The following is a 72,089-nucleotide window of genomic DNA, read 5'->3' as shown; positions in this document are numbered from 1 at the left end:
ACCACAGGGCCAGGAAAGATGAAACTCATGTGGAAACATCCTCAGATAGTGTAGATTCAAGTTTGTTCAAATCATGACCCCCGGGGGTAGGATGGGGCCACAATGGAGGATCAAAGTTTTACGTAGAAATATATAGGAAAAATCTTTAAAAATCTTCTTCTCAAGAACAGCAAAGCCATGATGAGTTATATTTATATGGAAGCATCCTCAGATAGTGAAGATTCAAGTTTGTTCAAATCATGACCCCAAGGGGTAGGGCAGGGCCACAATGAAGGATCAAAGTTTTACATAGAAATATATAGAAAAATCTTTAAAAATCTTCTTCTCAAGAACAGCAAAGCCATGATGAGTCACATTTTAATGGAAGCATCCTCAAGTAGTGTAGATTCAAGTTTGTTCAAATCATGACCCCCGGGGGTAGGGTGGGGCCACAATGGAGGATCAAAGTTTTACATAGAAATATGAAGGAAAAATCTTTATAAATCTTCTTCTCAAGAACAGCAAAGCCCTGATTGGTCATATTTATGTGGAAGCATCCTCAGGTAGTGTAGATTCAAGTTTAGTCAAATCATGACCCCTGGGGATAGGGTGGGGCACAATGGAGGATCAAAGTTTTACATAGAAATATATAGGAAAAATTTTAAAAATCTTCTTCTCAAGAACAGCAAAGCCCTGATTGGTCATATTTATGTGGAAGCATCCTCAGGTAGTGTAGATTCTATTTTGTTCAAATCATGACCCCCGGGGATAGGGTGGGGCCACAATGGAGGATCAAAGTCTTAAATAGAAATATATAGGAAAATATCTTCTTCTGAAGAACTGCAAAGCCATGATTAGTCATTTTGATATGGAAGCATCCGCAGGTAGTGTAGATTCAAGTTTGTTCAAATGATGACCCTGGGGGTAGGGTGGGGCCCATTGGGGGATCGAAAGTTTTACATAAGAATATATAGAAAAAAAATTTCTTCTCAAGAACAGAAAAGCTATGTTTAGTCAGATTGATATGGAAGCATCCTCAGGTAGTGTAGATTCAAGTTTGTTCAAATGATGACTGCTGGGATAGGGAAGAGCCACAATGGGGGATCAAATTTTTACAAAGGAATATATGGGAAATTTTTTAAAAAAATCTTCTCAAGTACAACAAAGCCATTTGTTTAATTGACTGATTTGTGCTTTTGCCTAGCCAATGTGCTCAGGTGAGCGATGTGGCCCATGGGCCTCTTGTTCTTCCTCCATCTGAAAAATTTGTCTAGTTCTTCCATCCTCTTCTTTTTTCTTAAATGGAAGACACCAATTCTCTGAATTAGCATTTTTTTTTGCTTGTCAAATTTCTGCAGAGATTGCACCCCCTCCTCCATTTTGAAAAAAACCCCCAAAAAACAAAAACGTTTCTAAAGGCTTGAAAACATTATTTTTGTTTTAACTGTCCCCACTCCATACAAAAAGATTTTTGCTTGAATTTGTTTATGTTATTGACGTACATTAAACATGTTAAATATGCAATATATTCAACAGATGCAGCAGGCATGATTTGAATATCAGTGTCCATTTAATGTTAAACCATGATCCCAAAGACTGCAGTCAGACCTTGTGATGTTACACTAACCCAAAAATGAAATGGAATGTTACTGACCACCATGTCCACCGAATCATCTCTTAATGCTGCTCACTTTGAGCGCAGCTTGTCTGCATCAGCTGTTGACCATACAACAAATAAATTCTTGTCTGAAGACTGCAAAAAAGACCAAAATGGGAACGAGCAAGAAACTCCCAAAGAGTGTCTCTTGGATCAAACTGCAAATGGACATGGAGAAAAGTTGGAGGAAATTAGCTGTCGTTTCAGAAATGGCCATGCTGAAGATGGTGCTGATTTATCTGATAAAATTGCAGCATTAAAAGTGGAAAGCAATGGACTTAGTACTGTGTCAGAGGAAGAGAAAAAGGAGAAAGTGAAAGGTGAAGTGTTGGGAAAACCCCCTCTGCCTAAAAATAAAACAAACTCCAATGCTGGAAAACAATCTTGGTTACTGCGATTGTTTGAGTCCAAAATGTTTGATATGTCCATAGCCATCTCATATCTGTTTAACTCAAAGGAACCAGGTGTTCAAACATACTTAGGTTTGTGATTTTTAATTCTTTTTTTTATGAATTGTTATTTTGTAGATTTCAGATAAATGTGCTTATTTATTTCCATCTTTGATAATTATTTTTTAACAAGATTACCATAGGTATTTATTGTAAAATGATTCAAATTAATATTTTCCAATATTCACAGACTAACTCAGTAAGTTTGGGTTCCCTTTTGAAATCTTCAAACATTACTCTTGCAATCTATTGTAAAGTGAATGGTTCAGAACAATGAAGGGAGACCAACCTACTGTTTGTTAAATTGGAAATAATCTATGATGATGATTCTCTAATAAATTGAATTCAAGCAAATTTATGCATACATCTGAACATTGGTATCTCGAACATCAATGTCTTGAATACCATGGATGTCAAAGTGATATGGAAGTCCTAAACACTTTGAGTATATTACCCTAAATATCTCGAACCCTCTGATATCACAAAGTTATTTCTTGGTCCCATTGAGTTCGAGATAACAAGGTTTGACTGTATGTATTATTTATATAAGGGCATTGTTAAATTCATTGTTAAAGATGAAAACATGGTGGACATGCTGAATTATCTAACAGTGTCAGAGTTATCTCTCTTAGGAGAGGGTCATTCTTGATTTTTTTTTCTTTCACATTTTAGGAAATAGGTTGTTCAGTTTCCCTGAAGATGAGGTGGACTTTTACTTGCCCCAGCTGCTAAATATGTACATTCACATGCATGATGTAGCCGAGGCCATTCACCCTTACATCGTTTATAGGTGAAGGCCCTTATTAAATATAGATATGTAAAGTACCTATTATCAACTGTACTGCAATATTCTTAGACTAAATTGGCCTATTATTGGTAGTACATGTAGAAGTATAAATTTATAACTAGTGAGGTTGTTCACATATTTAGACAACATGATGATTTAAATACAATAATGATAATTGAGTAAATCTGATTTGTTCTTACTTTGTAAAAAAAGTTGAATCTTTTTTAAAATTGACATTTTTATCAACTGTATGCTATTTTAGTTTTATTTAATCTTGAAGACTGTAACATCTGTTCACGTGGACAGACTGAATGATATAAGCAATAATATGCCAATTAAGGAATTAGTAGAAGATTGGGTAACAAAATATGTGAATTTAATTACAGGTGTCGCCAGAGTGTAGAATTTTCTCTTCATACTGCCTGGATTCTTAGTGCCTATTCTGCAGATGTATTAAAGCCAAACTGGAAAAACTCACAAGGAATCAAATTGAAGAATATGATTCTAAATGAAGAATTAAGGTACACTTCTCCATGTAGTATTGTCTAAATTTCATTGTTTTCCCATAAGGGTTTCCTTCCATCAGAGGTTAAGAAATGATTTCTGTTTGTCCTAGTTTTAGATTTTCTTTCAGCATAAGGTTTTGATGTGCGGAAAAAATTTGTTATTTTCATAGACCAAAAGTGGATAAGAAAGTTGGTAATCTGCCAAGTCCCACCATGCCATCTGCCCTCCACCCATTTACTGCCACCACACCATCAAAGAAAACGCATAGCAGATCCAAGTCAGATGCAACAGGTATCGCATAGTTTACTACTGGAGGAAAGATATCGATAAACTCATATTATATTTGTTGAAAAAAATCTGACTGGCTTGGGTAGCATGTAATGTCTATAAATACCCACTTCATAGAGAATTTAAGGACGTACAACACACCTACCCCAAAAATTTCCTGTCGTTTAATTTTCGCTATTTTTGTATATCTTACACATGACCATATCTACTATGTGTATGTACATTTTGGTCAAAATCGTTCGAGCCGAATTTGGACAGGAAGTTCCTAAAGTTACCCCCCTTTGGCTGATCACGAGTACAAAAAAAATTCAACAAACTAACTATAAAATCCTTTATTTTAAAATTTTTAAGGTTAGCCTAGCTGTCAAAATTTGCTGAATCGTTCGTTTAACTATCAAACACACAAACAAAGTGAATTTGTAGAGGTACACTTCGAGAAAAACGATTTTGAAGAATTTAAACTGAAAAACTATGGTTCATTTTTGCATTGAAAAATGCGTGATTTTCAAATGAAATATTTTTTTATGAAAAAATCTGTCGTTTAATTTTGAAAAAAATTATTACTTCTTGTAACTGATGATCAAAATGTTCTTGATAATTTTTTGAAAATTTTTTAAACGACGCGTTTTGAATTTATAGCGGAAAATCTACCCTCCCCCTCTCTCCGTAAGTTACATGTCTCACAGCGTCTTTCAGACTTGGGACGAAAACAATGCTATGATTCTACAAATACAAATAAAAATTCCTAGCTGGAAAGTATATTTTACTTAAAAAATGTAATGTACATTATATTTATCACAAATATAAAACTTTACATCTGCATTTAAATGAAGATGAATAAGCAATTTCTGCAATTTTAAGACCTCCCCCCCCCCCCCCCCCCCTCCATTCTTCTCTGCAATACAGGACATTCGAGCTTGAAAAAACAAACATCGGTTACGTCTGCATGATAAATATATTGAACTTCTAAAGTAATGTCCTTCATTCGTGTATACAGATTAGATATTGACTACTAATATTTTTTGTTATTTTAAATACTATTTTTTTTTGTATTTATATTTTCTAAGGATTTTATGACCACGTGTCCGGTTTGGAGTTCATGCACACAGGTGCAGTTTCAAATCTTTATATGACCTACTTGCATTGAATATTATTTTTTAAGTGAATCAACGGTGGTGTATGTACAACTCTCTTGTGATGAAAATGGAATATATGTACATTTAGGTTTTAAATTATTTCTGTTTTCAAACGAGAGGGGTGCCCCCCCTCCCCCCCCCCCCCCCCCCCTGGATATTGTATCCTCCTGTTGTTTCAATGAATGGAAATGATGTATTCGTCCATGTTAACGTCAATCGTACCAAACTGTAAATTATTTATCAGTATTAAAATTATTCATGTTAATCATCTACAATGGTATCATCTACATTGGTATCAATCGTTTTGTTTTTATTCGAGGAAATGCGAACTGATACTGTTTACAGTAAAAGATTTTCTCAGTGGGATGCAACCGTTGTATTAATTTCAGTAAATAATTTTAAACTGTTGATACTTACTTTAATTTGTATAAACTTTGGCTTTCAGTTCTTGTGTTCCTTGCAACACACTGTAAAATCTTTAATGTATCTGTGTATTTGTGAGGGAAAAACTCATAATCCTTCGGAAAACAGGAGGAATAACTCAGCTAAGGAGAGGAAAGACATACACCTCCACATTTTTGGAGTTGTTTCTCTTTGATCGGTGACCTTCTGAAAACGGTTACTCTTTTTCATTTTTTTTTCAAAGAAAAGAAAAGAAAGAAAATGTTATTTTCGTAATATGATAATATTTAAACATACCGGTAATATTTATTCTCAATGATATGCGGCCGATTGTAACGGGGAAAAGCAATGTAGAGTACCATTAACATTTTTAGATAAAAAAAAATGCCTTAGTGTATATCATAAATACAATATTAAAGAATTAATTAACTGAATTTAAATTAAAGAAGTTTAGGGAACCTGTCCTTTTTTTCTTTTTTTATGAGGGGGGGGGGGGGGAGATTTATTGCAATTGCGCAAATGATCAAGGATAGGATTTGGTATTCCTAAAGAAACCACAATAAAAAACTTCTATTCTATTTTTTCTTTTTACATTAATTACATCGGGATTGTATCGCTCGTCATTTTGACGCTTCGTAATTAACGTCAAATTTAACATTATGTTAAACGTTTTATTGAAATCGCAAGAGTTATCTCCCCCAGTGTGTTGTACGTCTTTAAAGTAGACACCCATGTATTTTTGTGCAAATCAAAATGTCCAGACTACCAATACAAGCACTGCTTGAAGCAGACTGAAGGGCTATAACTGTTTCTTGTTCATTTTTATGAAAAAATAAGCTTAAAATTAAACTATTAAAAAAATGATGTGAAAATAGTGGTATTATGTTTATGTAATATTTCTGTAATAGATACCATCTAATGGTTGGTTTACTCCCTCAATTATATAAATGTATGATTTTAAAAAGATCAGTTGTATTTTATCCTAGCACAGCATTTTCAGTGTATAAAAAAAAAAAAAAAAAGAAGAAGAAATATTGGAAGCATTTTTTTGCCCCGCCATGAATATGGCCAGGGCATATAGTGTTTTTCTTATCTGTCGTCCATCCTGTCTTTCCAGTCTTTCCACCCTTCCATCTTCCCATCCTTCAGTCTGTCTGACACATTTTTCAAAGAAACTATTCAAGATATTATTTGCTGATACGTATTTGTTAGAGCTATTTAAATGCATCAAGTTCTTTTGACCTTCCCTTTGACCTCACTTTTCTTTAATTTGCCTTTTAGCTCAATTTCAAAGAAACTATTCATGATATTTTTATCAAACTTCATATGCTAATACATATTAGTGAGAGCTATTCAACTACATCAAAAACTTTGACCTTTACCTTCCTGTTGACCTTGACCTCACTTTTCGTAATTTTGTGTTTAGCTCAGTTTCAAAGACACTGTTCCAGACTTCGTATTCTGATGCATATAAGTAAGAGCTAATCAACTGCATTCAGATTTTTTTTTACCTTGACCTTCTATATGACCTTGACCTTACTATTCTTAAATTTGTGTTAGGCTGTTAGCTCAAATTCAAATAAACTTATCAAGCTTCATATGCTGATATAATATATACTGGTGAGAGATTTTCAACTACATTAAAATTTTCTGACCTTGACCTTCCCTATGAATTTTAAATAACTATTTTATTTTGAATTTAGTTCAGTTTCAAAGAAACTTCAATTTTTTATCTAAACACTTATACTGATACATTTGGTCACTCAGGTGACCTATTGCTATTGCTATCTGTTTTCGTCCGTCGTGCGTTAACTTTTGAACATTTTTAACTTCTTCTCTAGAACCGCTCAACCAATTTCAATTTCAATTCCAATTTCAACCAAATTTGGTTTATAGCATCTATAGGTGAAGGGGAACAAAAATTGTGAATTTCATGGTCCCTGCCCCCCAGGGGCCTGAGGGGTGGGGCTAAAACCACCAAAAATAATGCAATCTTTAAAAATCTTCTTCTTTACTCCTGGACATCAAGCAGTCAAACTTATGGCATCATTGTAATAAGCATTGAGCCCTCTACCAAAATTGTGAAATTCATGGCCCCAGGGTCAGGGGTTCTAGCCCCAGGGTGGGGCTATATAGATCATATAGTGAAAGTGCATTATTTCTTTGAAAATCTTCTTCTCTGCTCCTGGGTATTAAATAAAGTTACTAAGTACATAGTTATGATGAGCAAGAGTGCCTCTTCCAAAATTGTGAAATTCATGGCCCCAGGGTCAGGGGTTCTGGTGTTAGGGCGGGGCTCTATTGATTATATAGTGAAAATCCATTAATTCTTTGAAAATCTTCTTCTCTGCTCCTGGGTATTAAATAAAGGAACTAAGTACACAGTTATGATGAGCAAGAGTGCCTCTTCCAAAATTTTGAAATTCATGGCCCCAGGGTCAGGGGTTCTGGTGTTAGGGTGGGGCTCTATAGATTATATAGTGAAAATGCATTAATTCTTTGAAAATCTTCTTCTCTGCTCCTGGGTATTAAATAAAAGAACTAAGTACATAGTTATGATGAGCAAGAGTGCCTCTTCCAAAATTGTGAAATTCATGGCCCCAGTGTCAGGGGTTCTGGTGTTAGGGTGGGGCTCTATAGATTATATAGTTAAAATGCATTAATTCTTTGAAAATCTTCTTCTCTGCTCCTGGGTATTAAATAATGGAACTAAGTACATAGGTATGATGAGCAAAAGTGCCTTTTCAAAACTGTGAAATTCATGGCCCCAGGGTCAGGGGTTCTGGTGTTAGGGTGGGGCTCTATTGATTATATAGTGAAAATGCATTAATTCATTGAAGATCTTCTTCTCTGCTTCTGGATATTTAATAAAGTAACTAAGTACATAGTTATAATGAGCAAGAGTACCTTTTCCAAAATTGTGAAATTCATGGCCCCAGAGTCAGGGGTTCTGGTGTTAGGGCGGGGCTCTATCAACTATATAGTGAAAATGCATTATTTCTTTGAAAATCTTCTCCTCTGCTCCTGGGCATTAAGGTGATAAACTAAGTACATAGTTATGATGAGGTGGGCCTCTTCCAGAATTGTGAAAGCCATGGCCCCTGGGTCAGGGGTTCTGGTGTTAGGGTGGGGCTCTATTGATTATATAGTGAAAATGCTTTAATTCTTTGAAAATCTTCTTCTCTGCTCCTGGGTATTAAATAAAGTTACTAAGTACATAGTTATGATGAGAAAGAGTGCCTCTTCCAAAATTATGAAATTCATGGCCCCAGGGTCAGGGGTTCTGGTGTTAGAGCGGGGCTCTATTGATTATATAGTGAAAATGCATTGATTCTTTGAAAATCTTCTTCTCTGCTACTGGAGACTATTTAAACAATCTAAGTGCATGGTTATGATGCATAAGGATGCCTTTTCAAAAATTGTGAATTTCATGGCCCCAGGGTCAGGGGCTCTGGTGTTAGGGTGGGGCTCTATTTATTATATAGTGAAAATGCATTGATTCTTTGAAAATCTTATTCTCTGCTACTGGAGATTATTTAAACAAACTAAGTGCATGATTACATGATTATGATAGACAAGGATGCCTCTTCCAAAATTTTTAAATATATGGCCTCAGTTTTTGGGGTTCTTGAGGGGGGGGGGGGCTCTATTGATTATATAGTGAAAAAGCATTAATTCTATTAATTAATCATTAATTAATCCTGTCTGCTCCTTAGTGTTGAGCTGATAAATAAATTGCTTAGCTATGATGAAAATGGGAGCTTTGAACAGAATTTTTAAATCTTGTGGTCCTAGGGTCAGGGGTTCTGGCATAACGAGGGGGGGGGGGGGCTTTTGATAATATAGTGGAGAAGTGTTAATTCTTTGAAGTCCATAGTTATGATGATGAGGGTAACTCTTCCAAATTTGTAAATTTCTTGACCCTTGGTCTTGGGTTCTGATGTTAGGGTAAGGCTTTGTTGAATCTGTAGTGAAAATGCATTGTACCTGTGAAATTCTTCTCTGCTTCTGGGTATATCGGAAGCAAACTGAGGAAAAGTTTAAATGATATGAGTAAGTGTATTTCTACCAGATTTTTAAACATCTGGACCATTCGTCTAAGCATTCTGGTCCTGGGCAGGGCTCTATTAATTTGTATTCTACAGAGAGAATTTATTCCCCTTTTCCATTCACCTTTGATAATTAACCACTGTAAATAATGTATTTGAAAGGTTAATAGAATGAGATAGTTATGCAAGAATGTTTATCGTATAATTAAAAAAGTACTTTCTTAGTTTTAATAATCAGGTAGACCTGTAAGTAATAGATAAATAAAAATGAGACAAAAATAACTTATCTTATTAAAAGTTCTTCAAAGACCATAAGAGAGGTCAATGCTAGAGGTCTTAATATGGGTTTAAAAATAGTACAGAAGCACTAATAGTTTGTCAATAGTCTGCATGGTGATGGTGTTAAGTGGGGGACAGATTAGAACTTAATTCATGAGTTGATACTGAATACTAGACTAATTATTTTGTTGATCCTGATCTTCCTACTTCTCTTGCTTTAGGGCTTAACTTCGAAATTGTTGCATTATACTCAGGTGACCGTTAAGGCCCTTGGGCCTCTTGTTTATTTTGACCTATACTATGGCGTTGACTATGTTATTCTGCATTTTTTTCTTTGTTTCAAAGAATCTACTCAAGACATTTTTATCTTAACACATATACCAATACATACTGGTAAGAACAGTCAATTATAATTCAGCTTTGTCCAAAATGTATGATCTTGACCTTAATTTTCTTTTTTTATGCATTATGTTTCAAAGAAACTGTTCAAGATATTTTTATCTAAACACAAGCACTGATACATATTGGTAAGAACTTATCAATTGTGCCCAGATTTTTTTTTTAACATTGACCTTCTCTATAACCTTTGATTTTACTATTTCTTGTGTTTAAAACTCAATTTTTAAGAAACTAATCAAGATATTTTCATCAAACTTCATACACTAATACAAATTGGTGAAAGCTATTCAACTGTTTAATAATTTTTTGACCTTAACCTGCCCTGTGACCTTGACCTCACTATTCCTCATTTACCCTTATCTTAACAAAGAAGCAGGTACATTTCTTTTTATGTTGCATTTACTAATAAACCCTAGTTGGGACATTCATAGGGACATTCATGTCCTATGGACATATTGCTAGTTTTTCTTAAGGCACTTTAAAGTTTTAAATATCTATCCTTAATATCCTTTAAATATAGATTTAACAAGGACACTTATGTGCAAAAATCTTTGCCACCTAGGTATTTACTCAAAACTGACCCACAGTCAGACTACAGGGAACCTCCAAAAGTCTAGTACAGGAGATTTGTCCTCAGGACGAGCTTTTGATAGCGGCTGTATTTGTGTGCAGTCCTCAGAGGGCATTGTCAATGATCTCACAGGAAAGGAAACAGTCTGCCATTGTGGTGTAAGTCATAAACATGTTAAACTGAAAATCGGTATTATATACATATAATTTAATTTTGTTTGTATTCTAGCCTCTGATTGGTTAATATCCAAAAAGGAACACAAATCATTTCTGTATAACCTGGTTTGGTATGGGGACACCCCCCCCCTGACAACCAGCTGAAACATCTGTATCCATACAATCCTCTCATTTCCAGTCCTCGGGATTCATGGAAAATTCCATATTTAATAAATGTACCTTTGACTTCAAACAATAATTCGATCTTACCACACGTAAATAAACAACAAGGCTGCTAGGCCTGTGTATCAGTTTTTATCTCCCCTTGCTTCTCATCACTTCCGTTGCTTCCATTATTATGGTTGTATTATTGAGCGGCAAATTTGAACTATGAAAAAGCAACGAAAATTTACACCCATAGTTATTTAATGATTTTAAAATTAAATTATAAGGAATGACTCTAATTCTTAGCCAAATTATTCGAGTATAACCTGGTTTGGGTCAGTTTACACTGTTTTATAATCCGCTTCGCAGATTATAAAGCGTAAACTGACCCAAACCAGGTTATACTCGAGTAATTTGGCCAAGAATTAGAGTCATTCCTAAAGTATGTAAATCTCAAAGACATTTTTGTGGGGAAAATATGACTGTTTCTTAGTTAAAAATATCAGCGTTTGTACCCGAAGGCCAAACTTCAATGTTAGGGGGTGAGGGTGGGTGAGGGTCATGATAATGCTTTTAAGCATGCATAGGATCATGATAATGCTTTTAAGCATGCATGATACTGTAATTTAGATTTGGTCATTGTTGTGATATTTTTTATTTACAAGTATTAAGACATGTTAAACTTATCCTTGACTTTTTTCCCTTTAATTTATAGGCTCCTAGGTTAAAGCCTGAGTTAGAATTTGTCAATGCACTAATGAATATTGGAACTCGGCTGCAACACCTGCCCACTAAAGAACTCAGAAGTATGTCTGTTGTAAACAAGTAGAAGTTGCTGTTAATGCTTAGCATTCAATGATAATTTCAAAAAAGCTATATGTTAAGTGTGAATTTAACATGATAGAAATTTATGGATGCTGATGGCTTATTGTGTAACATATCTGTGTAGATTGATCTTCCCCATGAAAAAAGACCATCAGTAACCATTACGTCTGAATCCTTTAGAATAGCATTATTCTGATTGGTACAGTGATTGTTTATTGTCCCAGAGAAGTGATCAGCAACACTTCCAAGAAATTAGTTATATTTATGTATTATTTGCAGCGTCGAGATTAATAGCAGAACTAGCTATGTTGAATCTGAATTTGCCTGCCAGAGTCTGGCTCCCTTTTAACACAAGCAACCACCATCATATTGTGAGAATTCCTCATACACAAGCCATTGTCCTTAATTCTAAAGAAAAGGTAAGAAATCTAATCTGTTCTACAATTTCTTGCCTGTTTATCTGTTTGCTTAGTCATCACAAATAACATCCTTTATACCTGTGGTGGGAAAAAATTCAACTAAAAAGATGTATTTGTTTTATCCTTTGTTTATGTATTTTTTAGGCACCATATTTACTCTATGTGGAGGTTTTGGAGGTAGAGAATGTCTATTCTAGTCACATACCTGGTAAACGACTGGAGAACACGCTACGTTTTACCAAGTCCGAGGAGGACCTCACCACTTGTTACAGCAGAAATAATGGATCCCCCCACCCCGAGTTCAGCATTTATGGAGGGTCTGAGTTTGATGACGCTGAATGCTGGTCACAAGAAGATGATGAAATATTACAGGTCAGAGTTTAGAAAATTTTTGCAGGGACTCAAGTATCTTATAAACTGTACATAAGGAATTTAATTGATGAAAATATTGAAATTGATGTTTTCATCTCCTTTGTGCAAAATTGCTAATGAATAAATTAAAGGTATCTTTGTAAATGACTCGATCATTTAAGAAAATTTGCAAAATTAATGAAAATGAAAAATGACTGAATTCAGATGTAAAACAGTGATATGAAAAAAAATGTCCGAGTTACAATTTTAATTCTTATGCATTGATTGTTGCACACAGTTTGCTGTAAAGACGAGATCAGTAGATACGTTATCGCAGTTTTCTGTGGAGAGTACCACTAGTGCTGATAGCAAGGACCCGGTTTACATCGCAGCAGGAGACATTAGGAAAAGACTATCAGAGCATTTCACAGCCCCGAAAAGCAAATTTGAGGTAAAACTTTCATAGCAACCTGTAAAAACAAGGAAGAGAAAAAGTCACAAATACCTTTAAAAATGCCATTTAGGAGAAGATGAGAAAAAAAAGATCATATTAAAGACTTATTTTTATGGTAAAAATGAAAAACTGTCTTGATGAATTGCAGCGTGACCCAGAAGATCCCTCGGCAGCTGCCCTTAAAGAGCCTTGGGAGGAAAAAGTAAAGAGGATTCGGGAGTCCTCCCCATATGGACAATTACCGAACTGGAAGCTGTTATCCGTCATCATTAAATGTGGGGATGACCTCAGACAGGAACTACTGGTGTATCAAGTCCTTAAGGTTCTAAAGGTACAGACTTATTATAATGGTTATTGTTTCAGAAGAATGTGTGCCAGTATAAGTATTTTATATTCAGGACTTAATGTATTAAGGTCAAATTTAGAAGAACGATTCTTTTCTTGGTACTTACTATGAAATAAACTTTGAATTCACAATATAGCAAGACTTACCATATAAACTTTTAAAAAGAGAGGCTGTGAATTTATTTTGTTGTAAATTCTAAAAGAAGAAGCTTTCAGATCTAGAAAAAGTTTCACAGTAATATGTAGGTGTATGAAGAGGGAGATCATCTGTTATTATTGCAGAACATTTGGGATCTAGAACATGTGCCATTATGGATAGAGCCATACCACATCCTAGTCATATCCAACATGAGTGGAATGATCCAACCGGTGGATAACACAGTCTCCATCCACCAGATCAAGAAACACAGCAAGAAGTCACTCAAGGAGTACTTCATTCAGGAATTTGGAGCCGTGAACAGTGAAGGGTTTTTGACAGCCCAGAGGAATTTTGTACAGAGCTGTGCTGGTTATTGTCTGGTTTGTTACCTGATGCAGGTCAAAGACAGGTGAGAATAATTATCAGGGGTTACTTTTCAGGGGTTACATTTTAGATGTACAGCCAAAACTTATTATTATCTCAAATGCAATGGGACCTTGGAAAAACTTTGAGATAACCAAGGGTTCAAGATATTGAGGGTAAACTTCAGAGCGAAAAAGTGGTTCGGATTTTTAAATGACTTGAAGATATCCATGGCATTCAAGATAATGATGTTCAAGATACAGAAGTTCAACTGTATTTTCAACATTATATCATTACTTTTTCAAAGAGAATCTGAAGATTTGTTTTTGGAGTCTTTATTTACTCTAAAACTGTGGAATTAATGATACTGTCATAAAGAGCAGTCATTTTAATATACAAGAATTTCTATGTTGCGATAATTACTTTGTTCAAAAATGGCCAATAGGGCTATGGTGGGGATAGAATAGGAGACAAGTTTTAAATTGGGATATACATAAATGGGGGAATCTATAAAAAGCTTCTCCTAACGAACAACAATGTCATAATTTGTAAATCAATAATGTTGATAAATACTTGTTCAGATTGGAGTGGTTGGGCAAAAATGGGGTCAAAGTGTTACATGAGAATAGACAGAGAAAATCTCAGGAAATTAGTGATGTTGATAAGTAAGGAGGCTAAAATTGGAAATAAAATCTTTATACAGAAATATATTGACCTTTTCAATTTTCATAATTTGAGTTGAGCCTCAATCTTGTTAATATAGTGGAATTTCATCTATTTAGCATAAGAAGATTCCTTTATCTGTTTGTGCATACTTATTTGTCAGAAGAGAAGGATTATTGATGAGCATTATGGCCCCTGGGCCTCATTACAATATCTGAAGCAGATGGGAGATAATTAAGTGATAAACTTTTCTTTACAGGCACAATGGGAACATTCTCCTAGATAATGATGGACATATTATTCACATTGACTTTGGATTCATCTTGTCAACATCACCAGGCAAAAATCTAGGATTTGAAAACTCACCGTTTAAACTCACACATGAGTTTGCAGAGGTATCAACAACCATATAGAAATTCTCACATATATGTTGAATTAAATTATTGAAAAGAGGAAAATTTTGTGCAGTATTACATTTTTATGTTTGAAGAAGATTTTGACAAACTTTCTCCATCCTAGTTTAACTTTCATTCATTGATCAATAAAATTATTGCTCTTATGATTAAGAAACATGTACCTGGGGTATTTCTGTATGCTACAGACCAATGATAATGCACATGATGTATGAAAATGTATAAAACATTGCTATCAATTTGAATTTAAATTTTGAAACGGAATTTGATAACCAATGTTTGTTTTATTTCAGGTTATGGGAGGACTGGAGAGCGATATGTTTGAATATTTTAAGATTTTAATTTTACAAGGATTGGTAGCATCAAGGAAGCACATGGACAAAATCATCCCCATAGTGGAAATAATGCAAACAGGTAACAACAGGACAAGACAGAGTTTTAAATAATAAATAGTATCCAAACAATTTCTTTCCCGGGGATAAAATGCTGAGCATCTGCTATTTTTTTGAAGTACATTTGTATTAAGAGCCATTCTCTGTAATGACTTGAACTTTTATATAGGAGCTGTGGCACGCATAGTCTCAGAATTTCTCCAAACTCCCTATGTTAAAAGTCTTTGATACCTTAAACTCAAATCAGGCAAAAATTGGTTGCTACGTGTCATGGTTTCCATAGCAACACGTCCTAAAGTTTGAAAAATGGCATTTTTCAACATGTTCAGAGTCCCACAATTAACGTTTGCGGCAAAGCAAACAAGTGGTAATGACTGTTTCTGAAAATTGAAGGTCTGGTGTCTTAAATATTTGATAAACATGTTTGGTAAACCAACCATTATATACGTTACTATGGAAACAAAGTATTCAAAAGTAATAATTTTGTTCATTTAATTTTAAAAAGTCATACACATCAGAATAAAAACAATTATAGGTTGAAAAGCAAGCAAATAATAGACAAAAGATCCTTGAAACATATGCCAAGGACGAAATATGATATTTCTTATGGGTTGGCAATGGTTGCCATGGTTTTAATACCACGAAGGGATTTTGAATTTGTTCTCTTAGTGTTTCAATCTTATCCTATCTTTTTAAAAAACATATTTCTATATAACTGATGATCAATTTTTAAAGGCGTTGGTGTGACCCTAATTTTCACATTTCAAAAATTTCAAATTTAATTCTTTAAATAGAGCGTTGCTATGGAAATTAGCCGAAAAAATATGCTTAAAAATGTGAAAAATATTATGTTTCCTTGGATACGTACCCTTGTATGTAGATTCCCAAAACTTTTATGATTGATATTTATGAATAACTAACCTGACTTTCAATTTTGACTACCACCCAATCTCTAACTGGATGCAAAAAGCTGGCACATAGGGTTTAATATTGATACAAAATTAACAAAATCGAACATTTTCACTTCTTGGTAACCATAGCAACAGTGTTGTATTTTTCAACAAACTTTATCAATATATGATATTCAACTTTAGTTCTACCAGATAAGTACTATTCAAGGTTAGTCAAATTATATGTTTCTTGATTAAAAGGTAAGTAAATTCAGAAAGCAGCAAATATATATCACTTTAAACAATTACTACGTTGTTTCCATGGTTACACTGCAGAAAAACAATTAATCTGAATTTTTCTTATGTTGTTGGTGTTGCAAGGTCCTAAGGATGTATATGTGCCAGTCATGAATTTTATTGTTTTTCCTCAAGATAGTAGCATTAACCCAATCATAGCAACAGATTTTGCATGGTAACACTGTGTTACCATGGCAACCATGAAAGTTATTTTTAGAATAATATTGCCAATACCTAATTACTTAAGGTCAGGTATTTTTTATTGTTTTTCTGAAGTTGTTGATTGAGTTTGATCATGTAACATCTATCATTTGTGAATATTGAGCGTTTTTCAGCATTTTTCAGCATCTAAAATGTATTCCAAATGTACCCATGGTTACCACTTACTTAGATATAAATTTTAAATAGTTTCTTTATAGTATAAGTGGCAACAAGGTGTCATGTTTTTGTGAGAATGGTTTGTTTGTTTTTCTTAGTCTTTATTAAGGCTTAATAAAGATTCAAAATAGCTGAAAATCTCAATATTTTCAACTTTTCTGGCTGTTACCATGGCAACCAAGACACATAGCAACGATATTTTATTTGATATATGTTTCTGGTGTCAAGTTGTAATAGTGGGCAAAGTTTCATCAAAATCGGTGACCATGCGTGGCAAAGAAGTTTAAGTGGTTACAGAGAATCGCTATTAATAATCTACAACTTGATTCTTTATGTGAAACTCATATAAATTGTATTTGTACTCATTCCTGTGAATTGCACCAATTAACATTGCTGTTGACTTTCATTGTCTGTGACAACTTTTTATCTTATGATGATCATAAATTGTCAAAAAAGTTGCAGAGGACCATATATAAGGTTTATTAATATGAATCCCAGTATAAACATACACATAACAATTTCTACCTGTTGTTGTTGCTTTCAGAACAAAGTGCAATGTAGAAAAAAAATTAAACATTAAAAAATAGTTTATTGTTTACATGTATTGCAGGTTCAGGACTGCCATGTTTTGGGAATGGTGTAAATACAATACGCCAGTTGAAGGAACGATTTCATCTAAATCTGACCGAAGAACAGTTACAGCTGTATGTGGACCAACTCGTTGAGTCAAGTCTGAACTCGCTAACCACATCTCTATATGACAAATTCCAGTACTTCACTAACGGCATTCTGTGAGTTTAAAGAGACAGAAGATTGTAGGAAAACTGAAGAAATGTGAAGAATGTTGGTAGAGACTGAACAGAGAGAATTTGGACATTGAGAAATTTTCCAGGACTAGTCACATGCATGTATTATTGCACAGAAAGTTGCCAAATTTGTTCACAATAATCTCATACCTGTAATGTAATGTGCAATGGCTACCTCAAAGGAATGTATTTCTATAAGATAAACATAACGAGGTCTTTATAATAATTTTCAAGAAAGTTATAAAAAATATGGAAGTTTGAATGAGAATAAGCTCAGATAAAATTATATGAGAGTGTGCAAATATTAACTTTTAAAATAACTTTTTAGTCTGCAATGATTGTAATATCTTTCATGTAAATGTATGACAATGTTTATTGTTTTGCCCTAAGCTAACTTAATTGAGATTTTACTGTAAAGTATATGTAAAATATGTATATTATTTATGATGGTGCATATCTTAAGAGAGCTGAATTATTTTGTTTTGCACTTAAAATGAGATACTTGCATGTTTTATGCGTGGTATTTTAAAGCACTTGCTGTTTATCAAAGTGGTACAATGTATGCAGCCACCTACTTTGTGATAAAACATTTTTAGTTACATTTCATATGGTAGTCAGTGCTAAATGGAAAATTAATAATATTAGTACATTTTGGATTGACAAGAAAAAGAATGTTAAGACTTCATTTTTAAATTCCTGCCTTTACAATGTTTATATAAAAATCAAGTAACATTGATATAGATATTTAAACAGATAAATTAATATAGTTTTATATAGAATTTTAACCAGTTAATGTGCCATACTTTGTACATGTAACTAAATATTTATTAATAAAGTAAAATAATTTGATGTTATTAAGTTTGAATGTCGATCAGTAGTTTTTCCTGAGAGATAATCCCTCTTATGTTAACCAAGCACAGTTCATCAAGATAAATTAGAGATTATGTACAACATATTAAAGTTTTCGTCTTATGAAAATCAAACGTTCAGCATATAACACATACATGTAACATGTAAAAAGTCCTGCTGAATTAAGGTCTTCATAAATTTAGTGTCACATTTGAACTGGTTGTTTTTTAAATTTTTTTTTTTAGATTTGCAATGCATCCGTGAACAAATTATGTGGTGGGTTATCCAGTTTGATGATATTGAGCTTGTTCATCTTACCTAAGGCATAATTTTTGCATTTGTATTCAAGAAATACTAATCACATACAACTGTTCTTGCAATATTGAAATACATGTAAATTCACATTGTAATGTGAGAGCTAATTTCAATGCAATTTTTACCTGCTTTTGTAGGTTGTGTGTGTGAAACTTAACAAATTTTTGTCCATCTTGTATCTGTGTATGATGTTTTTGTAACGATGGGCATTTTTAAAAAAAGATTTATGATTTATAATTTTATGTACTGTACTTTGCAGAAATGATACAATGCTACATATGTTATTTGCTCTTTAATGATGAAACATTTTTCTTAGTGCATACAGTGTATATTGAGCCATTGGATTCACTTATTCCTGTAATAAAATACTGATAATCAATGCAATTTGTGTACAGAATATGTGTATCTACTTGTAATTATTCATTTTTATACTCCTTATTTTGAAGATCATACATAACACATACATATACTTGTCCATTTGTCTGCCCACAACTTTTAAACCCTGGCCAAAACTTTTGATTTACAGTACACAAGATAGGCATTTTATAATTGGTAAAGATGAAGGTCTCTTTGAGGTCAAGGCCATTCAAGGTTATTCTTACTCACCAAAGGTCAAATAAAAATGTACCACTAAGGGGTTATTGTGTTTTAAAAACATTTCTTGTTTTCCACCAAAATACTTATATATTATATATTTCCTAGTCAGTTCATTAAGTCATTATGGAATGAATCTGTATACAAGAAATGAGTATTTTTTTTTTAAAACTACTGTATTACATATAATATTTATAATGATCACTATGTGTTGTTGTGTTCCATTGCAGCTTGGTTACCCTGACAATCTGCTTCTTAACTGTTCAGGTCTTCACACAATTCTTGTACTTCCTACACCAGTCACATTTTTAATGTATGAAGAGCTTAATATAATATCTTTAAATTGTATTTGTCAGAGGTAAATATACATGTAAATTAAATTTTTTTTTATAAATATGGATAATTTGTTTTTAGGAAATCATTATATTTCTTTTTTTTTTTTCAAATTCCAAATTTTGCTTAAAGGATTTCTAGAAATTTAAAAACTGTATAGTTCTTGGATGTACAATGTACATGTATTCAGACCTTTTGATGACTGCATAAATACTTATATCTCATTTTTTATAAAACTACTGTACATTTGCAAAATCACTAACCCATTGCACTGAACAAAGTTGCTTCATTTTCTGAAATGTCACAAAGATTAATTAAAACATGAATAGAAGAAAGTTGGTGTTACTTATATATCTATACCGGAAAGACAAAGATCTACAAAGAAGCCAATAATTTATTAATAAACATAATTCAGAGAATTTTACAGGGGGTGTGTATAGAGGAAATTTAAAGTCATATATGGCATATTTTTGATAAGTTTTGACTAACTAAAATTAAAAATATCTTCCTATTTGTTTTATTTCTTTACATAAAGTTAGAACTTTCCTGTGAATTACACAATTTAAATCAATTGCGTTTCATAGATATTAGAAATTTAAAACAATAACTGATTTATTTACCAAGTCTTCATTCAAATATCAGATACAGTTTCAAGTCAATTTAACTATAGAAACGTGGGGGTAATTCAAGTTCAAAATCGGTGAAAATTTTCATTTGAATGTAAATAATAAATATCGTTCATCTACATTCAATCTCATATTTTTATATTTTAGCTCAGATACACCATATATAGCTTTAATGTTTTGTAATTGGATTGGAATTTATTTTACGAGTGCGACATGATTTTTTGATAAAATTTTACGAGTGTGAAGCACAAATGAAAATGTGAAAAAAACCCTGTCTCACAAATGAAATAAATTTAATATATGACTAAAAAACATTGAATTTTCTCTTTGATTTTCCCTTTGCCTCTGTCTTTTTGAAACGCAGTGTCATATGCTGTGATGCCAAAGTTGAGTGGTTCTGAGACATCATAGCTAAGATGTTGTGAGATTGAAATGAAAACATGGATTTTAACAATTAATTGTAGCAGTTTTGCAGTTCTGGTCTCTTGTCAGGATGGTTCATTTACTCTTGCTGTCTCATAACATTTTTTTAACTAGAACTGTCCAAAATGGACAAATACCCTCCGCTGGCTTTTTCAGAAAAGGTGCCAAACCACTAATACTAGTATTTAATGGATCTAAGAGGACCTCTTAGATCCATTAAATACTAGTATTAGTGTTCACAATTTGTTTAAACATTTAGAGTGAAAATTTACCGGTAATTTTTCATTATATTTTTTAATGAATGAAACTAAGATGCAGCCTAATAAAACATCAATACTAACATTGTTTTATTTTACTTTTGGAAAAAAAAATAAAAATTTTTCAAGTATTTCTCTCTTGGAAAGTATGGATGCATTATTTATCCATTTTTTCTACAGTGACTGTTGGTCAACATCATGACACACACTCAGCTTATAAGCAATCTTTTTGTGAAATGGAAACTCTGAACATCCCACCATTATTCTCCATACGAAAGATATGGATCAGACACGAATTATGAACTTTTTCTGTCAGTGACTTTGAACTTGCAAAATGACTTTGGGTCAAGGTCATGACATACCCTCAGGTCATAAGTAATCTTTGTATAAAAAGGGAACTCACCAAGTTTATCCATAAGAAAGATAAGGACTGGACACAAATTATGAACTTTTTCTTTCAGTTACCTTGAACTTGCCCAAATGACCTTGGGTCAAGGTCATGACACACCCTCAGGTCATGAACAATCTTCTTGTAAAGTAGTAGATTCTAATGTTCCTCCTTAAGAAAGATATGGACTGGACACATATGCACAGATGGACAGACAGATGGACAAGGTGATTCCTAAATACCCCCAAACTTTTTTTGCTGGGGGTATAATAACACTCTTCTTAAAGGGAAAGAAGATCTTGAGTTTTGATATTTTTCACAGTGTGAAAAAATAAAACTTTTTTTACGATAAATAAATTACAGTATTTCAATCTTGAAAATGTAATAAATAACCAAGTGCATTAAAAATAACTGCATGTTCATGATTTTTTCAAAATTAAGAATTAAGGAATAATCTGAAGACATAAATATGTCATTCAAATAATTGATCACAGATAGGTGATTAAGAGGGAGTTCTAACAGAGTAAGAACACCCACAGTTAACTTGTTGTTATTGCATAGGAATTCACAGATCCACCACTCTACTTCCTCCTGCAGAAGTACCAATCTTTCTCTTTGAACTGAACACCTAAAACAGGTAAATTAAGTGATTATAATTTTTTTTTTAATATTAGAAGAAAAACACATGCAGTCACACCTAGAAAACTTGGTTTTTCATTTATTCACTCTGGTGTTTTCATTTACTTTCATTATAATACTGGTGAATCGGCTCCAGAATCTTCAGAGATACTTATAATGCTTCTTTACATCTTCAAATATATATATTCAAATATGCAAAATTAAAAAAAAAAAAAAAGCAATGAGGCCCATAGGCCACAATGCACACCTGAGCAACGATGGCCTGCCCCGCTACATGTATTCATCCTCATCAAATTTGTAAAAGATTTTTGTCCTCTTTATTAACATGAAAAAAAAATTTAACCCCCTTTTTTACATCCAAGATATGTAACCTTGACCAAAACGCAGAATGTGACAGACCTCATCATCACAAGCAGTACTTAATGCAGCAAGTAGAGCTTTCAGATATTACTTACAGAGGTTCAACTAAGCCCTGTGATCCTGAACCTAGTCTATTTAATGGCTTTGATTTATGATCAAGACATAGGCTTATCTTTTGGTGAACTCAACCCTCATGTAAAGTACAGAATTATATTTTATTGTCATTTAGTTACAAATGTTACAGGATAGGAAAAAAATACAGATAACGAACATTTCCTTATTCATTATAGCAAATTTACAAAGGAAAGAGAGGAACTATTTCACTTAATTTCATCATTTTACAAATTTGCATGATAAATAAAAATTATTCTGGATATCAAATTGTGAAGAATTTAGATATATTAAACTCTCTTGGTAGATTCTTGCTAAAAGCATTGTTGCAAGTTAAATTTCAGGCATTTGAACTGTATCATGGTGAATTATATAGAAGTATGTACTTACATATGTGTGTGATATACATGTATATGTAATGTATATATAAACAAGTAATTTTGCTCAGAACTTGTAAATGTATACCAGGTAATATCTACAATCTGGTTTATTTCCCCTTTTCATGTCTTTTTTTCCTTTCAATCATGCAACTTTTTCTCTCTTGTGACAGTGTGTAAGTATATTGTATTACATGTATATGTCTATGAGTATTTACAATGTACTTTCCTTTTGCACCTTGCCTTAGCACAGTATAAATTTACACCCTCTGCTAGTAAAAATTCTAAAAAAAATTGCAAAAAATGTGTTGAATAGTTTCAGAATAATAATCGAATACAAACAAATGGATAGGCGGATGTCTAACCATGTGCATTAAAAATCACTGATTATTTCAGTATACATGTACTTTACCCAAAATGTTTTAAGGGGGTACAAAAAGAATTCATGAGGTTTTCAATATACATGTATGTTGACATGGAATTTATAAAGAATTAGAAACTTACTTCCTGCAAAAAACTAATCCATGCTTGATAGTAGCCCTGGGACATCCAGGTTTCATTATGTGTTCCATCAGGAAATCTGATTATTCTTTTAAGAGAACTACCAGAAACCTGAAATTATATGACAGAGTCATAGAACGATACATTAAATGTTTAACTTTGTTACTAAGGTCACACTGAACTGTAATTTTTATACAGAGATCTCTCTACAACTTTTTCAATTTAAATCAAAAACTTTCCTCTGAGGACATTTGCTTGCATTTCTCTGCTTCTTAAACATCATGCTCGCCCTTGAAAATGCATCTCCACAAACTAAATTTTTTGCAATCAAGAATTTAGATATAAGCTTTACCCTATGACCTGACAGACATAATTATAGATACTTACACTGTGTAGTTTTGACATCATACGTGGAGGGATAAGTTTGTCCCCTTGTCCTGACAAAAATAACGTTGGAATGGTAATCTTCTGAATTCGATTTACTGTAGGATACTGCAGAAAAAAAAGCTACATGTATATTAAACAAGGTGTATGCTTATATTTTTATGTTACTTAAATGTATGTGATACAACCATAATCAATCTGAATTACAGAAACTTTATCTAATTTAGTTATAATTATAAAGCTACTGCTGTACAACACTCAATAGCATTAGCATAAGAAGTTGGAATTTTTTTTTTAAACTAAAAAATAAAAAGCATTGCTACACCTTATCTTCCCAGGATAGACACCCTATTTGCTATTTATAAGTGAAAAAAATATAAAAAGAAAAATGGTTACTGTTGTACAAACAGAATCCTAACAAAACAAATATACCTGAGAAATAAAATTTTGGGGAGTGACTGTGTTGCATAATTACATTAAAATAAAAGCTCTCTCGTCATTATATATTATAGAGCATAGAATGACTTAGGAAAAAGTCTGCTCCGAAAAGTTTTACCTGGGACACCAATACTGACTGCGAGGTCGATGCTTATGGTAATTAAAGCATAAGCTCCCAGATTTGACAAGTTGATTCTAGTGCTGTAGATCACATATTACCTAGACTTACCTTATTTTTAAATACAATGGCAGGTATATATTCCAGAATGTATAAATCTGCAAAAATTGATCTAGCAATGTCTGGAAGTGATGTGAAGGAATTTTCTAACACTAGTGCTACTATATGTGGAGAATATTTTTTGTTGCTGGCTAACCATGCAGCCACAGCGCCACCTAGTGAGCGGCCAAACACTATTATTTTGTCTTTATTTATATCTGGACGGCTGAGTAAAAAATCCATTGATGCTTCAGAGTCTAAATACAGTCCTACAATACAATAAAGTGAGAATTTTGCATAAAACATAGATTTTTGCAGGTAATGACAATTTCTCTAAATACACAGTAAAAGTCATTTAAATGTATGTATGTGTTGTATTCAGCGAAATAATTTCGTGAATGCTTTTAACATTTTCATAAGCATATGATCATTTCATAAAGTACTCAACCTAAATCATATAGTACAAACAATGACCTACAAAATTATTGCTTTCTTTCTTTCAGTTGCTTTTTTTTTTGTAAATTTAAAAATTAAATTTAGGGCATTTAATTGGATGAATATTGAAATAACACAATGTGGCAAAAAGCATAATTTAACAATTAATTTGTTTTTAATGGCTATTTCTCTATAAGCCTCCTCTCATCTGTCTGACCTTCACCTTACCTGACTCTGAAGGTGATCCCTCACTCCTCCCATACCCCCTGTACTCAACCAACAAGACATTCACCCCAACATATCTATGTAAATCACCAACATTAGGGTACCTAGAACACAACATATCTATGTACCAGTAAATCACCAACATAAGGGTACCTAGAACACAAGTTGATTGTGATACTGTATTATAAAGTCGCTGTCAATAATAACTTGAAGTAACTCCCTTTTCTAATGATATGAAAGATAGACAAAAATTATTTTTCTTGAGAATGAATGCAAAATATAGTTTCATCAAATATAATTGAATATTGATCTAAACATTGTGATATCTGCACCATAAGTGAGACTGAGTTGAGTAATAAGTTTCTTTTGACGAGAGAAAATCTTAATGCATGCATGACAATATCTTAAAGGGAATGGAAATATGAATTTCTGGTGAATAATCTTATTTAGTGCTAACCTGTGTCCAATATTCCCGGCATTTCCATGGAAATAAATCACAGTTGGGGCATTAGGATTGGAATGTTTAATAAGCACCACATTAATTTTGACACCATCTTTGGTGGTGATGAAATGGTTTTCTCCGCGCAGGTTGAAGCGCTGTGGACTGTCGACAAACAATCTGGACTGAGGAGGCTGCTCAGGGTAGTACAATAGTAAGTCCTGGGCATTGTAGAATATACCTAAACAACAAATATTGTCTGTACAATAGTAAGTCCTGGGCATTGTAGAATATACCTAAACAACAAATATTGTCTGTACAATAGTAAGTCCTGGGCATTGTAGAATATACCTATAAACAACAAATATTGTCTGTACAATAGTAAGTCCTGGGCATTGTAGAATATACCTAAACAACAAATATTGTCAGTACAATAGTAAGTCCTAGGCATTGTAGAATATACCTATAAACAACAAATATTGTCTGTACAATAGTAAGTCCTGGGCATTGTAGAATATACCTATAAACAACAAATATTGTCTGTACAATAGTAAGTCCTAGGCATTGTAGAATATACCTAAACAATAAATTTTGTCAGTACAATAGTAAGTCCTGGGCATTGTAGAATATACCTAAACAACAAATATTGTCTGTACAATAGTAAGTCCTGGGCATTGTAGAATATACCTAAACAACAAATATTGTCAGTACAATAGTAAGTCCTGGGCATTGTAGAATATACCTAAACAACAAATATTGTCAGTACAATAGCAAGTCCTGGGCATTGTAGAATATACCTAAACAACAAATATTGTCTGTACAATAGTAAGTCCTGGGCATTGTAGAATATACCTAAACAACAAATATTGTCTGTACAATAGTAAGTCCTAGGCATTGTAGAATATACCTATAAACAACAAATATTGTCTGTACAATAGTAAGTCCTAGGCATTGTAGAATATACCTAAACAACAAATATTGTCTGTAAAATAGTAAGTCCTGGGCATTGTAGAATATACCTAAACAACAAATATTGTCTGTACATAGTAAGTCCTGGGCATTGTAGAATATACCTAAACAACAAATATTATATATGTTTGAAAAGTTATATGAGTGAACAAAGGGATGTTGAACCTTTTCTATATCATCATCACTTTTACTTTATCAGGAAATATTTTACTGAAGTTTGTAATTACTAGTATTTATTAGTAACAAATACATTATACATTACATGCATTGAAAATTGTAAATTCATTGTTAATTTATTTACATGTATTTTAGTACTAATATTTAGAACTGCTTCTTGTCTGCTAATTTAAGCTATATGATTACATGCATGCCAATATAATTTATGGACATTAACATAATCATTCAGTATGCATCTTTCTGGACAAAAGGTTTTTTTTAGCAATGCTGAAAAACCATTCAGCTGATGCTAATGGAATAGCTAATACTAGTAATAGATATTCTGCCATAGCAGATAGTGTTGGATAGATTAGATGCAACTCTTCTTCCAGTACTTTAATGCATTAATATTCTGAGAGGCAGCCTCTACCAGAGAGAAGGACTATATTCCATTACCCCCACAGTCAGTAACTGAAATGTGTCTTTTCTTGGTTGGCACCATAAAGCTAGAATCCATGACTATCCACCTTCCAGAAAGCATGACTACACAGTTTTGAATTGATTGGTCTAAGAGGGAATTACCTGGCTCTCTTTAGAATCTTTGCTGCTTCCATTTGGAGCTTGTCTATTAAATCACAAAGTTTGTCTGATTACACCACTTGAACTTTAACTTGGGTCTAAAGCAGCACAGATTTGTAAATCAGTCCTCATTTTAAAGTTTATAGATCTCCATTCTTCTCTGCAAAGATAATTATAAAGCTTGAGTTATCTTGTTGTGAGCTGTAGTCAGTTGCCTATTGTGTGTTCCTGTCCCAAAATTGTTAGAACAGCTAAACTAGCTGAAATATTGTTGTCTGTCTGAATCATCATGGTTCCCTCTTCAAATGGTTTAAAAATTACATTTTGGGTTCATATGCAGTGAGATCACAATGTCCAGCTTTTTTAACACCTGGACAGAAAATATCATGTGAAGTTGTGAATTCCACTAAGTTATTTTGGAACATGTCTTCTTTCCAAAATATCAGAAAGCATTAAAGCTTTCTTTTCATATTTTGTAAGTGTGAAATTTTTTTATCCAAAACATTTTTGAAATTGGGGAAGTTCTTTAAGTCCATCTTTGACAACCAGTTGCAATCTGTGTGAAAATTAAGGAGTTCCGTGATATGACACATTCAATCCAAATTCATTTTCACTGCAATCGTTGTCTGTGTAGTCATTATCTTCATCCAAATTGTATTCTTTGCTGTCAATTGGATCTTTCACAATCTTGTCCTCCACCTCTTTGAGGCCTGGTAGGAAAAAGTCAAATGCTTTCACCGTATTTGAAGCAATGTATGTTAATGCACAATATCCATTTTCAATGTCTAAGGATGCAAGTTGTACTTAGAATTCCTATCAATTATGTCTGGTGTGTGGAATTCTTTGATCCTTTTGCATGCTATCATCATAGTCTTTAATGCACAGTTCATGAAATGCCAGTAACCCAGAGAAACCCAGGCATTTGGCTATTTGACTGCAGATAAATGGTCACTTTTACTTTTAGCACTCTGAAATACTTGATATTGTGAATTCCTAATTTAACAGAACTCTTTTTTATAGAAGAGTAAAGAAAAGTCTGTTAGCTTGGGACAATGTGCTGTTGAATACATTTGCGATATCGATCATTGTAGATTTTTTAAAGACAGATAAGAAATAAGTCCTGGTGAAATATCTTGCAGTACATTTGCTGAATCACACTAATAAAACTTGAGAGGAGCTAGTCCTCATGTGTTACATTTTTGTTGATATTTTTCACTAAGCTGACTCTTCTAATTAATTTCAACCATTTCTTTCTGATATAAATTCTTACTTTTGGAAACTGATAAAATACTCTTATTAATATGGTGACCTACTATCTTGAGTGCAACCCTTGGGAATACATTGTACTTTTGGCATACTTATTGCTAATAGTTCAAATCATTTGATTGTCACTTGCTTAAACAAAGCTATGCCCCAGAAATCTTGCGAGATTTAGAACTTCCTTGACTTTGCTGCAAAAGAGTGATAATAAGTTAAATAACCGCTAGGTAATTGCGACAGGGTTCGACATTAACGTTAGTCCGTTAGTCTCAGACTAATACATTTTCATTCGGACTAATAAAATCTGTGGCTAATTAGTCCTAACGGACTAATAAAATTTTCTGGAAAAAAAATCATTGAATTACCGATGTTCGATTCTCGACAACTTTCACTGGAAAACCCTGCATGTATTTTTAGCTTTCTAGCTTCTTGGTGGGAAGTTAGGTAATTACGAGTCAATTCGGTGCTTAATTTTAGGACTGATTGGTATGAAATTAAACATTTAAGTGATCATGATTAAGTATGACACATAGGCCTAATAAAGAAGGATGTCAGACGTTTGGATGTCATGTATAACGTTAGAGAAAAATGAACGAGATCAGGAATACGATCGTAGTTCCTGATCGCAAGATTTCAACAAATCTTGGAATAAAACCTTTCACATAAATGGGGTTTTTTCCCCAAAAAAAGTATAAAAAGTACATTGCAATGTTAAATTTTAAATTAACTGTTACAAAACATTGATTTTTTTTTTGACGGACTCATAAAATCGCATGCGGACTAGTAAAAGTAAAGAAGTACTAGTCCGGCCGGACTAAAGCCTAAAAATGTCAGTGTCGAACCCTGTTGCGATACTAAGTATATTTGTTTTATATTGGACTGCATCATGTGAACATGAACTAAACATCAGCACATTTCACAAATGAAATTTTCTGAGTTATGTTTTTTTTTTCCCAGTCAGGCAAGTGGTATGTATCATCAAAGTATAATGCTAATGATCAGGGTATTATCTAGGAGTTTCACATGGGTACAGACCATGACAAACATTCTATTACATGTACATGTAGTTTATTATTTATCTATCTATTTTTAAAATATATATTAACCGATATGAGGACATTACTAAGAAAATACAGATGGAGATGGATTGGCCATGTCCTAAGAAAGCCAACAAACGATATCACAAGAGTGGCACTAAGATGGACCCCAGAAGGGAAAAGGAGAAAAGGCCAACCAAAAACAACATGAAGGGGAACCGTTGAAAAAGAACTGAAGGAAATGAATCTTACCTGGGGAGAGGCGGAGAGGACAGCTAAGAACAGAGAAGAATGGAAATCCCTAGTCTTTTCCCTATGTGCCTCTGGGTGCAACAAGGACTAGGTAGGTAGGTAGGTATCTATTTAATATGTTGACGGTGTGACCGTTAGGGTGTTAGATTCGAATCTTCATACCACACAAGATATTTTTAACATCTAGACTATGAAGTCACATGATGTAGGATGTTAGTTGCATTACCATAACAAAGTCTAAAAAGTGCAAATTTTAACAAAGAACGCTAAAGACATTTGGAATGTCTAGACGGTGAAGTCACATGATGTAGGAAGTAAGTACTAGCAGCATTACCTTAACAAAGTGCAAAAAGAAAAGTGCAAAGTGTTACAAAGAACGTTAAATCTACATTTTATCTGCAAATATATCTATTAAATCAAAGTGAGATTATTATTTGGTGAACTTTTATTGTTACCATGAGAACATAGTTATGCAGCAGCAAGATGCATATGTGTTGCATTGTGGGAACAAAATTCATTTGGATCAATGTGCAAAGTCTGAATTTTCTCCTCGCTGCGCTCACTATAAAGTTGTGTAGCAGTCAGACAGGTTTGATCTCCAGTGGCCAGATAGCTCAGTTGGTAGAGCACCTGTCTAGAGAAAATTTAGGGTCCAGGATTCAATTTCCAGTATGGTCCATCACATTTTCTCCTCTCCTAATACACTGCTGCCGTGCCATGCTCTGGACGTGACAGGTGAAAGACCCTCCAGGGAAGAGCCTGGGTTGGTGTCTTCTGGGGCGAAGATCTTTAACATTCTTAAGAAGGGAGTAGTGTGGCAGTCAGACTGGTTTGATCTCCAGTGGCCAGATAGCTCAGTTGGTAGAGCACCTGACTGGAGATTCATGGGGCCGGGGTATGAATTCCGTTCTAGTCCATCACATTTTTCTCCTCTCCCATTACATTTGGTGCCATGCCATGCCTTGGAAATGACAGGTGAAAGACCTGCCAGGGAAGAGCCTGGGTTGATGTCTTTGAGGGGTGAAGACCTTTAAGGAGAGAGGAATGTGGCAGTCAGATGGGTTCGATTCCTGGAGGCCAGATAGCTCAGTTTGTAGAGCACCTGACAGGAGATTCAGGGGGCCTGTGTTCAAATACTGGTATGGACGGTTGCATTTTTCTCCTCTCCTATTACATTTGGTGCTGTGCCATGCCTTGGAAGTGACAGGTGAAAGACCTTGCCAGGGAAGAGCCTGGGTTAGTGTCGTCTTGGGGGGGGGGGGGGAAGCAAAGATCTTTAAGGAGAGAGGAATGTGGTGGACAGACAGGTACGATTGCCGGTGGTCAGATAGCTCAGTTGGTAGAGCACCTGACTTAAGAAAATTCAGGGGCCAGGGTTCGAATCCCGGTCTGGTCCGTCGCATTTTTCTCCTCTCCTAGCTCCTTGTTACAGTTGAAATATGCAAAACTTCAATACATTGTAAAAATAAATAAAATAGGTAATGTTATAATTTTCTACTTACTAAATCCTCCGACTAGAAGAAGTGCAAAGGTCAATAATCCTCCGTAGTACCAGAAAACCAACACCAAAATTAATCCTGCAGATGCACACAGTTTCCAGAACTTTGACAACACCGAGAAAACAAGACGTGTAACAAATTCAAGGATCCTAAGCTTTGAGCCCATTTTCTGCTCTTTTGGAATCAGACTCTCTTCATCATCTTGGTTTGTTGTCATAGTAAATTACTTCCCAACTCAAGATTATTTTACATGCCATCCAACAAACAAACCGGAAGTTGACAACGACGAAACATTCATTCTTTAACTTGTACCATATCTTAGTCGTAAATTACTTTCATTAAGGAGATTGGCTATATCTCTCCATATTCACACAAATATTAAAAAGTATATCGGGGGTATATTTGTTTGTAAAAACGGTCATTCTTTATAATATAAATCCTTTTTTTTTGGGGGGGGGGGGGATTCTGGATCATTCTTACATGTTCCGGAATAGTAGTGTGATTTTTTTCAGCATTTACTCTACGAAAGATGGCGACCACCAAATCAAAGAATGTGCGAGAAAATGAACAAAAGCTACTGGATGCTATTGTGAATGGTGATGCCTTTTATTTTGATAATTTTTGTACTTTTCTATCATATTTATATTGTTCACGTTTACCAGCTTACGTATTTTAAAGTTGCTCCATCAGTAGGCGGTATATAATTATTTCAATAATTTATTGAATAAATAATATGTTGACCACAGGGACTTGAGACAATCTTAGCAAAATCGGGTATAATAGGGGAGAAGGGACCTAACGAGCCGCCATTAATTCCTCGGTGCCTCGCTTCAAATTCTAAAAACTTCGATTTCTATTCATAAAACCCATGAAAAAGTTTTGCAAGTTGAAAGGCAGAATGTTGTCCTTTGTGACGGGTGCTAGTCACTGCGCCCCAAAACCAGAACGCCCCAAGCACGAGCGCCCCAAAGTTTTTCACCGGCGCCCAAGTAGAAATATGAGCGCCCCAAATCTAAATCACGAGCGCCCCGATCTTATTTCACGAGAGCCCCAAAAGCACTTCGAGCGCCCCAATGCTTATTAACCAGTAAAGAAATAAATTATTGCTTTTATTGCATGTTTTTATTACATTTCGATGTTTAAAAAAAATATTGATATGAACAATTCACGAGCGCCCCAAATTATATATATCATGAAGGTACCAAATCTTACGTAAAAACGAACGCCCCAAATATTTTAAACTAGCAGTATATGAAGTTATTATAAAACGTACTAAAATTCTTTCCGTGTTCATACGTACATGTACATATACCCGGACCATAATTTGTTATTTTGTTTTTTTTTAAATTTTAATTTAAAAGTGCTTATAAGCAGGTTCATCACAAAGAGCTACTATGCTGTACGAATAGAATAGAATAGACTTGAACACTTATGCGTATTTCTGCAGTAATTAGGATTTATAACCCGCAGAAAAATGTTAAGAATGTCATTTATTTAAATGTTTTAGAAAGATGTGGTCTTATAGATCTTATAGCTTATCTCCTGTAAATCGGTGTACCAATTGTTTAAAAAAAAATCATGCACGTGTATTCAACCCATCCATCCATATAAAAAAAGTCATTTATTAAGTATATTTGTTAAATTTTTACTAATTTTAGTGATGTGTTTCAAAATCTCGGTATATCCATGATTCCATCTCGGAGTTTGTATAGTGCACGTGCCTCGTGTTTTCATTGATTGTCGTGTACCTGATTATGTAATACCACATAATATCACACACCTTTCACTAGATCGATAACTTAACCCCAGGAGGATTAGTAGTCTGTGTATACACAGTAAACATAATTTCAGACATCCCCATAATTTCAGACCAATTTTTGCAAATATACACCGTAATTCTGGTCTTTCGGCGACATTTTTTAATACTTATACAAACTTTCCATGTGAATTATATCAAGCATGCTTACACAGATGGATCATAAACTGAACAGTCTGTCGACAATTTTTCTCATCACAATGTGGTAAAAAAAAATTATGAGATTTTAATTGGGGGTTTCGTTTATTGGGATAACGGCGGTGCTCAGACTTTGATACTATCATTTTTGATTACACAAAAATAATTAAAAGTTGATAATTTAAAAGAATATATTACACCAGTGTTCTTTTGAAGAAGGAAATGCAAACAGAATATTTCGTACAATTGTTTGCAACTAAATATAAGTCAATTTCAACATAGATTCAAATGAAATGTTCAAAAAAATTAAAATAAAATATAACTGTTGAAGTGCTACAAAAAAAATTATCACATAACGAGCACCTGTGTATCTGTGCCGTTAGATCGGACAATATTATTTGGGGCGCTCGGAATACTAATTGGGGCGCTCATGAAATAAGTTTGGGGCGCTCATGATTTAAATTTGGGGCGCCCATATTTGTACTTGGGCGCCGGTAAAAATCTTTGGGGCGCTCATGCATGGGGCGTTCTGGTTTTGGGGCGAAACGACAGTAACCCCTTTATTCAGGTCCGGCACAATCTCTTGATTTAGCTATATAGCTTGATTTAGCTATATAGCTTTATTAAGCTATTCAGGATAGCTTGATTTAGCTATTTTATCACACTTTTTTCTTAAATGTGTTATTTTCTCAGCATGCACAAAAAGTCGCACCTTGATGCAGTGATTATATTTAACCTTGAACTCTTCTGAAAATAATGAATGTAAAAATCACTCATCAAATTGCGTCTCCTTAAGAGACTTTGTACTCAAAGCTCTAAACGTTTTTGGGCTATATAAAGCAATTGATACAGTTACTTCTGCAATGAAATTATAAAGGATGCCAATTATGGTCAACAAGATAATTGACTGGTAATAATTCAGTACAATGAGAAGCTATCATACTTATCCACGCCTCAACGCACACAAGGTAGTGTACAGTTACTCAAACAATGGAAATGCATCTTTTGCTTAAAAGTATTCAAATGCTGCAATGTTAGAACTATCTTTGATTTTGGTTGTTGTTTTGATAGCCCATAGTACATATATGAATAATCAAATACTTGCAACTTTTTGTCTATTTCTTACAAAAAACATTTTTCTGAAAAACTGCATATAAATAGCTTTATCAAGCTATTGGTGAACTTTTTTCTCTTTGCCCAGACGTTGCTTTAAGAGATCGCAGTACGAGCAGCACTTCACACTGCTCACTATAATATGTTACGGTTTTACCATTTGAGCGGTGTGACCATCGGAGCAGTTGTACCATCTGCAAGAGGAATGACGGGGCTCTAATATGCAACTAATGGCATCTAAAAAATTTTTATTTGCGCCTTTAATTTCTCAATAAGTCGCCAAATTGGTGACCATTTCAAATTGACTTGGCAATCGTTGAATTCCGGAACTATCAACATTTACAACAGTTTTTCGAAAGAGAAGGAAAGAAGTTTAAAAGTTAGCAATGGACATGTCTTGTGTTCTGTTTGTCAGCTTGTTTGCTTTTTTAGTCACGCACGTGCAAATGAAATTTCTCATCGGATCAGTGCACACAGAGCTCAGGTAGACCAGATAAGACAATAACAGTCCCAGGTAATTTTTGGCTTCAGAAAATCAACAATTGTGAAATGCAGTAAATTGGGTGGATGAGGCGGTCAATTATTTGTCAATTAAATTCTCATTCATTATAGGTATCGTCTAGACATTAATGTTAGGTCATAATTGTACGATCAAGCATAAAATGTAAATCGTGTAAACAATCTTTGATGTTATCATGGTTATTAGCTCACCTGAGCCAAAGGCTCAAGTGAGCTTTTCTGATCAAAATTTGTCCATTGTCTGTTGTCGATGTCGTTGGCGTTGGTGTCGTTGTCATTGTTGGAAATTTTTTACATTTTCATCTTCTTCTCCAGAACTACTGGTCCAATTTCAACCAAACTTGGCACAGAGTATTCTTGGGTGAAGAGGGTTCAAGTTTGTTCAAATGAAGGAGATAATTGCGAATTCATGAAAAATTTATGGCATCTTTCAAAAATCTTCTTTTCAAGAACCACTGTGTTAGAAAATATGAAACATATGTGGAAGCATCCTCAGGTAGCATAGACTCAAGTTTGTTCAAATCATGACCCCCAGGGGTAGGGTGGGGCCACATTGGGGATCAAAGTTTTACAAAGGAATACATAGGGAAAATCTTTAAAAATCTTCTCAAGAACAGCAAAGCCTTGATTGATCATATTTATATGGAAGCATCCTTAGATAGTGTAGATTTAAGTTTGTTAAAATAATGACCCCCAGGGGTAGGGTGGGGCCACAGTGGGCAATCAATGTTTTACATAGGAATACATAGGGAAAATCTTTAAAAATCTTCTTCTCAAGAGCAGCAAAGTCTTGATTGGTCATATTTATATGGAAGCATTCTTAGGTGGTGTAGATTCAAATTTGTTCAAATCATGACCTCCGGGATTAGGGTGGGGCCACAGTGCGAGATCAAAGTTTTACATAGGAATACTTAGGGAAAATCTTTAAAAACCTTCTCAAGAACAACAAAGCCATGATTGGTCATAATGATACGGAAGCATCCTCAGGTAGTGTTGATTCAAGTTTGTTCAAATCATGACCCCTGGGGGTAGGGTGGGGTCACAGTGGGTGATCAAAGTTTTACATAGGAGTATATAAGAAAAATTTCAAAAAATCTTCTCAAGAACAACAAAGCTATGATTGGTCATATTTGTATGGAAGCATTCTCAGGTGGTGTAGATTCAAGTTTGATCAAAACATGACCCCGTTGGTAGGGTGGGGCCACAATGGAAGATCAAAGTTTTACATAGGAATATATAGGAGAAATCTTAAAAAATCTTCTTCTCTAGAACAGCACAGCCATGATTGGTCATATTTATATGGAAGCATCCTCAGATAGTGTAGATTCAAGTTTGATCAAATCATGACCCTCAGATGTAGGTAAGGGCCACAATGAAAGTTTAAACTTGTAGGAAAAAAGTCACAGTTAGTCAAAAAAATATGTAAGCATCCTTAGTTAGTGTAGATTCAATTTTGTTCAAATCATACCCCCCCCCCCCTTTAGGGGTAGGTCAGGACCAATTATGCATTTAAGCATTGCAATACTAAACTGATTTTTGCTTTTTTCCTAGCCACAGTGCTCAGGTGAGCGATGTGGCCCCTGGGTCTCTTGTTAATATATAGTTTTGAAGAATATTTATGAGAACCAAGTTTCTTAAAAAGAATGATCAATTATATTAAAACTTTTGGAATAAAAGATTTTACTATTGTTGCAAAGCAGGACCAAAATGTATGATCCTCTCTCGTTCTGGCCAGTAGGAGAGAGCTATATACGGACTCTGGACAGTGGCTTGAGATGATGGAGTTTTACATGCATGCTTAAGTTATAACCTTTTGACATTTACATGTAGCTGGCTTATATTTCTTGTTGATCTTATTCTTTACCATTGTAAAAGACCCCCCCCCCCTTTTATATTGACTAATATCAGCTTTTAAAGTTGGTGCCTAAAAAAAATTTGCCAGGCGACTTAAAATTTACATTGGCAACTGAATTTTTTTGACTAGGAGCCAGCTGGCGCCTAAATTTTAGAGGTCACTTAGAGGCCTGAAAGGAGAAAATTTATGGCTGGGTCGGGAATTGACAGGTCCTCTACCAACTGAGCTATCCAGGCCAATATCCACACACTACATTCCTGCCTCCTTAAATTGTCTTTGCCCTCAAAGACACAACCCAAGTTCTTTTTGCCCCATCCTGGACTTTAACTTGCAAGTCCAGGGGTTGAAAAGGCATAAAATTATGTAAGAGGAAAGGAGAAAATGTATGGCTGGACCAGGAATTGAACCTGGGACCCCTGCATCACTAGTCAGGAGCTTACTGACTGAGCTACCCAGGCAAATATCCACGGCCCAAACCATTACATTCCTCCCTCCTTAAATCCTCTTTGCCCACAAAGACACCATCCCAGGCTGTTCCCTGGCAGGTCCTTCACTTTTCACTTCCAAGGGATGGCATGGCACCAAATGTAAAGGAAGAGGAGAAAAATGTGACAGACCAGACTGGGATTTGAACCTGAGCCCCCTGCATCACTATTCAGGTGACTGAGCTACCCAGGCCAATATCCATGGCCCAAACCATTACACATCTAAAAAACCACACTTGTAACTTTGATCCGCCTCTTCAAACTGATTATCTTGTGACTTTCACCCACTGACACTGAAGACGGACCCCATATGCCTGATTAGTTATGCTTCATTGCACTTGACACCTGTGATGGTATATAATACACTAGAGTACCTGTTTGTCAGTTTACTTATGAAACAGTTTTCTTTAGCTTTAGAAACATAAAGTTGAATTTTATTGCAACTAATTATGCCATATTTGGGGGTATAGCTTGGATACATATAAACACTAGACTATATTTTATTAATTACATATTAAAATAACCAATGAAATAAGGTTTTTATTGTTTTTTAGATGAACAGATACTGTAATAACTTAAGTGGGACTTGGCATAATTTTTCTGCATCAAATTCAGCTTTGACTCGACCTTCTTAAAATCCTGGGACTCCAGTTCACAACATCCTTGTGAGAAAGAACCTGAATGTTTAAGAAGCAAATAAATGACATCATATACACAAAGTCACTTTATTGAGGATACTACATGAGTTCTGTGGCAGGGAGATTCCAGAATTTTTTTGTAAATCTTTTAAAATAAGTCATTACTATGCTTTGGTCGCCATGTTGCTATTTGGGCACAGATTACTGGGAGTCGCAGAATTATTTATCATTTGTTTATATTGGTCCATTAAAATTTCTTTGAAGAATGTGTAGATTTCAACATGAATTTCCTCCATTTGTACACATTCCTATAGAGATCGCTGCATTGTCCTACAGTGAAGCTGTTATGATGAGCACAGTTCCCTGATTCTAATAGCTTGGACAAGTGCAGAAACCATTTAGCTCAGTGGAAGAGCATTAATAAAAACTTGCAGTGTGGATCTGTAACATTTTAGACAAGGAAATTCAAAGTAAACTACAGACTGCAGATGAATAAGTTAAAAAAAAAACATCAATGCAAACAGAGTAAAACTAAGCAATGGTTTTAATAATCCTTATATATGTAGTGAACGTTTTTACAATTCTGTTCATGAGTGATCTAGCATCTTAAATGTTTTATAGGCAGCTGTGTGAAATGTTAAATTTATTAAGGCTGTACTAATTAAGATAAAAATGAGACTTAAACCATTGTTAAAGATTTCAACAAAATGTTACATTTATATTTGTAGGCAATCTTGATGAGGTCAGGACACTTTTGAAAGATCCAGATGTCAGGGTGGACTTTACAGATGAGGTGATTATTTTATTTCTTATTTTTAAACAAAGGATGATTGTATTTTCTTTTGCAAGTACTTAACACTTTGGACTCATTTTATGGGGGCAAATTTTCATGGATATATATTAAAAGGAGGGAAGGCAATCAAATACAGAATTGCCAATCTGTTAATCGCAAGAGGTTCCGACCGATTAGTTCGTTAATTGTATCAAAATACACATTTTTTTATATGTATTTTCAAATAAGCCTTATTCATATACCCAAGAAGACTAAAAAAAAGATATAATTAATATTCTTTTTTTTATCAGAACTTTTAATATATATATATATATATATATATATATATATATATATATATATATATATATATATAAGTTTTTCAATTCTAATTGGCAAGGCTAATTAACACCCCCCCCCCCCCCCCCCCACTGGATCTTAATCCAGAGAGCCTTATTTTCCTCCAAATCAGCTTAAATAGTTATGGAAAATGTTAACTTATCAACATTTAGAGGTTTTTAAGGAAATTGTGTTGAAATTTACAAATATTTTATATTTTGGACTCTCTGATTTTCTAAGTGATTACCATTGTTCCTACCAAGTAACGGTTAACCAGTTAAAAATTGCCAGCCGCGATGAAATTTCATGGGGACTTGCTTATATAATTTCATGGACAAATGTGTTGTTAAAAAATACATCACCTATATTGTTTCGGTCATGAATTTGTAATGGGTACTCATGAATTCCTCGAAAAAATTCAACCCCATTGAATTATAATGATTCCACAGTAAACAGTCATTTATGCAATGAATTCAAAGGTACATTCAAATTTAAATGTTATTATCATTTTTTACTCCTATTCTTTTATTAAGAAATTCTGAAAACAAATATGCTATGTTTATTCATTGTGACAATTTGTATTATTTTTGTACTATTTCTCTATAGACTGGGATGACCCCACTACAACATGTGCTATATTTATTATTATGACAGTTTGTATTATGTTTGTACTATTTATAGACCGGGATGACCCCACTACAACATGCAGCCTTCAGAGGACATAAAGAAATGGTGGAGCTCTTCTTAGCTAATGGAGCAAATGTAAATTCAGATAAACATGAAAATTCTTACTCCACTTTGATGTTTGCAGCTTTATCAGGTATGATTTTGGGAAGAAAAATTAATTATCCAATACGATTATTTTTCTTTCAGTTTTGAGAGACATATGTGCAAAGTTATAATGCTAGAATCTTTATGCAAAATTGCTTTGAACATTCTAGATAATAGAAATTAGTTCAAAACATGTATAGACCTTTAAAGAAAAAAATTGGTATGATTGTCGAATATTAATGAGTATGATTATTGTTTATAGGTAACGCTGAAGTGACTCGACTAGTTTTAGAAGCTGGAGCAAAAGTTGATCACGTTAACTCTGTTGGTCGCACTGCAGCACAGATGGCAGCTTTTGTTGGTAAGACAGTATCTGTTATTAGAGGAGATAACTTAAACACTTACTTGCAGAGAAAGAGTGAATAATTTGAGTATTGGCTAAAACTTTTCATTGCAATTAAGGGAGATAATTTTTAGAAGGAACCATCAGAATAACGAATTAAAGGTGAAGTAAAATGTTTTTTCTATAATTTTCAGGTCAGCATCAGTGTGTGTCAGTGATCAATAACTTTTTCCCAAAAGAACAACTCTTGTATTTTACCAAGCCACAAGGTATGTAGATACCATTGCAGCCATTGAATCCACAGTATTTGCTGGCATCAGAATTTAAAGAACATGGCAGAGTGAAAGCATGAGTGCATGCTTAAATAACTCTAAATGATTGATAGAGGTGCTTGTCTTGTAGTGCCATTGTTTTTATTTGAAAACATTTCCCATAAATTACTGCATGCATATATATTCAAAAAAAAAGAAAAAAAAAATTTTGTAGAAATACCTTTAGGGGAAATCATTACCAAAAAAAAAAAAAGTTTTTTCTCTCATATATTGATTGAAAATCCTTAGATTGAAGTTGACAAATATTTTGTACAGGTTTGGAAAAAGAACCAAAACTTCCCCCTGAGATGGCCCCAGCTCTCTGTAAAATGATAAACATGCCAGATCTTCACCCTGTCAAGGTATATTAACTAGTGTGAAATCAGAGGTGCAAGGCCATTTTAGTCTGCACACTGAAATTTATATTGTTCTTAAAAGAATCAAATACACTTATACAAACAGGGAATGATTTTGTGTTTAAGTTTCAGTTTTATGCCCTGTAAATAATTTTATTCGCAAGAATTTAATTTTTGTACAATTTTACCGGATTGTTAGGTCTTGTGTAATTATGATGATGAGTAGTAACTGAAGTAACTTGTTGTAAGAGGGTATAGAAAACTTATTTAGATATGATGCTATTGAATAGCACCCATTAATATTTGTTATTCCTCTGTTGAGAATATTCAAATTTGAATGGCTTGTAAGAAGGCTTTAAAACTCAATAATGACTCCAAAAAGTACTGTTTACAGAAATAATGACTTAGAAATCTTTGCACATGGAATTGGAATATAATGACCTGGAAATTATAAATATTGAACCACTAAATAATAACCTGTTAATTAAAATTCCCTTCAAATTAAGCTAATTGCATACAGTAATGATTATACGCTAAAACATGCCGTTATAAAATGTGCTTTGTCTGTTTATGAGAGTTGTTACAGAATTAGATAGATCTATATGTCATAAAATTTATCATTTATTCACTGAACATTTCGTTAAAATATCAAATTCAAGGAATCAGATTTGACTCTTATACAGTAAAAATCTGCACCATATTTTCATTGTTCTTAGGAATAGTAATTGAGTATTTATAACAGTGCATGTTACTGACAATCACAGTTTGTTTTTTTTTTTCGAACAGCAGTGCAAAAACTTACAATGTACCTATAAGACTTGCAGGTTAAAATGTAAACATCTTCACAAGTGAATGCAGATCTCGATCAAGAATAAACAATTTTTGTAGGCCTAATATACAATTTCAGTATTAAGCTACTAAAGTTGTTTCATATAATATTAGTATAATAATTAGTTAACCCACATGAGTTCAACATGGTGAAATAAGGACCAGTGGCTGACCTGACTGACCTCGACCACTACCTGGCCACAGTCAGGTCACCTTGTGGGCCAGGTGTCAGGTCCTTATTTCACCATGTTGCCCTCATAAGGGGTAATTAATTGTACAGTAAAATACGCTCATAACGACGTGCCAGGGACAGAAGATTTTGCTTCGCTATAAGCGTAATTTGTTATATCCATTAAGCTTACAATATATTTTAAAGTCATAGGGAATGAAAATCACTTTGATGTAAGTGCCAATTAATTATAAGGATGTTTGCTATAAGCGTATTTTTCTGTATAATATATATATATATATATATATATATATATATATATATATATATATATATATATATATATATATATATATATATATATATATATATATATATATATGTGTGTGTGTGTGTTGGGCCCTTGAATTTCAATATATATCTAAACTGTATAGTGCTAATGAATTGCAAAAATAAATATCTACATTGTATTTCAGTTATGTATGTATCTCCAAGACCATCCAGGTCTTCTTGAGGCCTATCAAGGGATTGTAAGATTATTTGAAATTTTGTGTGAACGGAGCATGAAAGCTAGAGACACCAATGATATCTTTGCCATGAAGACTCATTATTATTCAGTGCTTTTTAAAACAGCTGGGAAAATGTACAAAGAGAAAGGAAATATTGACAGTTTCATAAAATCGTAAGTCTTTCTCTTTTGAAAACTTTACACTTTCATACCATTTTCTTTTGTGTTCATTCTTTTGCAAAATTATTCCATTTTTATATTGTCTGATTGTTATGAGATTAACTCTGTCAGTACTTTCAGTTTTGAAGTATGCATATTGCTGTTGATCTGTAGTCCAAGACATATTCAATATATTTTACAGCACTTATAGGGTGACAAGATATTATCATGACTGTATTGATATGATTTTTGTAAGTTGTTCAGGCTCATCTTAAAGAAACAAAATCTCCTTCTAGCTGCTTTGATAATTGAGGACTTACTTAGAGACCATTATGCCATTGCATATAAGTGATAGATAATGAATTTATTTCACTTTAACTCTCCTTTTTTTAAAAGCTTAATAAGAGGAAGAGAAAGTGATGGTTTTCCAGAATTTCAGGAGAAATTTCTTCGACAAGTTTTACGAGAATTTCCTTACGCAGAGTCTGAGCTCCTGCAACAGATGGTGCGGAATTTAGCCAACACACAAATAGTGAGTTATTCTGGAATTTCATCTACATTGCATAAATTGACTGATGAAAATTTGTTCCAAAGTTTTCACTTTAAAGGTTATTTAAACTTGTAGAGTTTAATGAAGAAATATTTTCTTTTTAAGGTACGGTATATCACTCGTCAGCTTTTGAGAAAAGTTTTGTCAGAACCTCTTAACTTCAAAAATATTTATAACAATTCAACTTTTATGACATATTTGAATTATACAATATTCAATTAAAAAACTGCTCACAAAATTGAAAGAAACAAGATTTATGGGAGTCTATTTCTTGTGGTGGAAGGATATTTAGAAGAAAATTCTTCAAATCTCCACATTTGTTTGATTTAATATCTTAGAACTTTAACCCTAGGCTACATATTTTTACTCAGAGATTTTTTTTTCTGCATTATTATATGTTAGGAATATTAATATATATTAATTATCTGCATTAATTTGCAGATTTTTTTTCAATAATAAATATTATTCAAACTATTTTACATAAATAAGATTATATATATGGCCATGATTATGATAAAGGTTAAAGTAATTAACCTAAAAGTTGCAATTTTTAATGCAAAAAGCTCAAGTTAATTGTACCATTGCCCAGTAAGATGCACACTTACTCCCAATTGTCTTTAGGATTTTGAGTCATGTTACATGTATATGAGTAGTTATCAAAAATATACATCTGATAAAATCCTTGATATAACTAATGTTACAAGCGACATTGTCTCACAAGACTGTTCTTTGACAGGGAGATCACCCCACAGCATTATACATTTTGTGTCAGGGGATTAATGGACAAAAGTTCATGGATCAGGATGATATTTGTAGTACATGTGGGAGTCTGAGAGCTCAGAAAAAATGCTCAGCTTGTAAAATGGTAATTGTTAAAAAGGCACTATTCATGTAAACAAATACAAAAAAGTATGTTTTTATCATGTATTTTATTTTTAAATGTTTTGGTAGTATTTTTTCATTGTGAAATAAATTGTTTATATTTTCATATTGAATGCATTTTCGTTTGTAAATTAGTGAAATTGTATATATATGGATTTGTCTTATTCAAACACACAAGGCCATTGATTTTTCTTAAAGGTTTGCTACTGCAATCAACTATGCCAAAAATTACATTGGAGCACACATAAAAAGTTCTGCAAGAAGTTAGCAGGTATAGTATTGATAAACTCATGGTGTTCTATACTACTATATAGCATCAACCTTCCCACCCAACAGGTATAGCATTGATAAACTTATAGTGTTGTATAGTGCACTATATGTAGCATCAACCTCCCACCCAACAGGTATACATTGATAAACTCATATTGTTGTATACATGTAGTACACTATATGTAGCATCAACCTCCCACCCAACAGGTATACATTGATAAACTCATTGTGTTCTATAGTACACTGTATATAGCATCAGATTCTCGCCCCAACAGTGGAGGGAGTGATTCCCAATAATGTTGTTAATTATCCAGCTGCAGTCAAGTGTGTATGGGAATTTACTCGGGTTTTATTCCATACACCCCGAGGATGAATGCGAAAGGGTGTATGGAATACAACCTGGGATAAATCCCTGTACACCCTTGATTGGACCTGGATAACAAATTTATTTCTTATGTAACCAAATATATATTTGTAAACTTGAGGCCAATCAGTGATGTTTCATGTTTCAACTATCCATAAGATTACTGAGTGTTGCAATGCATCGCAACGTCATGTTATTTGCATTTTGTGATAGAGAAACTGTTCATTGTGACGTTACGTTATTTACTTCCGGCTTGAGTCGGGTGTATGAAGATTTACACCTGGCTTGCTTACCAATCAAATCTTACATTACAAGCTTCTTAGGAAATAATAGCTTTTGTCTGGGAACAGCTGATGTCACTACCTGTCATAATTAAAATACAAACTTAAGATTTTTACTACAAAGTTGATCCTCATTGTCTAATTTATTTGTAAATTTACAACTAAGAAAAAACTTTACATCCATCATTTGAATTCTGAATTGAGGAACATGAACTATGATTGTGAAGTGTTTAGCAACCATTGTAATAAATTGAGTTAGTGGTAAGTTTTGAATGTGAGCTTACAATGAATTTCTTTTACAGAGGAATACAAACAGTTAGAGGAAAAGAAAAAAGAGGAGGAAAAGGAAAAAGAAAGACAGGAACAATTATTGAAGGACCAGCAGCAGAAAACAAATAGTCAACAAGAAAAACAGGGTGAGGAAAATAGAGGAATTAACTCTCAGTAATGACTTCTAGTATCTGTGCACAGATAAGATCGGGGTTTTATTTTAACAGCTATTAATATATTGTACAGATGGTCTTTGGAAAGATTGCAGCTTTAGTCTTTTAGATTAAGTAATCAAATCAGTTTAAACTTGCTTTAGTGTGGCTTTCCTTTAGCATGATTAATATATCAAGAAAATATACAGTGAATCTGTATCCACAATATTACCTTGTGTTAACTCTTGTTTATTTAAAGTCTTTTAGTACGTATATTACCATGTGAATGATATCAGTGTATAATATACACTCACCTATTAGTAGGATTTTTGTGAGTAAGATAGGTAGAAACAGAAGTATTTTTCTGGATGGCAAAATTCCACTGTGACTTTGAAAATTTCTGTACTTGTCCATAATTATTATTTCTTTATACAGGATATAAAAGTGTGATTTCTTTGAAATAGGTCAAGATATTGTCTTCATATGTAATGATCTTAATCCATAATTACATATATATTCCATTTTATACTTTTTTTTCAGATAAAGACATAACAGAGAATGGAGTTGACAAAGGTTCTGAGGCAACAGAAGACATCACTGCTAAAACAGCAGAACTGTAGACTGTTATTATCTCCTAGTCATACATTCCATCCAAAATCATTGTTTTCTATGTTAAGTCTGTATGTTTATGTTGTGTTTGTTATTGATAGACACATAAGCATAATTTAAACTGAGATTGCAAAGATACACAAACCAGAAAAACAAAATGGCAATTAATAAACAAGAGTCAATGTTGCAGAAAGAGGAAGATGACTTGTTCATCTCAAGTTTTAGATCCTCATCTTGTTTTAAAGTTCATATTTTATTGCTTACATTCGTATGTTGGTGCTAGATAGATCTGTGTCTTGTTTGTTTTCTTCTCTGTTGTTTACATTAGTGATTTTTATTGAAGTTAGGCAGAATAATATCAATTATGTTTGTGCTTTTCTTTATATAGGCATTAGTCTTATAACCTCTGTTATATATTCCATATATAATAAGGTCAAAAGACAATTTAATAGGCAGAAAGATGGATTTTTTGAATTAAGATAAATGAAGGGTTGTAGGTATGTATGCATTTATTTTTATCCTGCAACTACCCCTTGCATTGACCTAATAAAGGTAACCTAATAAAGCTTTATTCGGTCAATGCCCTAATAAAGCCTCATGGATGTATTCCGACGTTCTAAAAGCATTGTTACATCATGAATATTGCAATGTTTATGCCATGGCGTCTTAGTTTCAACTGCAGAGGAGATGTACCTAAATCGATTGAAAATAGCTCGTTTTGGAGGTCACGTAAAAATATGTTGCAGGATAAACAAAATACATGGTTACTGTCTTGAAATATAAGCGATATTTGGGCGAGGGTAAGAAAACGTGATAGAGGGCTCGGCAAGCCTTGCCCTCTATCACGTTTTCTTACCCTCGCCCAAATATCGCTTATATTTCAAGACAGTAACCATGTATTTTATATATATGGGAGCTACTACTTAAGGACGTTCGATCCTGAGCTTTTGAGCAGATTTTGGTCTTGAACTTTATTTCTAAAATTCTGCATTATTTTTAAGTTCTAACATTAAATCTGGATTCTACAATGCAAATTATACTATATCCAATGAAAAAACCGCAATTAAATTCCATTCAAATAGGATTAAGCCAGGAACTATATTTTGTGGCGGAAGGTTTTTTAGAAGAAAATGATCATTTTTTCCCTTTTGAAATATATACAGTACTGTTAAGTTTAGATTCCTATTTTTCCATGCTGGTTGCACACAGAGCTATTTTGTGCATTGAAATGATTAATGCTGGTTCTAAAATATTAATTAAATCAGTTTTTTGTGAATTCTATCATCATATTGTGACAAATATAGAAAATATATTCTGAAACTCCAGGAAAAAATTGAGCCAATTTTATAATAAAATTAACAGTTTTTTAGTAATATCTAAAAAATAACATCATAGACCTCCACTTTTGATTTTCTTTTCTGAATATATAAGATAACTCTGATCAATCTACTTAAATTCAGCAAAAGTTTAAGACTTTAAAATATTTTTCTTGCTTGTTAAATTTTTAATGCCCGAAAAATGAGATTTTGTGAGTGCAGAAAGGTCAAATAATTGATTATGCGAAGCAATTTGAAATTTTTTTTTTGGTCACAATTTTAATGTGTCTTTTTTAAGAGAGAATAATAGCATACTTTGTCCCATGATTTATTTGGATAAAAAATATTGGAGGGAAAACGTCAAAGATGTTATTTTTGATTAAGACACAAATTCAGTGCAAAAAGGTCATTTTAAATGTACTGTAGCGCCAAAAGAAGCATATTGACCCCCATATTTTGTTTTGATTTTTAATTAAGCTATGTGTGTAGAAGCTAAAAATATACTTGACAAAAAAAGTTTAAGACTTTAAATATCAGGATCCAACGTCGTTAATTTAAAAGGGCCCAACAAGGACTTCAAAATCTAGTTTTTTGGGTTAAAAAACTTGCATATCAAAATTCTTTTTTGGCTTAGATTTGAAAAATTGACTTAATAGAAGAAAAGGTAATTTTGGTGGAATATTAAAACTTTTCAAACAAGAATTGTGACAATTATGTGAAACAACAATCAAAATTCTAATTTTTTACACGTATAAAAGAGGAGAAAATCAAGGTTTAGATCTAATTATTTATATCCCTAACACAAGTTTGAATGATGAAATTAATTCCTTTTGGTTATATAGATTATATATGTATTATATATATTCTAAGTGATATGATTTAGAAAAGAAGGCAATTTAATGTTTTTGCCCCCGTAATTGAAGATTCAGGGGCATATACATGTAGTTTTTGGTCTTATGTTTGTTTGTCCCAAAAACTTGAATGTTGCCCATAACTTCTGAATGGTTTGTGCTAAGGCACTCATACTTCACCTGTGTATTCCTTGTGACGACTTTCTTGTAATACCAACATATTTGACATCTTGACCTTGGATTTTGATCTACCTTTGAAAAATTTTATGAAAAATTAAACCTTGACCTTAAATTTTGAACAGTTGGAACTAGGGCTTTTATATTTCACTTGTGTATTTCTTGTGAAAAGACCTTTGTTTTTGGTACCAACATATTAGTCTTCATGCCCTTGACCTTAGAAAACTTTAACCTTGACTGTAATTTTTTTCTGAATGGTTGATGCTAGGGCCTTAATATTTCATATGTGTATTCCTTGTGACAGGAATTTTCTTTTGGCACCTGTATTTTTTACCCCTTGACCTTGAACTACATTTGAAAAAATAACCTTAACCTTGATCTGACATACGGGGGCACCAGTCTTTCACAAACACATCTTCTTTTGTTTTGTTTGTTTGTTTTGTCGTTTTGTACTTCTTCCTACTAGAATTTTGTTCAGTGTTTTAATGTGTAGTTTTTCAACAAAATTTGCAATAAAATGATTGTTCAAAATGTTTTTTCTTTTACTTTTTCTGTACAGTGAAGAGTGATATGACACTTAAGGCTCAAGTGTCAAGATCATTAAATTGTCATTGATTTAAGCTTTATATACAGTAAAACTTGTGACTGGTTCCATAAGAATGGGTCGGACAACAATTCTGGATTAGACAACATTTCAAACAATTGAATTCTCTGAAAAAGACTAAAAATTTTCACCAAAATATGCAATATTTCGAATACACATCTTGATTATAAAAGTTTTACTTTGTTTATAATGAGATTTACATTTTTTTATAACCCTGATGATTTTATTTTCATCAGGAATTTTAGATATTTACTAAATATTTTGATGAAAAAGGAAGTTGGGAGGTATGTAATGATTGATTGTTGATTCTGCTCTTGTGTAATTTTTTTGTCTCTACACTGCTGAAATCAGGTCACATACTTCACCAGCATGATTCAGAAACTCAGTTTTGATTGTTCTTCAGGGACCTGTTCAGAATGTCATTTAAATTTTGCACATGAAAAAAATGTTACCCCCTCCCACTCCTAACCTGGCAAATTTGGTTGTCCTTTAAACTTTCATTATTTAGGTCTTTCCACCTTTCTGTGGAAAGACCTATTGAAATTGTTCTGTTTATTATTAGGTCTTTCCACCTTTCTGTGGAAAGACCTCTTGAAATGCTTATGTTTATTATTATTTTATTTCTCACCAGGACTTTTGAAACCGCAAAACTTATCAAAAGAATTTATAGTTCATGATACTGAATATAAAAAGTTATTCCGAAAAACGACCCCCCATGTTTGAACTTTGACCTCTTATGCAGTTATTGCCCTTTTCACCGTAAAGCTTGCTATCGCTACTCCTTTGAAACCTTAAACCGTAGAAGTACGGAACCTTCACCAATGTATTCGACTAATTGAGGGGACTCTTCAATCTTTTCATTGCGAAACTATTCGTTGAACCCTTCAATGAGTTATTGCCCCTGAAAGTTTTTGAAGTTTACAAATAATCAAAAAATTTCAAAACAATAAGTCGTAGAGACATGGAACCAACTGCATTAGATTCTTTGACCTTTGACCTTGAAATTTATATGAAGGTCAAAGGTCAAGGTCATTCCATATATGAAAAATATATTTCCTTCTATAGCTCTTTTGTTCTTAAAGATTTATTATCTATTGTTACGTAATTAATATGTACTCTTTAAGCTATTTACAATATTTCTTTCTTGTCCCCTAAGTTTAACCCTTTTGAAAGTTATTGCCCCTTGTGCAAAAAACCTTGTTATCGCTACTCCTCTGAAACCGTAGACTGTAGAGACATCAAACCTTCAATAATGTCTTCAGGGTCTTTAGACACAACTTCAATCTATTCAGTGCGAAAGTATCTGATGACCCCTTGTATGAGTTATAGCCCTTTAACGTCTTTGCGCTTACTATTAAACCTTATAACTTTAAAACTAAAAGTCGTAGAAGCATGGGGTCAAGTGCAATGTGACCCTTGACCTTTGACCTTGAATATTTATTCAAGGTCAAAAGTCAAGGTCATTTCAATTTTTTCAAATTTTCATTTTTTCTATCTTTCAAGCCATTTATGGATTCTTTTTGTATAAAAATTAAGTTTAGAAAGTGAAATATGAAAAATATATGAAATTTAAGGTGGAAAGACCTCTAATTGTTCGAGAACAATTAGTCTACTAGTTATTATTATTTTTATTATTTTTCCGCCGAATGGTTTTTTGTTTTAAAAGTTATCAAAAAGATTTATGGTCCATAAGAATGCACTTCGTAAAAGATTTTTACAGTTGACCCTGCATATATGAACTTTGACCCCTCAAGGAGTTACAACCCCTTTCGCAATAAAAGCTTGTTATCGCTACTCCTTCAAAACCCTAAACCATAGAGATACGAAACCTTCACTAATGTCTTTGACTAATTTAGTAGACTCTTCAATCTATTCAGTGCGAAAGGTTGCATAAACCCCTTTAATTAGTTATTGCCCCTGAAAGTTTTTGATGGTTACGAATAATTAATTTTTTTCTAAACGATTAATCGTAGAGACATGGGACCAATAGCATTGGCATGTGTGACCTTTGACCTTGAAATTTATATAGAGGTCAAAGGTCAAGGTCATTCAAAATATGAGAAAATTAGCTGTTTTAATATCTCTTTTGTCTTTGAACTAGGGATGTCAAAATATTTATTTTCCTTAGTCGATCATTCGATTGCATTATTCGAACGATAGTCGAATATTCGGAACATTTTCTGAAAATAAAATTTTATTTCATACTTCATTGGTAAATACTCAGAAACCTTTTTACTTAAATCTATTTAAAAAGTAACATCGAAATTAATCAACGTAACGCGTGGATAGCATGATTCTATGAAATAAATTTAGAAACCTAATTCTCCAAAATTTATTATTTTCCCGTAAATAGAATTCATAAATCGGCCTGTACATGCAGTCATTTTTTATTTAGTGAGCATTAAAAAATTGCCAGCCGATATTTTTTAAAGCTTATTATTAAATAAAATGGAAGGGGGGGGGGGGGCTAACAAAATGTCTTCAAACAGTTTGAAATGTAAGCGCATTGTTTTAGTAATTATCGATGTACCAAAACAGGTTTATTCCTTGCATTTGAGCAAACTTAAAATAACAAAAGATAATTGGTACATGGTATAAGATCAAGTCCAATTAATAATTTTACAAACAAAGCCCATTATATTGGTTGGTAATTTATTACAACACAACAAAGACAGTTACTGACAATTAATTCTCGCAGTAGTGAAGCACTTATAATTGCTGTACTTTCTATACGTACATGGAAAATCTACCGTTTTTGTTGAGGAAAATTATCGACTGTCTTTGAGAAAAAACTGTTTCTCATTTTTTTGATGAGAATTCCATCTCATCTATCACTCATTTATTTAGTTGAAATAATATTCGAATGTCGTTTCATTATTCGATCGTCGGTCCATTCGACTGATAGTCGACTATTCGTTGACATCCCTACTTTCAACATATACTGAATATCTTTGCATCTTTAATATCTCTTTTGTCTTTCAACATATACTGAATATCTTTGCATCTATAATATGTCCTTCTAAAACTATTTCAAAGATTTCATTCTTGTCCCCCGAGCTTGACCCATTCAAAAGTTGTCACCCCTTGTGCAACAAAACCTTGTTATCGCTACTCCTCCGAAACCGTAAACCGTAGAGATTTCAAACTTTCATCAGTGTCTTCGACTCATTTAGTACTCTCTTCATTCTATCATTGCGAAAGCATTCTTTGGTCCCTTGTATGAGTTACTGCCCCTGAAAGTTTATGCTGCTTACATTTAATGAACTTTTTTTTAAAACGGTGTATCCTAGAGACATGGGATCAACTGCATGGGCATGCTCGACCTTTGACCTTGAAATATAGGTCAAGGTCAAAGGTCAAGGTCATTTAAAAACATTGGAAATTCCTTATATATGTGTAAAATATGGCAATTTACCAAATGACCTTGACCTTTGACCTTTGACCTTGACCCAAGGTCACAATCAGGCTTAAGGATGTGGAAGTAGTTACAATTCTTAGTTTAAAAGAGGCATAAAATAAATAATTAACCTCCCCCCCCCCCCCTTCTTAAAAAAAAATCACATCAACAACAACGTAGAATATTTCTGTCAAATTCAAACCAGACCTCGGATCGACACCATATTTGGTACAATTGTAGTATAGACCTCAGAGAAAGTTTCTGGAGAGTTTTACGGTGAGTCCTATAAGTTTATAGAAGTCTTGAAGTTTCACGGCAAAAACTACAAGTTCTGTTGTGTTTGTAGTTAAAGTGCAGGTGAACGAAGAAATGATCTAAACCTCTTATCGGCTATTTCTTCAGATGTCGTTAGCAGCATTCGATTCTCCTGATATGATACGACATTTTAATACCAAGCATTCTCTCTTTCTTTTACATTTGGAATTTATTTGATTTTTATTTAGAATTAATCAGTTTCCAGAAATAGCGATTTTCGGTAGATTAAAAACAATTCTCGCTTTCATTGTCGTCTTTCCCTTCTAAAAATGCATGTTGGGAGTTTAATTTGTGATACACATATTTAATTTAACCCAAAGAAATGCTTATTTAAATCATAAATGTTTCATAGTTATTTCAGGATATTCAGTCAGAAATGTTAAAATCCGAACCGATCTTTTAAGCTTACAACAAAGCTTTTTACAAAAAATTCAGCATGCTCACAATATCGATGAATCGGGCTACAGTCCATTAATACATTTTCATTAGGGAACAGTGTTAATGTTTTCTTACGCAGCCCGTCCCTTATTATTTAATATACTGCTTGCAAATTCAGGAACTATTTCCTTTTACGGAACTTCTTTCTTCCCCTACCGATTCTAAAAATACGCTTGCAATTATTCTATAGTCCTAAACATTTTAACATACTATTGTTATCGGAATGCGTGGCCTAATGGTTAGCGCAACTGCCTTTCAAACCAAGGGTTTTGAGTTCGATCCCTGCTGGAGGAGGTTTTTTTTTTTTTTTTGCATTTATTGCATTTTTCTTCATTTTTTTTTCAGCCCAAATGACACGGAAACACTTAAAAAGGTGGAAAGACCTCTAATTGTTCTCTGAACAATTAGTTTACTAGTTTTTTTTGTTTGTTTGTTCTTTTTCAATATGTTGATTGATGTCAGATAAGGTTACATACATGTATCTATTTCATGATCAATGACATAACCACGAATGAAAGATTCAGAGTTGCAGTCTGAATTTAAATGTTTTAGTTGGAAAGATTATTTTGTATTATCGAATATTTCCACAAATTCCAGGAATTTTGACAAGAATTCAAACAGCTTTTATTCACTTGTGTATATTTGTATGGTTCCTTTTGGGGTTCATTTTAGATCGGAATCACTTTAAAATAACATTTTATGAGGAAGAAACAGATAATATTAAATAGGTACTGCTTGGTACTTGCATATAAATTTCCTAATTCAAGGGGGAAAACAGGCACACCTTTAAAAGGAAAATAAGAATAAACGAAATAATTTTAAAAATACTGTTCCCTGATCAACAACGCCTACACCAAAAATTTTACTGAATATTCCAAGTAAACGTTTGCGTTATGTGTTTTATCTTCTGGTTTAATCATATGATATACATGTACTTTTTACTTTATAAACAATTGTCCATATACAACAGCATGAAAGTGAATTTATTGACAAATACATGTATAAATAATGTACAAAATAAAAGAAAGGGAAATAATTCTATAGGTTTAAATTGCTATCACTAGCAATGCAGTAATGTGAGGGTACATATGCTACGAGGGTTGTCCCAGAAAAACGCGAACATTTTTAATATTTTTTGTCGCATTGATATTATAAAGTTAAAAATTGGCATGCACTAAAATCAACACTTTTAAATAATTCACAGAAAGAACGAGGGCGCTTTTGATTGGCATTCGGCAGGAATCTGGGCGCACTTGAAAAGTGAAAATTTCATTGATATGTCACATGAAATTTTAGCATTCCTTTCATGTATCGGGTTCCTGTGAAATAGGAAAGGGAAATATTTTCCCGATATTGTATTTTGATTTGCTAAAAAAGAACTTGAAAATTGGCTAGATGAGTCAATTGGTACAAAATGTTACATTTTTAAACACGTTTTTCTAAAAATTTGCTATCTCTGGGTCATCTCTCCATGATTTTGAAACGTTATTTGTTTGCATTTTAATTCAAAGAAACTAACAAACATTTGTAAAAAATGGAGAGAAGACCCAGAGACGATAAACAATGAACTTTTTCCAAAAAAATTCCAATGTGTAAATGCGGTGCTTCATTGTCGCTTTAAAAACCATAAAGTACGTGTCTGTAGCGGTGATAGCTCAGTATATAGAATGCGTTACCCGTCCAGTGCAAGGAAAAAGAAATATTTTTGGTTCGATCCTCGCATGGAGCGTAAATATTTTTTTTAGTACAAACAATCAATTCTTTTGTCAGTTTAATTTTATGTACTTATTTATTTTCAAATAGATAAATTCTGGTTCTGTTGCACCGAAAGCGAAAGCAATTCTTCCAACCTACTGACACTTTAATATATACATGTACTTGTAAATGCATTTAATTATACCCTATATGTGTTTATTATTTATGTGAAACGTTACTAAGTTTTACATATAGTAATTGTTAAGATGAGGGGGTGATATATTAAATATGACAAAGTATTTCAAACTAAATGTAACATTTTTCCATGTGCGTAACTTTGTAAAGTATGTCCAGCTGTGGTCAACCGACCAAATCGTAGACATTGAAACTAAATGATAACCATCATCCAATGAGTAACTCTTTAATTAACTAAGGATGACTGATACCTGAAACATATAGAAATAATATTACATTACATAAATGATTAGTTATCTCCTCCCCCGGGGACAAGTTTTTTTAGGCATTAATAAAACTTAAAAGGTCTGTATAAATCAAATATCAAATTACGGAATGTTTCATATCACAACTGTACTTCAGTCACTAGTAATTAAAGATCAATTGAACTGTCCAATAATCAGTTATTCTCTGCGGAATCCATGGAATCCTGTCTAGTATTGCGGCGTGGTCTTCCAGGCGTCAACAACTCTTTCTTTCCAGGTGCATTGTGCGGCTGAAGACGAGCCAGTGCGCGGGGTAAACGTGTGACCTTCGGTTTGTCTTCATGTTCTGTCGGAGGAGCGACTTCGTCCTTGTCCGTCAATAGTCGTCTTGGCGATAAACGCGACTTAGCGGTTGATTTTGGGGTCACGACTGCAGGTGAGACCTCTCCAGATGTAGCAGGTGAACCATGGTTAACAGGTGGTGGAACAGAAGGGCCATCCACCCTGGGAGTCACATGCGAAGGTTGTGGTGTGCTACATTTCAATGGATTTAGAGTCAATGTTTTCTGAGTCGAGGATGAACCATCTGTAACAGTCTTTTCTGAAGGCTGTGGCATTCTCGGCATCGTTTCAATCGCACTGGGTGAATTGCTGTTAAACGGGGTGAATTTCCTCAGATGCTGGCGATTTCTTAGCGTAACCCTTCCTGTGCCATCTACACGTACCACATACTGGTGGTATTGGCGGACCTCAACAACAACTCCAGTGCGTTCCCATCTCCTTGGGTGGTTGCCCATTAAGTTTTGGATATACACATGGTCTCCAACCTGCAGTGGTGGTAGCTGATGGGTATGCTCATTCCATCTTTCATGCTCTCTTGAGTGGCGTTTGGCAAGAGCTAACTCTCTACTCGACATCAGTTCCTTCCATGTATCATGAGGCGAATATCTACCCATTACGATTGGTACGGCATCTCTGATCGGACGACCAAACAGGATCAAGGCTGGGGATGCCTTCGTCTCTGGATCAATGGAGTTCCTGTATATAAGTAAAGCCCTCTGAAACTTATCCACGTCTAAGGAACCATTGGCTGTGATGTTGTCCGCAAGCATACGTTTTACCATCTTCACTGCAACTTCAGCTCTGCAGTTGGCATGTGGATTTGCAACTGATGAGATTCTATGTCTGACTCCCCAGGCTTTCAGGAATTCCTGTGTCTTTCCAGCTGTATACTGAGGACCTCCATCTGATGTTAATTCCTCTGGGATACCAAATGTGACAAACGTCTCACGAAGGCGCTTCACCAGTCCATCCGCTCCAGACTCCGATCTGTATACCATGGGCCAGTTGGAGTACCTGTCCACAATGACAACATAATCCTTACTGTTGTAGGTGAAGTAGTCGCTGCAGATCTTCTGGAAAGGATATTCAGGAGGAACTATATCAGTAGGTGGCTGCATGGGGTTTGACTTAGCCATCTGGTGACAATGTCCACACTGGTCCCTCGTCCTGGCAATATCCACCGTGATATCTGGCCAATACACCGAGTCCATGGCTCTGGCACGCATCGACGAGACTCCTTGGTGTGCTGCATGAAGTGCATTGAGTACTGGTTTACGTAAGGCAGGTGGAATGACTATACGCTGTCCCAAGAGAACCACACCATCAACAGAGCATAGACTGCCAGAAAAACGATGAAATGGGCGCAACTCCAGTGTCAAATCCCTATAATCCTCTGGGAACCCTTCTTCTATCTGCTGAAGCAGGCTAATATACGTAGGATCTGATGCTGTGGCTTCACGTACCATATCCCAAGTTACAACCATGATGTTGGCATTTAATGCAGTTGTAGCGGCAGCAACTGTGGAGGTATCATCAGCTTGATCTCGATCCTCAGTAGATAGGCCGAAACTGGTGGGTGTATCACGACAACTCGCAGAGCAACTGTCAAGGGACTTGTCTACTGTGGCATCACCAGGTAATACCAGTCGATCTGGGGGGCAAGCTGGATGTCTGGAAGCTGCATCCGGACCAAGGTTCTTCTTCCCAGGTACATGAACCACCGTAAACTTGTATCCAAGGGTCTTTTCTTTCAGGTTAAGGAGACGTCTGTTATCTATCTCAGTGAGTGATCGGTCGTTCAATATCTGGAGTAGTGGTTTATGGTCAGTGGCGACAATGAGATCTTCGCATCCGAGCACATAGTATCTTGTCTGGTGGAGTGCGTACACAACAGCCAAGGCTTCGCCTTCGATTGGAGCGTATCTACTTTCTGCTGGGTGGGTGAATCTACTGCCGACCAAACAAAGCTTCCATCCGTCATTACAGCATGCTGGGGTCTTACTGGCACAGCTGCAATACTTCTGCATCATGAAGAAGCCAATACCATCAATGGACCAGTCTGTGGCTAGACAGGTCATGCGTGCTGGGTCAAACAGACGAACACCTTCCTTCATCTCCTGGATAATGACCTCTTTGGACTTTGTAAATAGTTCATCTAGCTCATCCGTCCAATGGAACGGTGTAGATGGTTTCAATAGAGCTCGGAACGGTTTCATCTGTTTAGTCATGGCAAACGCGTAGGCACCTTGGTTGACCAATCCAAACCATGCTCTTGCACCGGTAATGTCGGATGGTGTGGGAAAGTTGCTGATTGCATCTAGGAACTTTGTGCTTGGTCGTATATTTGTAGGAGTAATTGTGAGTCCAGCAAAATCTACAATATCTTGAGCAAACTGGAACTTCTTCGGGTTGAGGGTAATACCATTCCGAGCACAGAGGTCTAACCATTCGCACGTCTGGAAGAATGCTGCTTTAACAGAATCTGCCCACATACAAGTGTCATCCACGCATTTGACCTTGTTCTTGAAGTCCGTAATGACAGCATCAAATCGTTGGTTGTAAGCATCTCCGCTGGCCATAAATCCCTGTGGAGCTACCTTGTATCTGTACCGTCCCCATGGTGTGATAAAAGTGGTAAAGTGACGGTCCTCCTCTCGAATAGGTACAGAGTGGTATCCATTCCAAGCGTCAGTAACGGTCTTCTTCATACCTTGAGGTACCCTGTCTGCTAGATGAAACGGACTCGGTACATGATGGGTCTGGCGTACGGAGTGACGGTTTTGTGGTTGAAGATCTACCGTCCTTCTGGGCGTACCATCAGCTTTACCTGTAACTACCATCCTGGAACACCATGTTGTAGGGGTATTCTGGCTAACTTTCTCCAAGACTCCAATCCTTACGTCTCTCTCCAGGTCAGCATAGACTTTATCCTGCCAATGGATGGGTACCAGTGCTGGCTTGTGAACAGCAACTGGTCTGGCATCAGGATCTATGTGAAGCTTTAGGGGCTCACAGTTCATCAGCGGTAAAGGTTGATGTTCACATACGTTAAAAGTTGTAGCACTGTAGTAATCAAGTAGCCATTCCTTTAATGCATCCACATTTTCTTCAGTAGCGTCCAAGCCTGGTGGTAGTGTTGTTGGTAGTGGAGGTGGATTAGGCTGACGTCTGGGACAGGAGCAGGTAGTCTCATCTTCTACAGAAGCAAAACTCTCTGATGTGTCTACGGGATGGTTTGGGAAGTCTGCATGAATTATTCCAAGAGAAACCAGTGCCTCCCTGCAGATGAAAGCTTTTTCCATGACATCAGATACATAACATAATATGCGTGTAGATTTGGAACCATCTCTGACCCTCACATCAACTGCAACCGCTCCAATAACCCCAAGGTTTTCTTTGATGGCACCTCGCATAACGAGCTTTACTGGAATTAGGTCCTTTCTGGTAATTCCCAGGTTGTTGGCTGTCTGTAATGGGATTATCGTACTCTGGCATCCGGTGTCAGCTACCATGGTCAGTTGTATCGTTTTGAGCCTTGTAACATCTTTGATGGGATGTCCAAATGACGCATGGTCCTCGGCCAAAGGTGTCATATTAACCAGTAGCATCGGATGAGGTTTGGACGGCCTAGCTATCCATTTTCCTTCGAAGATGTGATGTTCAAGACGTGCTGTATTCTGATATTGTTCTGATGTGGTACATAGCTGGTCGTAGACATAACCAACCTTGTCGTCAGCATCTTTCGTCGGTTCCTGTGATGGTCCCTGATTGCGGAGTTTCTGTCCTCGTCCCTGTGTACAAGCCCTTGACGATGAATCACGATGTCCCCAGGCACCACACGTTGAACACTTGCTGCATGACTTGGTATAATGACCCTTAACTTTACACTTGGCACATGTAGATGTCCAGGCCTCGCATCTTCTTTGTCTGGCTCGACGATCGTTTCTTTGTCCGTGGGCAGGTCCACCACATGCCCAGCACTTGCCTCCAGGTCCTTGTACTGATTTTTGGCTATGGGTCGTTGTCGACATCGCACCGGCTGAATCTCCAACTGCACTCCGTGTAACTTTGCCTTGTTCCTTCTGTGCTATGAAGGAAACAGTCTCTTCCAAGGTTCTGTCTGTCTTAGGATCACCAAGCAGGTCAGACAAAATTTCAGGGTCTGCAATTCCTCTAACCAGATTGTCCTTTATGATCTCATCACTGTAGTCGTAAATGTGGTTACACCCTTCCTCCTTGCATGTGGCCTTGTACTGACAGAGAGACGCCTGACCTCGGAGACTGGCTAAAAACGTTCTGATGCTGGTACCAGGTGCTTGTGTCATCTTACTGAGCTTAATGCGTTGTACCAATGTGCTCTCATCCTTCACAGCAAGCCGTTTAATGACATTCATCAGGTCTGCCTCTGGCATGTCTGTGATGTTACCTCGTTGGTCACGCATGACGTCGGTCCGAAGGTCTGAGTCACAGCAGTAGAACAGAGCAGTGGGTATGACGTTTTGGGCAATGGCCATACCCACCTTGTACATCTCCCATTGTCGAGTGAACGCTGACCACTGGTCTGGGTCACATCCAGCAGCTATGGTGGGTGGGTCCAACTTCAGTTTGGGAGCTGCGGCAGCTGCTGGCTGGGCCTGTGGCTGGTGAACAGTTCTATCGTGGATCTGGAGGGCTGCCGTCATCGCTGCGGCAAAAGCTGCATCCAGGTCCTGAGACTGCCACTCACATCCAAATACAGGGCACTCTAACGTTGGCATGTCGGGGAGTATAGATCGTCTTTTGTACCAAATTTGTCAAATTGTGTAGAACTGGTATCAGTCATAAATGATAACCATCATCCAATGAGTAACTCTTTAATTAACTAAGGATGACTGATACCTGAAACATATAGAAATAATATTACATTACATAAATGATTAGTTAGAAACTATAAATGTTTCGTACGCCTTATTCCTGCAGATCACACGCCAAACACGCCCATCTTCTTTCGGTAAAATATCTCTTTAAATAACATTTTTCTCTTTGGTGAAAGAATGATTCAAAATAGCTGCCGGTGTAACGACGAAAAGTGACCCCCCCCCCCGAATATTGACCTGGGGTCATTTTTCTACGTAGAAATTTGACCCCCTGGTCAATATTCTACGTAGAAAAATGACCCCCTTTTTCGTAGAAATTATGGCCTAGGGGTCATTTTTCTTCGTGTGGGTTACAGAAAAATGACCCCGTAGAATAATGACCCTGTGTCTCTTTTTTTAAATACAAAAAACTGGTTTTGGTAGGAATAGTCTTGTTAGGCAAATACATAGGGGTAAATCACGCAGCCTAAAAGCTTTAAAGTTTAAGTAACAAAAGGTTACACTATACCTTACATGTACATCAATAATACAAGATGTTTTATCCCATTAAAGGAAAACAAATAACTAGGCTATTATGCTGTTCGATGACTATAAGAGCAAAAATACACGTGTTCTTAGATTTGTTTTATCAAATTTTATATAAAAAAAGTTTCCAGAGTCGTCATTTTAAAAAAAAAAAAACAACCAAGATTATTTACTTAGCTGGTTTCAGAGAATGTGAATAAAAATGCATGGTTTATATGTATAATTGTAATGATCCTCTTTAAATTTTACTCAGGGTAAATAATGTAAAAAAAAGAATGAAAAATAGTCTCAAGCATTTTTTTCTTCAGAAGTTATTTGAAAGATTAATGTTTTCGAACCCATCCAAATAAATCTGCGTGAAAAAAATGGACAATTGTTAAGAAAATTAGATTTCATATATATCTTTGATTTTCTCGTAAAAAAACTTCTCATAAAAATATAAGGAAGATTAAATTTGTGTAAAAATAACAGACAGGCTAGGACTAAATCAAAATTCCTCTGATATTCGATCTCAACTTTGTTTGGAACTTTTTTGAGATTTCAAAGCTGAAACTTTCTTAAATTGATATCAGTAATGTAAAATTCTGGTATGATATGTTAATGAACAAGAAATACGAGGGGTAATCAAAAAGTTCGCGAACTAACTGAATTACTTCCATAAAAGAAATAAAATCAGATTTCGATGTTTATTATTTTTTAAAGTGGTCCTCTCCGATTTGAATGCGCATCTGCCATCGTTTTGCCCATGCGCGGATCACGTGATCCAGGCGGTCACGTGACATGCTCCGTAGCGTTCTGTTCACAGAAATTAAAAGATTTTTCCGAGTCTTATATTTCTTACCATGTATAACAAGAATAGCCCATTTGTCCCAAATAGGATTGGTGGATTAGGATATCTTTTCCCAGAATGAGCATAGTGACCATCACAATCCGACTCTTGTATTGGGATGCGTTGTTTATCACTGTTTATCCATTGTCGATAAAGTATGGGCGCCTTAAATTCTTTTTATCATATGTGATATGTTTAAAATCTAAGGTAAACGGTTTTTTAGGGATTTAATAATTATATTATTGTTAAGATATTCAACTATTTTTCTAACTGTAAGGAGATGGGTGAACATGACGAGCGATAAGCCTATAGTGTGACAAACATGAAGATGAAAAATTAAATTTCAATTATATCAAAATTTTCCTTGATATTTCGTCTAACATTAAAATATACTTTCTGTAAAATCTCTACAATTTGCAAAAATCCCTCAAAGATTGAAATTATTTGCCTGTGAAATATTAGACACACACTAAAGCGGACAAAAAGAGTCATTTTCGCATACTATTACACTATTTTTCGATATGAGTGGGTCTTCGCTCCACCTTTTTGAAATTTAATCCTCAAAGCTTGCATAAAAATATACATTGTTTCGTTACCAAAAATATGGAGTAATGACCCACTATACCTTAAAAATATACTTTTCTGACATAACATTCGCATCTTTTCGAGAAATACTTGAAGTCCATTAAGTCAAGGGTCATATCACAAACATGATTTAAATGCCACTGTTCATCAGGACTTGTGTAATCTAGTGGTTAGCGTGCTAGTCTCGAAAGTAAATGATACTCTGAATTTTTATTGCTAGGGTTCGAACCCCACGAATACCTTATTAATTTTTTAAATAAAAGAATAAATTTTGCCGAGAAAATTTTCCGCAGAAAAGTTTTGTTTATCACAATTTCATAAATTTCAATAATGAGAACTTAACTCTAAATATTAAATTCACAAACTGAACATGATTTTTATATTTCTGAAGCTATAGGCTTTCTACACGCTATGTTCGCCCATCTCCTTTGGCGATCTTTCGTTACAGATTGCTCAACTAAGGACACATCTCTTCCCAAGCTTGCTCTCAATGGGCACCAGGCTCCGGGGCCATAAAACTTAGATGAGCTCACTTTTGATCTCAGTCTCACTTTCCACTATATATTCCTTTTGTAAAAGTAAGACTGAGATCAAAAACGAGCTCGTCTAAGTTTTATGGCCCCAGAGCCAGAACAAACATCATTTTAACCACCCCCCTCACTAAAATAATCAATCCAATTAATGATTGAACTTCTACCATGTCTTTTTGTCTTCATAAATCGTGTACAAATTATTATATGCCACTGAGAAGGAATTTCTAAGATAAATGTTAAACTTTAAAGCCGTTCGTTGCTCATGTACGACTGAGTCAACCATTTTTTGTCACGTCATCTACATATTGAGTCATTTTTATATTGTGACGTCCAAACATGGAGCAAATATCAGCTATTTATAGAACATGTTTATGACTAAATGTGTGCCAAATTTCATTTTGATTGTAAATAACGAGATAGTTCACGAACTTTTTGATCACCCTTCGTAGTTCCCTAAACTATAAAAAATGTGCACATATAAATTTATTTACATACATATATGCAGAAATCAACTAGGTCGTTTCAGTAGCAAAATAAAATAAAGACTAGGATTTAAGCATTTTCTTTTCTGCAGTAATACTTTTAGTGATTTCATTTGTCAGCTGAACATTTTTATTTTATTGCTTTAAATTTAGTATATTAAATTGATCTCCTCCCTTCTTGCTGGGAACATATATCAAGTGTAAGGCTCATCTGTATAAAATAATGTCGCAATTTGTCATTTCTATAAAACATTTTTTTAGTTTATATTTTTTTAGTTTGTATGCTATTTCCATGACAAATATATTTGTATAAGCAATATAAATATGGTCAATCAATGATAAATTTATTTTTTAACATTATTACACGAAATACACCATTATTATTACTCCTAGCGTTACTCCTAGTGTTACTTGGAAATGAGATCTGCTCCAAAAATTTAACCTGGTCACTCATCCGGAAAATGTAGGTCAGATCCAGTATCCGAAGCAAACGTGGTAGTGTGCATCCTTAGATGTATCATCCATGCAAGTTTGGTCAATATAGGGGCTCACTTGGAAATGAGACCTGCTCCAAAACCTTTAACCTGCTCTAAGAACTTTAACCTGCTCCAAAAACATTAACCTAGTCATTCTTCATCTGAAATTGCAGCATCTGAAACCTTGACTGGTACAACTGATGAAACACACTAGAAGCTTCCTCCATACTTCTCTGATTAATATAGAGCACAAAAGTACTTGAAAAGAAAACTGCACCAAAAATTTTAACCTGGGATGCCGCCGCCGAGGGTATTACATAAGCTCCCCCAACTTCGTTGAGGTGAGCTAAAAAGTGAAGTGTCATATTCCTTTTTTTTTTTTTGACTGTCCATAATGTTGTATAACAATAAATGGAAAGGGTAAATCTTAATGCTTGCCCTCAGACTTTTTTTACGAAAGCTTAGAAGGGTCAAATAAGAAAATAAAAAAAAATAAAAAGTCGTAATAACGAGATAAAAAGTCGTTATTACGAGATAAAAAGTCGTAATTACGACTTAAGAAAGTCGTAATAACGAGATAAAAAGTCGTTATTACGACTTTCTTAAGTCGTAATAACGAGATAAAAAGTCGTTATTACGACTTAAGAAAGTCGTTATTACGACTTAAGAAAGTCGTTATTACAAGATAAAAAGTCGTTATTACGATATAAAAAGTCATTATTACGACTTAAGAATCTTAAGTCGTAATAACGAGATAAAAAGTCGTTATTACGACTTTCTTAAGTCGTAATAACGACTTTTTATCTCGTTATTTCGACTTTCTTAAGTCGTAATTACGACTTTTTATCTCGTAATAACGACTTTTTATCTCGTTATTATGACTTTCTTAAGTCGTAATAACGACTTTCTATCTCGTTATTACGACTTTCTGAAGTCGTAATTACGACTTTTTATCTCGTAATAACGACTTTTTATCTCGTTATTACGACTTTCTTAAGTCGTAATAACGACTTTTTATCTCATAATAACGACTTTTTATCTCGTTATTACGACTTTTTAAATTTTTTTTATTTTCTTATTTGACCCTTCTAGGCTTTCGTACTTTTTCAGTCGTAATGTGCCTATTATCAGAATATCTCATGTACCTATAGAAAACTCATTCTTTGTATTTGAAACTTTTTATGTGTTGTTTATGCCTTGTTTTATGCTTATACGAGGGTTGTCCCAGAAAAACGCGACTTTTTAAATATTTCATAAACTACCTGACCAAAACTATTCATTTTTGGCATAATGTTCGGAAATGAAATTTTTGTCATTTTGGCCAAATAATATAAGGCTACAAAGCCATATGCCTTTATAAACAACATTTAACAGAAAGGTTGTTAAATATCGGTGGTCGGCGCACGGCAATTCCCTGACTTTCAAAAATAGCATTGACAGCATTTTTTTTCTTTATTACCAGGGTATAAGGAAATATAATGTTACAAAAATTATATCCTTAAAAACTTTACGATCTAGAGTACTCATATGTAAAAAAAAAAAATCAATACTCTGACACCATGAATAAAAAAAATTGACGTTATGTGCACAAACACTATTAATTAGATATTGCCAAAAACGGCGACGTCGAGAGATAATGCGGCCCACCAAATTATCACTCAGTGTTGTGTGGAGCGGGGTTTCACTCCTGTTCATACGGAAAAAGAGCTGGGAATGAGGAAACAACATAAATTCATGTATCGATCACGGTTTATACAATATACAAAGTAAAAGAGGTTTTAAGGAAATATGCAGGCGTGAAGCGTCGTAGTTCATGTCCTCATGAATCTTCAAAAATTAAATTCATTTCTTAAATATTTTTAAAATGTTGGCTCCAAAACTGCTGGTCATTGCCTAAAGAAATCAGGAGATGAATAGTGTTATTTACATTTTCGGCGGGATGTGAACATTACCAAATACAATGTATATGTAATTATTCAGTAACCCCCCTTCCCATTAAAAGTAAACAACAACATTAACAAAACATTAAACTTGCATAGAAATATGTTAGAGTAATTTAGAGTTCATCTTAACAGTTCAACAGACTATCTATATACATGTATTTTCATATGCATGTCCACATTGTAAAATCAGTTCTTCAAAATCCGAAATAATTTAGTTAAATAATTTTTTAACAAAAAAGTATGTAGCACCGGGAGTACATGTCAATCCACAGGTCATCGTCAGTAGAATTCAATCTGTTTCCTTTTATCAGCTCTTAATCCTGGTCTAGCTGCATAGCTTCCGAAAAACTCATAAATTTGTACAAACGATCGGTGGTCAATGAACTGGAGATTTTTACAACTATCTGGAGATATGTTGCTGTTAAAGTATTTGACCCAATATTTGATCCAATTTGACCGAATTAAGTCCAAGCAACGTCGTATCTGCAAAAAAGTATTTTTTTAAAGGTAAAATTTTAAACCACATTCTTAATTAAATGAATCATACAACTGGAAAAATTACATTAGAAGAAAACATGGGGAAGACGTAATTGCCTGTAGCTTTGAATGATCAAATTCATTTTTAAAACTATGTTTTATCATTAATAAAGTACATGTATTAAATACCAAACATTCTTTTTCACGGAAAATCTTTCGGGCAAAACATTCTTTTGCAAAATAAAATGAATATTAGGTCCATGGACCACATCGCTCCCCTGAGCACTATGGCTATGAAAAAGCAGAAATTAATTCAGTATTGAAAAGTTTTAAAATCTGAGGCGGGGGGGGGGGGATGAATTAAACACTCTTGAATCTACACTGGCTGAGGATGCTTCTGAATTAATACATGCATGACTGATAAAGGCTTGCTGTTCTTGAGAAGAAGGTTTGTAATGATTTTTTCCTATGTATTTCTTTAATTTGCAAAACTTTGATCTCCTATTGTGGCCCCACCCTACCCCCTGGGGGTCATGATTTGAACAAATTTGAATCTAAACTATATAAAGTTTGTTTCGTATAAGGAGGGATTCTTCTCTGGTTTCTATATGTAATTAAAAGATCATATTTTTCTTTACGTAACATAATTGTACAACTTTAGATAGAAATGGTAAACTGAGTTTGAAATCCAGCAGGGACTATATTCTTTGCGCAACTGCGTATGAAAATATCTCCTTTTCTGCCTATCAAAATCACTTACAGAACAAAATATTTAGTTATTTTTTTTAAACAATCAAAGACTTAATGAAATTTTGAAATGTAGCTAAAATTAATAATAATGCCCTAAACTTTTAAAACATAGCAAATAATAATGATTTTCCAAACAAACTACAATCTTGTTAGCTTTTGAAAGCCTCCAACCTAAAAACAGATTTGAGCAAAAACTCACTAAAAAGTGTTTTTTCTCTCTTACTAAACGGTCAAAGCTTTTTGTTTTTGTATCATTTCGTATATTTATATGACTACTTTACCATTTGTAAAAATAAGAAATAATTAAATATAAGAAGTATATGAATATAACTAATGTATCCTAAAAAATAAGAAAAACAGAGGAAATTCGGATTAGCCAATATCTATTTAAGTTAAATAATGTCAATTAATTCGGTAGAGTCATCTGATAGACCCGATATGGTAACGTCTTTTTGTGCAAAAAGAAAAACATTTTATCTTTAAAAATAAAAGTAGGCGTTACATGATTAGCAACAGTAATTTTTTACTATAAAAGTCAAGGAAAAAGATAATGGCCTTGACCTGACCTTGTTTCTAAACCTAATTGATACCATTATTTAGTGATATTGTCTTCTTGAATCTATGAAATTTCATTGATTTTTAAATACAAGAAATATGAGATCAATATGAGAAGAATCCCTCCATAAGTTTAAACTTTTTTGGACCAGTGGTTCCTGAGAAGAAGATTTTTAAAAGATATCACCAAATTTTCACTATTTCTGAATTATCTCCCCTTCAAAAAGGGCCTGTCCCTTCATTTAAACAAACAAAAATCCCCTTTACCGAAGGATGCTTTGTGGCAAGTTTGGTTGAAATTGGCCCTGTAGTTCTGGAGAAGAGATCGAAAATGAGAAAAGTTTACAGACGGACGGACGGACAGACTACGGACAAAATGTGATCAGAAAAAGCTCACCTGAGCTTTCAGCTCAGGTTAGTTAAAAAAGTTTACAACGACGACGACGACACACAACAGACAAAAATTGATCAGAAAAGCTCAATTGAGCCTTCGGCTCAGTTGAGCTAAAAAGACAATTTAGCAGTGTCTGTAGGCATTTATTTAACTCTAACAATTTGTGTCCGAGACCGACACTTTAGACGCTGGGCTTGTTTATTATACGTTAACTTTTATAAATACAAAATGTACTAGACTTCAAATATTTTTTTAACGTGTGCTACGAGTGTTTTGTCATAAAAGGAATGCAAAGTACTCAAAGCGTATATTGGGTCCTTGCTCAATGTTTTTAATAACTGGAAAATCTATATTTTTACTAATATTTTGAAAACATACTAAACTAAATGACTTCAACAGAATGAAAGTGAACTAGATCTAATTCCTGACTTTGACAAACATGTCTGCAAAAACTGTAAACTTTACAGTTAATCCACATAATCAATTTTCGAATAATCCAAACATTTGTATCTAAATGATACAAATTTGTATCTAAAATATCCAGCATCTAAATGAAAATTTACTATAGCAATTACTATACTCAGCAAAGTGTTCTACGGACCTGACTATTTTATCGTTATAAATTAGCGATGAATAATTTGTTCAATTATGTATAAGAGTACATTAGACAAACCGGGCGTGTATCATAAAAGTCCGGAATGATTTCAAAGCAATTGGTTTTCAACTTTTGAATTAAACATGTAAAATCGTGAATCTGTAGGGATTGGTAGTTAGTGTAATGGTAGTGTTAGTTGTTCTTGTTTCTCTGTTTCCTTTGTTTATATGACTTTCTAAACTTTTCTTTGTCTGTCTTCCGAGGAAGATTCAGGACACCCGAAAATTTGACAATTTATATTCTTCGTGTCGTTGTATATATATTTAGTGCTATATATATATATATATATATATATATATATATATATATATATATATATATATATATATATATATATATATATATATATATATATATATATATATATATATATATGTATATTTCTTAATCAGATTAAATGTTTAATAACAAACATTTAATTGAGTACTACATCATACAATTCATTCCCGTCCTGTTGGCTTTTTTCTTTATCATTCTCTTTCTCTTTGGTCTGAGGGGACGAAAGACTAAGAAAAAGACAAAGCAATTAAAATTAAACATCAGAACTTTATGAAGAAAAAATTACAACTATAAATAGCTTTTAAAATAAGAAAAAGGTTCTGTAAAGAATTTATTTTAGTAGTTTCTTTAAAGGATAACTGCACTTAACGCCTGGTTTTGGTCATTTTTTTGTAGTCTTTAATGCTTTTATATCGTAACTTTATTTATACATAACTTTTGTTCATTCATTAAAAATCTTGTCAATTTGGAACCACATCTAAATGTTCAAATGATACAATAAAACAATTCTATATTTTATGTCATTACTGCTTTCCAAAAATAGACATTTACATTAACTTGTCCTTGATTGAATTTGAACATTAGGTTGATAAAAATATACATGAGAGGTGGAACTCGCATTGTAAGAATGCATCTAAAACTAGACTAAGTAGCATAAATAACAATGACATGTTTAAACATGATGTGTTTGTAAAACACTGATGCTTATGGCGAATGTTAAAACTTCTCAAAGGCAAGTCAAACTCCAAGGTTTAGGTCAAGAGATAAAAAATATTGTTAACAAAGGAAAGGGCTTGTGTCAATGGTTATACCTTGTAAATATGAAAGCCCAAGCACTAACCATTCAAAAGTAATGGTTAAGGTTAGTGTTTTCTGAAAAATGGTAAAACTCCAAGGGTAAGGTCAAAGGGTCAAAATTAATGGTACGCATGGTAAGACCTTGTCATAAGAAATACACATGCAAAATATAAAAGCCCTTGCTCCAACTTTTCAAAAGTTATGGCGAAGGTTAAAGTTAGATCATGCCCTCCTTGGATTTTTCACTGATACTTTTAGATAATGGTATAATGATTTGATAATAAATTACGTTAGGTGACCTCTGGTCTCCCAAATAATATATCATACCACAATAAGCGACCTTATCAATATAACACTCTAGCTATTCCTCTGGCCTCCTTACTGATACTACAGAAAATGTGTTCCCCTTGTATTTGATAAGTGAAAATTTATTGGAAGGGAGATGCTGAACTTCAACCACCACCCCCGCTAGATCTGTAAATGGAAAAACAAAACTTAACAAAAATAGACTTACCAAAAATAGACTTAGAAAACACGGACCCCTTGAGAATTGTTTCTTAGAATCATACACAGTCATGTTTATGAATACAAGAAAATTGTCCTAACAGACACCCCCATTCCGACAAAATAAATTGTGAATATGGAGAAATTTGGTCCCTTTTTTTTTTTGCTTGTCATTAAAATCAGAGTCTGTGTTTGGAAAATAATTCTTCATATGCCACACTTTTTAACCTATTATCTCCTTACAATATTAGGTTACATTTTGGTTTCCCTTACAAAATAAGATGACTTCTGTACTCCACATTTTCATACAACTTTATGTGACTTCTGGTCTCCGTAATGATGTACAATATAAGGTGACCTCTGGTCTCCCTAATGATGTACAATATAAGGTGACCTCTGGTCTCCCTAATGATGTACAACATTTGTGAAAACCAGAGGTCACATAAAGTAGTACATAAATACGGAGACCAGAGGTCACCTTATATTGTACATTATTAGGGAAACCAAAGGTCACATAAAGTTAAATAAAAATAAGGAGACCAAAGGACGCCCATTAGGGGGACCAGAGGTCTTATAAAGTTATATATTATTAGGGAGACCAGAGGTCACCTTATATTGTACATTATTAGGGAGACCAGAGGTCACCTTATATTGTACATCATTAGGGAGACCATAGGTCACCTTATATTGTACATTATTAGGGAGACCAGAGGTCACCTTGTATTGTACATCATTTGGGAGACAAGAGACCCTTATATTGTATATTATTAGGGAGACCAGAAGTCATCTTATATTGTACATTATTAGGGAGACCAGAGATCACCTTATATTGTTCATTATTAGGGAGACCAGAGGTCACCTTATATTGTACATCATTGGGGAGACCGTCATTGACGCCTGGTCCCGCCTCTGATGATTTTAGGAGGTTCGTGTTTTCTCTGCTCCAAATTAATATTGTTTCAAAGGACTTCGAAATTGATTACTGTTCGTAATCTTTATTATTTGTGTTAGGATATAAAAAAAAATGAAAGTTGTAAATAATGTATGTAATTCTCGTGCGGCTTTGTGTTTGACATCAGTGGGCGGAGACTATTGAAATTGACATGTGAGGCCTCGTGTAATTTAAATCTATTATTCTACATTTTTAAAATCTAAATTTACATTTTTATTTCAAAATGAAATGGAAATATAAGGAATCACTGTCTAGTTAGTAGAGTATGCCAGGGACATCAACGATAGTTGGAAACGTGGGATAATTTATGCATAACGGGCTTCGCCCGTTATGCAAATTATCCCACGTTTCCAACTATCGTTGATGCCCTGGCATACTCTACTAACTAGACAGTGATTCCTTAAAACATTTAAATCCTCAACAAAATTAAAGGAAAAATTTGTTAATTAATCAAATTTATTTATGAATCAGATCTACGAATGTGTGGATTGCCAGGCTAGGATGCTTGAAAAATTATTGAAGGGGCACAAGAAAAGAATTTCCTTTGTTTTTTGTTTTGTTTTGTTTTTTTGTATAGAATATACTGGTAAAATTGTTGGGGGAGGTTTCGACACTGCTTCTTATGGGCCTGACCTATCAACAACTCGTCGTCTTGTGGTTAAACGTTAAAAACATCACTTTCATGTCTGTGCTAATCTATTAGAAAGTAGATAGATTAAAAGTTATTAATATAATTGTATTTGAGTAATATTTTTAAACTTTTTAGATAAAATTCAATTCAAATATAAAGTGACCTGCGGTCACTGTATTGATATAGATAAATTTACTTTTGTGCATTTAATGCCTGAAGAGTTCATATACAATTTTATTACTACGCAAAATGACGAACTATTTGCAGGTGACCCGAGGTCCTAGTTAAGCGTACGTTTAATCCTCCTGCGGTTTATACGGTCTCATCCGAAGAACCGTTCTCCACGTTGCACAGTGGGATTCGAACCCACGACGTAAGGATCAACTCCTTACTCCGCGACTCTAGAGCAGACGCTCTACCACTGCGCCACGCGGGTTTTATCATTTTTAGTTTTATCTCGGACAAAGCATTTGAAAATGTAAGTTATCGTACAGAGATTCAAAAAATTGGAATGATTCCCGCATATAACTTCGTAAATAAATATTTTTTTTTGAAAATGTAATTACGTAAA

General features: G+C 34.2%; 3 protein-coding genes and 1 non-coding gene across 5 annotated transcripts; 3 read left to right on the top strand and 1 right to left on the bottom strand.

The window, feature by feature from the left end:
• The first annotated feature begins 1,532 nt into the window (after window positions 1–1,532).
• On the top strand, window positions 1,533–19,984 carry LOC133190004 (phosphatidylinositol 4-kinase beta-like). Its single transcript, XM_061325479.1, has 14 exons — window positions 1,533–2,118; window positions 2,758–2,875; window positions 3,259–3,393; window positions 3,549–3,670; window positions 10,495–10,661; window positions 11,539–11,629; window positions 11,928–12,067; window positions 12,212–12,439; window positions 12,717–12,869; window positions 13,021–13,203; window positions 13,500–13,765; window positions 14,642–14,777; window positions 15,089–15,209; window positions 17,363–19,984. Exons 1-14 carry the CDS (start codon window positions 1,623–1,625, stop codon window positions 17,545–17,547), a joined length of 2,541 nt encoding a protein of 846 aa, XP_061181463.1. The 5' UTR covers window positions 1,533–1,622; the 3' UTR covers window positions 17,548–19,984.
• A 1,765-nt stretch (window positions 19,985–21,749) lies between these two features.
• Window positions 21,750–31,495, bottom strand: LOC133190006 (protein ABHD13-like). The gene is made up of 7 exons (XM_061325482.1): window positions 31,225–31,495; window positions 25,488–25,710; window positions 25,034–25,134; window positions 24,383–24,639; window positions 23,719–23,823; window positions 23,335–23,442; window positions 21,750–21,971 (listed from the first exon to the last, which is right to left on the bottom strand). The coding sequence occupies exons 1-7, from the start codon at window positions 31,436–31,438 to the stop codon at window positions 21,909–21,911; spliced, it is 1,071 nt and encodes a 356-aa protein (XP_061181466.1). The 5' UTR covers window positions 31,439–31,495; the 3' UTR covers window positions 21,750–21,908.
• Trnal-uaa (transfer RNA leucine (anticodon UAA)) lies at window positions 31,044–31,118 on the top strand. The gene is given in 2 exon segments: window positions 31,044–31,080; window positions 31,085–31,118. It is a non-coding gene; the product is annotated as a tRNA-Leu (tRNA).
• A 238-nt stretch (window positions 31,496–31,733) lies between the features above and the next one.
• On the top strand, window positions 31,734–46,232 carry LOC133190005 (ankyrin repeat and MYND domain-containing protein 2-like). Of its 2 annotated transcripts, none has more exons than XM_061325480.1 (12): window positions 31,734–31,817; window positions 38,514–38,578; window positions 39,578–39,716; window positions 39,930–40,028; window positions 40,205–40,279; window positions 40,598–40,683; window positions 42,151–42,356; window positions 42,738–42,873; window positions 43,628–43,756; window positions 43,972–44,044; window positions 44,991–45,104; window positions 45,651–46,232. In XM_061325480.1, the coding sequence occupies exons 1-12, from the start codon at window positions 31,751–31,753 to the stop codon at window positions 45,728–45,730; spliced, it is 1,269 nt and encodes a 422-aa protein (XP_061181464.1). In that variant the 5' UTR covers window positions 31,734–31,750; the 3' UTR covers window positions 45,731–46,232. The 2 variants fall into 2 exon arrangements, with proteins under 2 accessions (XP_061181464.1, XP_061181465.1); XM_061325481.1 differs by having other exon boundaries at window positions 44,991–45,132; window positions 45,651–45,669.
• Window positions 46,233–72,089: the final 25,857 nt, after the last annotated feature.

The sequence above is a fragment of the Saccostrea echinata genome, unplaced genomic scaffold (assembly GCF_033153115.1).
Source record: "Saccostrea echinata isolate AGI-Se365-2 ecotype Australia unplaced genomic scaffold, CSIRO_AGI_Sech_v1 ptg000020l, whole genome shotgun sequence".
Taxonomy (NCBI): Eukaryota; Metazoa; Mollusca; class Bivalvia; order Ostreida; family Ostreidae; genus Saccostrea; species Saccostrea echinata.
The sequence above is the reverse complement of the archived record's forward strand: the minus strand, read 5'-3'. Positions and strand labels throughout refer to the sequence as shown.

Excerpts from the sequence above, each read along its gene's own strand:
- LOC133190004 (XM_061325479.1), top strand. The coding sequence starts at position 1,623 with ATGTTACTGACCACCATGTCCACCGAATCATCTCTTAATGCTGCTCAC. Across the intron at positions 2,119-2,757 it reads AGGTGTTCAAACATACTTAG|GAAATAGGTTGTTCAGTTTC; the intron begins GTTTGTGATTTT and ends TTCACATTTTAG. Across the intron at positions 15,210-17,362 it reads AGTGGAAATAATGCAAACAG|GTTCAGGACTGCCATGTTTT; the intron begins GTAACAACAGGA and ends CATGTATTGCAG.
- LOC133190005 (XM_061325480.1), top strand. The coding sequence starts at position 31,751 with ATGGCGACCACCAAATCAAAGAATGTGCGAGAAAATGAACAAAAGCTA. Across the intron at positions 40,280-40,597 it reads GTATTTTACCAAGCCACAAG|GTTTGGAAAAAGAACCAAAA; the intron begins GTATGTAGATAC and ends TATTTTGTACAG. Across the intron at positions 44,045-44,990 it reads GTTCTGCAAGAAGTTAGCAG|AGGAATACAAACAGTTAGAG; the intron begins GTATAGTATTGA and ends TTTCTTTTACAG.
- LOC133190006 (XM_061325482.1), bottom strand. The coding sequence starts at position 31,438 with ATGACAACAAACCAAGATGATGAAGAGAGTCTGATTCCAAAAGAGCAG. Across the intron at positions 25,711-31,224 it reads TCTTCTAGTCGGAGGATTTA|GTATATTCTACAATGCCCAG; the intron begins GTAAGTAGAAAA and ends TTTGTTGTTTAG. Across the intron at positions 23,824-24,382 it reads CCATTGTATTTAAAAATAAG|TATCCTACAGTAAATCGAAT; the intron begins GTAAGTCTAGGT and ends TTTTTTCTGCAG.